At 42.2% G+C, this 72,089-nt stretch overlaps 1 protein-coding gene across 1 annotated transcript; it reads left to right on the top strand.

The window, feature by feature from the left end:
* Positions 1 to 62,794: 62,794 nt before the first annotated feature.
* Positions 62,795 to 64,602, top strand: LOC140843174 (C2 calcium-dependent domain-containing protein 4A-like). Its single transcript, XM_073211934.1, has 2 exons — positions 62,795 to 63,161; positions 63,348 to 64,602. Exon 2 carries the CDS (start codon positions 63,394 to 63,396, stop codon positions 64,501 to 64,503), a length of 1,110 nt encoding a protein of 369 aa, XP_073068035.1. The 5' UTR covers positions 62,795 to 63,161; positions 63,348 to 63,393; the 3' UTR covers positions 64,504 to 64,602.
* The last annotated feature ends 7,487 nt before the right edge of the window (positions 64,603 to 72,089 follow it).

Here is a 72,089-nt window from a genome sequence, read left to right as displayed (position 1 = left end):
ACACAGTAATCAAGACAATTTGGTAATGGCCTAAGAACAGACCCATAGACCAATGGTACAGACTAGAAAACCCTGATATAAATCCAACCATATATGGTCAATTAATATACAATAAAGGAGCCATGGATATACATTGGGGAGATGACAGCCTCTTCAACAGCTGGTGTTGGCAAAACTGGACAGCTACATGCAAGAGAATGAAACTGGATTATTGTTTAACCATATACACAAAAGTAAACTCAAAATGGATCAAAGACTTGAATGTCAGTCATGAAACCATAAAACTCTTAGAAGACAACATAGGCAAACATCTCCTGAATATAAGCATGAGCAACTTCTTCCTGAACCCATCTTCTCAAGCACGGGAAATAAAAACAAAAATAAACAGATGGGACTACATCAAGCTAAAAATTTTCTGTACAGCAAAGGACACCATCAACAGAACAAAAAAGCACTTACAGTATGGGAGAATATATTTGTAAATGTCATATCCGACATGGGGTTGACATCCAAAATATATAAAAACTTACATGCATCAACACCCAAAAAGCTAATAACCCAGTTAAAAAATGGGCAGAGGATATGAAGAGACAGTTCTCCAAAGAAGAAATTCAGATGGCCAACAGACACATGAAAAGATGCTCTTCATCACTAATCATCAGGGAAATGCAAATTAAAACCACAATGAGATATCACCTCACACCAGTAAGCATGGCCGGCATCGAAAAGACTAGGAACAACAAATGCTGGCAAGGATGCAGAGAAAGGGGAACCCTCCTACCCTGCTGGTGGGAATGTAAGCTAGTTCAACCATTGTGGAAAGCAATATGGAGGTTCCTCAAAAAACTCAAAATAGAAATACCATTTGACTCGGAAATCCCACTCCTTGAAATTTACAAAAGAATGCAACTTCTCAGATTAAAAAAGACATATGCACCCCTATATTTATTGCAGCACTTTTTACAATAGCCAAGATATGGAGCAACCTAAGTGTCCATCAGTAGATGAAGGGATAAAGAAGATGTGGTACATATACATAATGGAATACTATTCGACCATAAGAAAGAAACAAATCCTACCATTTGCAACAACATAGATGGAGCTGGAGGACATTATGCTCAGTGAAATAAGTCAGGCGGAGAAAGACAAATGCCAAATGATTTCCCTCATTTGTGGAGTATAACAATGAAGCAAAACTGAAGGAACAAAACAGCAGCAGACTCAGAGACTCCAAGAAAGGACTAGTGGTTACCAAAGGGGAAGGGTGTGGGAGGGCAGGTGGGGAGGGAGGGAGAAGGGGATTGAGGGGTATTATGTTTAGTATACATGGTGTGGGGGTCACGGGGAGAACAGTGTATCACAGAGAAGGAACACAGTGGATCTGTGGCATCTTGCTGCAGTGATGGACAGTGACTGTATTGGGGCATGTGTGGGGACTTGATAATATGGGTAAATATAGTAACCACATTGTTTTTTCATGTGAAACCTTCATAAGAGTGTATATCAATCATACCTTAATAAAAAATTGTGCTATTGAAACAGATTGTGCTATTGAAAGACATACTAGCATAATGGGAATGGGTAGCAGAGGAATGGGGGCTGTGAGAGGCCATCAGAGAGGTAAAGGAAGGGGTGGTGCATTCAGCTCCAGAAATGGTAGGTGAGACATCAGGGAAGGAAGAGCCGGGGAAGGATGAGGTGGTGAGGCTGAGGGCAGAACTGGAGTTTCTACCAGTGACACCAGCCCAGGTCTTATTGAAAACCCACCCAGTTATAGTTAAGAAAATGCAGACACAGCCACTGTGGGTTCCTCAGGGAGAGGAGCAGCAGCCCCCTCCCCAGGTTGTGGAGCACTCCATGCTTCGCCCCTATACCCAGGCTGAGCTGGTGGTTTTGAGCTCCTCCGAGAAGCCCTCAGAGTCTCTGCCCACATGGCTTTTGCATCTTTGGAATTCAGAACTAGATGGCATTGTTCTTTCTGGAATAGAAATTGGGAAACGTGCTTCCCTGACAACTCACCCTCTCCAGAAGAGGTTACAAAATGCTCGTTAGACTCCAGGGAATCATGTACTTCTGGATTATCTGACAGTGGCACTCCATGCCATATGACCTAATCAGGGTGATTGCCATCTTTCCCTACTAGATGGCAGACATATGCTGGGATCCAGCAGGTGTTACAGGAGTTGGGCATGAAAAATATTATCTACCATAGGGACCATCAGGGCCCAGAGATGAGGAGCTGTTCACCATGCGGATGAGAAAGCTGGTGCTCCACACAGCTTGTACATCCCTCTTTGGGTCCCTAGTGACTATTCTTGCCCCTCACTTAGGAGGCAAATTACCCATAAATGAGGTTACTCATACTAGAGCAGATCTGGGAGAGGTTTTGAGATAATGAGGGCACAAAAGGAGATATGATCTGCTACTGAGAGAAGAGGTTTGAAGGGCCCTGTGAAGGTCTCAAGGACCCAGATGTGGGTTGATTTGATAAAGACAGGGGCAGTAAAAGAGAAGTTAGATGGGCAGCTCATTGAAATCTTATTAGAGCTGTGGCAACAATTAAAGCCAGAGCAGTGGTTCAAGCCACTGAGGCTCAAGACACGGAAGCCAGAGGCAAAGCCATATGTCCAGCCCATGTGTCTGTAGGACTTCCTAGAGGAGAGTGCTCAGATCCCTCCTGGCCTCCCCCTTCACCACAGCAAGATGATAGGATATTATGGTTTGACTGAGGGGTAGGGGTCAAGTCCCCCACATTGAGGTACATGGTGGGGACTGGAGGCCACATGTGAAATTAGCAATTCATTGGTCTCCAGTGAATATGCAACATGTCCTGGCACTGGTGAACACAGGAGCTGAATGTTCTCTGATTTATGGCAACCCCGAATGGTTTCTTGGGACCCCCACTGTGATAGATGACTATGAGGGTAAGGCTATCAGAGTGAAGAAAGCCCAAGTCCCATTGGGAATAGGGTATTTACCCCAAAAGGAGTACACTGTGCACATTTCTTCCATTCTTGAATATATTTTGGGGTTGGATATCCTGCAGGGCCTGTGGTTACAGACCCTGCAGGTGTGTTCAGACTGAGGGTACATCTGATAGTGGCAGTTCTGAGGGGAAAATGCTAAGCATCCACCTATAGTTCTGTTTGTACCTTAGTGGGCGATGCATACTAAGCAATATAAATTGCCTGGCAGGCACAAAGAAATCAGAGAAACTCTACAAGAGTTGGAGAAGGTGGGCATCATAAAGCCCATTCATAGTCCTTTTAATTCCCCTGTGTGGCCAGTGAAAAGCTAGATGGCCCCTGGCATCGAACTGTGAATTACAGATAATTGAATAAAGTCACACCCCCGCTGCCTGCTGCTGTCCCCTCTGTAGGAGCCCTCATGGACATCCTCAGTCGTGAACTAGGGACATATCATGTTATGGGCCTTGCTAATGCCCTCTTTTCTTTTGACATAGAACAGTAAAGTCAGGAATAATTTGCCTTCATGTGGGACGGATAGCAGAGGACATTCACTGTCCTTCCACGGGGATACCTCCGCAGTCCCACCATTTGTTAACCCCCACTTGGCCCAAATTCCGAGGTCCTTACACCAGTTGGTATGGAAGGGCATCAGGTGGGACTGGGATGAGACATATGCATCTGCCTTGAGTATAATGGACACATCAAGGTCCTGTGATCTAGATGTTCATGTAACTGAAGATGGTTATGGGCGAGGCCTCTGACAGTAGCTTGAACTGACCCACCAACCTTTTGGAGTCTGGTTGCAATTCTAGAAAGGAGCAGAGGCCCAGTATGCCTTAATAGAGAAGGTTATTGGGGCCAGTGACATATACCAATGAAAAGCAAGAATCAGAACCATTAGTAACAGAAAGCCCTTATTGGGAGGGAAGAGCTTCTCTGTACCTGAAGATGCACGGTATACAGACAGCTTCAGTCATGGGCAGCCCCCAAAATGGAGGGGCTGTAGCTTTCTATCATAAGATTGAGGCAATATGAATGGAGGGGAGGGGAAGAGTAGTCAATGGGTAGAGTTGCAGGCAGTATGGCTTGTGATCATCCAGAAGCTCTCCCCAGTAGTTGTCTGCACAGACATCTGGGCTGTCTGTCAGGGCTTGGCCCTGTGGCCACTAACGTGGTAGCATGCCAACCAGATGGTAGATCACTGACCCCTTTGGGAGTAAGAGTTGTAGCAAGACCTATGGGTGTCTGGTCATATGAAAATAGTTACTGTATATCATGTGACCAACCATTTGTCTTTGGCATTCCCAAGTAATGATGAAGCAGATACCTTAGCTCAGGTGCATTGGCTAAAAGGAAAGCCTGCCTCTGATGTGGTCCAATGGTTACATCAACGTTTGTTGCATACACAGCAAAAGAGGGCAAAAGACAATGTGGGCTGTAGCCAATCAATGGGGCTTGGTGTTGACCTTTGAAGAAGTTAGCAGAGCCTGGAAGGAGTGCCTGTGTGCTCTAAGAGGGACTTACACCAAGTCCCACAGCAACATGGTACAATAGTTAAGTGGTAAATACCCCTTGTCAGGTGACAGATAAACCATATTGGGCCTCTGCCCATATCAGAATGGTATCAATCTGCCATGACTTGTGTGGACACAGCTACTGGATTTTTGGTTGCTTTTCCTGCACATTGTGCAGATCAGCTAACAACCAAAAGGGGCCTAGAGTGTCTCTTTGCAGCCTATGGCTGACTGTACGTGACTGAGAGTGATTAAGGGCACCCACTTTACTGGACATGCACTGCAAGAATGGGTGCAAAAATTAGGGATAAGGTGGAAGTTTCATGTACCATATAACCCTGCCAGGGCAGTCATGATAGAGAGATACAATGGTTTGTTAAAATATGGCCTCAAGTCAGACACCAATAATCTATAGGGCATGTCAGTCCGCTAATGGACAGTGCTATAACATTAGAATGAGAAGCCCTGGAAGGCAACATTGAGCCCCATGGACATGCTAACACACATTGCTGCCTCTTCGATACAACTGCATGTACAAACCAGGGAGGAATTGTTGAAGCAGGGATTTGGCCAGAAGAACACCACCTTGCTGCCAGCACCAACTGCACTAAACCCCGGAGACTCTGTTGAACGGACGTGGCCTTGGATATTTTGACACATGGACCAGTGATGGCTGGCCCTTCTGTCACCTAGAAACTGCTTCCTGTGTGTTTCTGGATTAACAGCAGAGTGGCCCCAAAGATCACAGTAGTGTACCCAAAATGGCCTGATGGTAAGAGCGTCCTATGGGGAAGTTTTGTTTTATCATTATGGCCAGTGCATGTGCCTCCCATGGCCTTACATGTTGACCCATCTGTAACTCCCACAGGGAGAGGAGTGGTGTTCTGATATGCTAGACCAGGATGGGACTCCATTCCTGCCACTGTCCTATCACAGGACTTATCTCTTGCATGCATCCTACCTGATGGACAAGATTTGCCTATATTAATAACATTAAAACATGTGTCCTATTTCCCTTAAGATTATTCTCTTCTGCAGTCTTTGTGGATTGGGCATGCCTCCTAGCCACAGCTGCTGCTTGCTGAGCATGCCTGGGGCTCCCACCTCTTCAGCTGCTGGACTCCCATAGAATATGCGAGCTATGGACTCAATCTGAGTAGGACTTTGAATGCAGCTGGATTCTCATGCTTGAGGATTGTCATGGTTTTATTATTATCTGTATCACAATTTCTATTGTTATTTGTATGTTGTTAATCTGATTACAGTGCTCTAGCTTTCACACACAGGGACCATTGTGGAAGATTGGGGGTACATAGATTGTGAGGCAAGAATTCTGGAGGGGTGGAATTTGGGTAAATGGAAGTTTTCAACCAAAATGCCCACCTGGCCTTGAAAATAATAGGCATATAAGGGCCTCTTTGCACATCACTGTGATGTTTACTGGAGCAAAGCTGCTGTCCATCATGGGATTGCTGGTCCTGGGTAAGGGGTGGAGAGCAGCAGCTATTCTCTCCTGCCCTCTATTCCTGGTATGTGATTGGTCAGGTGTCTGCCAGTCACCAGGGACGTGCCCATGGAGTTCCTCCCAGAGGAAGGGGTAGGGCGAAGCAGAGCACGCTGCAGCCAGAAGACAGAGAGCTGAGCAGCTGGGGTTCGTAGAAAAGTGCCAGGGGGGAGAGAGACTGAACTGTAAGAAACAAACCTTTAATCCCCAGCTCACCCCTTTCCTTGCCTTCCTTCAGCCTTAGGGGATGCACAGGGAACTTGCCCAGGTGCAGAACCCCTTCCTCCCAGAGCCCCATGTTATCAGAAAAATTTCAGCATCCAATTCAAGTCAGAAAAGAGTTGTTTTCATTTTTCCCTCATAGACCAGTATTATAGAAAAGGAAAAAAAAACCCCAGAAAACATTTACTGTAAGATTCAGTTGTAAAGAAAAGTATTTTTATGACTAGAGAAAAGCTGGAAGGATAGATTCAATAATGAAATGTTGTAACAGTTATCTCTGAGTGTGGAATTTTTGAATCATTTAAAATTTCCTCTTGTTAATCTACATTTCCTAAAATTTCTACCAAATATATTTAGCTATCAAATTAAAGTGCAAAGGTATGGTGACTGTCTTAGTCTATTCATGTGCTATAACAAAGTACCACAGACTAGGTAGCTTTTAAACAACAAACATTTATTTCTCACAGTTCTGGAGGCTGGGAAGTCCGAAATCAATGGGCTCACAGATTTGGTGTCCGGTGAGAGCCTGTTTCCTGATTTGTAGAATGCTGTCTTCTCACTGCGTCCTCAGAGGGCAGAAGGGGCAAGGGAGCTCTCTGGGTCAGCTTTATAAGGGCACTGAGCCCATTCATGAGGGCTTTGCCTTCCATGACCTAATCACCTCCCAAGGGCACCACCTCCTAACACCATCAGCTTAGGGGATTAGGTTTCAATATAATGAATTTGGGGGTACACAAACGTTCAAATTGTAGCAATAACTTTAAAAAGGAAAGAAAAAGCTGTGGAGAAGCAGAGCATGATGTGGGTGGGGACAAGGACATTGGCCAACAGAATCCCCCAAGGCAATGTGTTGTTGCACAGACATAAGATAAATTTGCACAGTTTATCAATGCCTATTTGTTGCCTGACTTGTTTAAATGTGCAAGGAAAAGATCAAATGAGGAAATGTCTGGAAACCGTCCTTGAGTCTTTACCATCATTTTTCACTGCAAAGTGTCTCATAGGTCTCTGCATATAGTCTGAGATAAAACACATCTTTGAAGTGTTTATCCAATGAAGAAGAGAGAAAAACTTTAAGTGGTAATTTTCCCTTTCAAAGAGAAGGCTAATAAAACTCAGTATAAGTTAAATATTTGCATCCTGGCAGGAGCTTTTATTTTCTGGAAAAAAAGAAATACAAAGCAAATCTTGTTCACTGTGACATTCCCCAAATGAATTTTGATCTTCATTCCTCCAAAGAGAAAATTTCTACAGTTTAGTTCTTTCTCCATTACATTTTGAGGGCCTTTGATCTCCTCAAATCCATCCTTTAGGAATAGCCAAATAATTAATCTTCTCCCAGAAGCAGATGCTTTGGAAAAATGATAATTAGGAGGTGAGCAAAAAAAGCTTTCATCTCAAATATTTACTAATGAGTAAGAATGTTTATCTCTTACCTCAAAGATGAAGCAGACCCAGAAGACCACAGAGTTCTGTCCACCCATCATCTGGTTTCACAAAGCTTTTCTTTATTTTTTCTTCTTTTCTCAATTTTTCATATAACATCCTGTTTCGGTAAGCACTGGAGTTTTGATCCACTGTTTGCAGTCCTCTGCTGCCCAATGAGAATGATCACATCTTCTACCATATCTAACTGGTGGGATCTGCCAATCAGCTGGGAAGCCGCAGGAAGGGCCCCCACCCCACAAGGCCCAAAGATGTGGTGGGGATGGGCTAGGGTTGCATGGGAGTTGGTAGAGACCAAACCTTACAGTGTAGAAACTCCCTTTTTAGCCTTCTGAAAATTTTCAAATTAATTATTTTTTAATACATAATACATGCTTGAGGCACAAAATTAAAAAGAAACAAAAGGGTATAGAGTGGTGCTAAGTATGTTTCATCCAGGAACCCTGCATATGGCTATGCAGGTAATGACATTGCACAACTCCCAGAAACCTCATTCCCATAGCTTAAAATTATTACATACAGATCTTCCTCAACTGATAATGGGGGTTATAGTTCTATAAACTCATCATAAGTTGAAAATATCACAAGTTGAAAATGCATTTAATACACCTAATTTACTGGACATCGTAGCTTAGCCTAGCCTACCTTAAACATGCTCAGAACGCCTACATTAAGTAGGTTTCTAGAGTTGGACAAAATCATCTAACACAGAGCCTATTTTATAATAACGTGTTGAATACCTCAGGTAAGTGATTAAACATTGCACTGAAAGTGAAAACCAGAATGGTTGTGTGCGGACAGAACGGCTGCCGGCGTGTCAGTTGTTTACCCTCGTGGTCGCAGACGGAGAGGAAGCTCGAGCTGACTGCCACTGTCAGGCATCACATCACTAGCCTGGGACAAGATCAAAATTCACAACTCAAAGTAGGGTTTCTACTGAATGCTCACCTTTTTCACACCATCATAAAGTCAAAAAAATCGTACGTTGAACATCGAAAGTCCAGGACTGCATGTATTTATTTTTTCAAATAAATAAAAACTCTTTTTTTCATATGCCATAAATAATATATCTTCTGGGGGAAATGTGGAAAATACTAAAAAGTTCAAAGCACATGAAATAGTCTGTCATCCCAGCCAACCAGCGATAACATCTGCCTATATTTGGACATGGTTCCTTTGAGTTCTTGTAAAAACAGATAAATTTGCAAAGTGTATTAAATAACACAATTGCATTAGCTAATTGTATTTCTACTCCCATCTGCTAGCCACTGCAACCTCCTCCCAAAGCCCAGCTGTAGCCAGGGCCCAGAGAAGGCTTTGATTCATGAAAATAAAACAACATTTGTACTGGGGATGTCTGGGAGAGTGAAGGTCCAACCTTTCTGTTGTCACGTCCTGTTAGATTCTCCTCAGCGGCAGCCCTGTGATGAGCCAGCGGGTGAGGCAGAGCTTCAGGTACGGTCAACAAACCCCAGAACTTTCTAGAAAGTTTAAGCAACTTCTAGATGAAACCTAGCCCCTTAGCCGTCTGGGATTTTTAAAGGGAATGGTTACAAACACTGACGTCCATGAGGAAGTTTTCATATTGAGGTAGGAAAAAAACAGAATATTTTTCAGAGTTAAATATATTCAATATGAAAGGATTGTCTTTCATAATGTGCTACTTTACTATGGTAAAAGAGGTTTTTTAGAAACAATGAAATTTAAAAAACTGTCTTCTTAAAAATAGCGACACCACCACCACCAAAAAGGGGGCAACCCTCTATCAGTACCCTAAATTATCTTTTTAATTTTAATGACCTGTGAAATCTGAAAGTCTCAGAATCACTTAGCTGGATAGGAATCTTTTATTGGACAAAGCCATCCCAGGAAAGGCTCTTTTTTGTTCATTTGCCTGGCCTATTCAAGGTGCCCCATGTACGCCTGTCAAGCCACCGTTCACAGCACCACGCCTGGGGGGTGATGGGGTGGGTGCTGCCCAGGCTGCCTGGAGCACTAGGTCCCAGGAAGGTGTTCACACTGACTGCACCGCTGTTACTGTCTGCTCCAGAGGGGGCACTTCGGAGCCTTTATATCTCTGCATTGTCATGAGGATATTGTAAGTGTCAGTATTCTCATTTTATAGAAGAGGAAATGAGGACTCTCAGAGATTAAATTGCCAGAAACCACACAGCAGGTAAACTGCAGAATTCAGATTAGAACCTAGGCTAGTTGGATGCCAGAGACCTGACATCTCCCTCTGTGCCACAGCCAGATCACAGACCAACCCCTCATCTAGGCAGTTTGGAAGTGTCTTTGTCTACCTCCCTCTTCCCAAAAAAAAACAAGAAAAATGTTAAAGGAGAGGAAAGGAGAGCACCTTCTTAATTTTCAGTACCACTTGGGTTGATAACTCTGAGCCCCTTAGACCTGAGTCATAACAGCTCCATTTCAAAATCAAATTGAAGAAAAATCATAAACAGCTAATTCAGTTCTGCCCCAAAGTAGCAGATGAATTATTTCTGTTCATCCTCAGGTTCCCTTTCTGCATTTTGCCCTCTAAATTTACTGGCTTGCACCTTAACCAGCCTTAGTTTGATTCAACAGAAACCCTTAAGGCTGAGTAATGAATGTTTATTCGCAATTGTATGTGCACAGCACACAGTTAGATTCAGTCTTCCTGAACTTTAATGTGTAAACAGATCACCTCAAAATCCGGTTAAAGTGTATAGCCTGAGTCAGTCGGCCTGGGTGGGGCCTGAGACTCTGCATCTCTAACAAACCCCCAGGAGATCCTGACGCTGCTGGCCCTTGGTTGGGCGAGTGGTGGGAGCTGTGAGAGTTTACGTCATCTTCATTTTTCTAACGAGCTGCTTTCTGAGCTGGGGTCACAACAAAATCTTCTTTCAGGGAAGATTGTCTTTCTGGTCCTTCCCCAGAGCTTGAGTTCCGTCCTGAGCTCTGAAATGAAAGGCTGTGTCACCCTGAAAGGGGCTTGGAGCCTCAGCAAGCAATTGTGCAGTATCTTTTGATTTTATGTGAGGACAGTTTCCTTGCTCTCGATGTCACATCAGCTGTCAGCTGTCAACTTGAATTCTGTATAAAAATGGCCCTTCAAGGAACCCCTACTTCCACATTTGCCTCCAATACATGATTTAATTGTGAATTATTCACTTAAGAATGTGCAAGCTAGGCCTATCAATCTATGTAGTGGGTTACAGTTCAGATACTAATATAATTCTTAAACTTGCCCTAGGTCTTATTTCTTTATTTAGGATTACAGAATTATATTCCAGGAAGAACTGTAGAGATCATCTAGAATCACCTTACAGAGGAATCATGGTCCAGAGAGGGTGACTGGCTTGTCCAAGGAGGCACAGCATCTATGCTGTGCCAGAACCCAGACCTTCTCAGGTCTAGGCCTCTGGGACAGGGCATATATATGGGCTGCGTGCTCTGTTATCTGTTGGCAAAGGCAATCCAGGATTCTCAAGCTCTTACTGACTGCATCCTTACATATTTCCTATGAGGGATCTTTGACTCTTGCCCCTACATCTTCTTTGTATACCTTTTAAGAACCCACAGACTATAATGAGTGGCAAGAAGGCTGCCTGTTTAGTGGAGAAGTTTGGGACCCTTAGCCACATAATCTCCAGCTTGGCTGCTGAGGCTGCTATCAGCAGCTGCCATCTCTGAGATCTCAGTGGTGGGAGAGTTAGGGGTAGATAGGATCGCAGTGGAACCCCTGCTGTTGTCTATGCAAGTAGAAAGCACACAGGAGGCTGGCTGACCAACTATCGCCACGTTCCAGCCTGCAAACTTAAGCACATGGGGAATTAGTCTAATGAACTTCTATTCGTTATGAATTAGTACATACCCAGCATATGAGCAATAGTAGCCTGGCAGTTTCTGTGTTCAGCACCATGTATTTGGACACCGGCAAATGCTTTTCACAATCCAAACAAGAAAGGGTTTGGGAAAGAAAATTGCCTTAGGACAGAAGCAACTTTAAAATAATTTTTAGTCCACAGATTATTTTTCTCTTTATCAATTATGTAACTTAGTGCCTGCTATATGCAAAATAAATAATAGCCTTCCCTCCCTCCTTCCTTCCTTCCTTCTTTTCCATCTATCTATCTCTAGGTAATTTGCAATTGTCTGAAAATATAAATGTGCTGGGAAGCAAAGGTTAAGCTATATGACATGCATGGAGCTGTAACATTTAAAGAATTAGAATTTCACAAAAAACACTTAAAAGCTTTTCTCAAACGCTGTCCCATGGAACACAGATTCTGTAGGATGTGTTGGTAAAAAATCAACCAACCAAAGGAAAAGATTCTGTGCTTTTACTTAATTGGGGAAATGTCTTAAATGTTGCAAGTGAAATCTACTTGTTATGGATTTATGATGCCCTTTAGTATATTAAAATCTCTGAGATGTACTTCAGTAGTGAAACATTTAAATTTTATTTAAACTTAAAATACGGTCTGCAGAGTTGGCCAATTGAATATTTGAATTGTTTTCTTATTGCCTTGTAAGTACTAAAATGAACAGAGTAAGCATTTAGAAACTTAAGAGAGTTTTGACAGAATAATTTGATGTTTTTGATCCTAATAATTTTAAAAGTGTCTTTTTTTCTGTGCCTTTTAAATTTCACTCATTTTATAATTTGCTTTTATTATTTATTATTTATTTTTATTTTTTTATTTTGGTAGCATTAATATACAATCACATGAGCAACACTGGGGTTACTAGATTCCCCCCATTATCAAGTCCCCACCACATTCCCCATTACAGTCACAGTCCATCAGCATAGTAAGATGCTATAGAGTCACTACTTATCTTCTCTGTGTTACACTACCTTCCCCGTGCCCACCCCCATGTTATCTGTGCTAATTGTAATGCCCCTTATTCCTTTTCTCCCTCCCTTCCCACCCACCCTCCCCTGTCCCTTTCCCTTTGGTAACTGTTAGTCCATTTTGGGGATCCGTGAGTCTGCTGCTGTTTTGTTCCTTCAGTTTTTGCTTTGTTCTTATGCTCCACAGATGAGTGAAATCATTTGGTACTTGTCTTTCTCCACCTGGCTTATTTCACTGAGCATAATACCCTCTAGCTCCATCCATGTTGTTGCAAATGGTAGGATTTGTTTTCTTCTTATGGCTGAATAATATTCCATTGTGTATATGTACCACATCTTCTTTATCCATTCATCTACTGATGGACACTTAGGTTGCTTCCATTTCTTGGCTATTATAAATAGTGTGGTGATAAACATAAGGGTGCATATGTCTTTTTCAAACTGGGTTGCAGCATTCTTAGGGTAAATTCCTAGGAGTGGAGTTCCTGGGTCAAACGGTATTTCTATTTTTAGTTTCTTTGAGGAACCTCCATATTGCTTTCCACAATGGTTGAACTAACTTACATTCCCACCAGCAGTGTAGGAGGGTTCCCCTTTCTCCGCATCTTCAGCAGCATTTGTTGTTGTTTGTCTTTTGGATGGTGGCGACCCTTACCGGTGTGAGGTGATATCTTATTGTGGTTTTAATTTGCATTTCTCTGATGATTAACAATGTGGAGCATCTTTTCATGTGTCTGCTGGCCATCTGAAATTCTTCTTTGGAGAAGTGTCTGTTCAGATCCTCTGCCCATTTTTTAATTGGATTATTTTCCTTTTGTTTGTTGAGGTGGGTGAGCTCTTTATATATTTTGGATGTCAACCCTTTATCGGATCTGTCATTTATGAATATATTCTCCCATACTGTAGGATGCCTTTTTGTTCTATTGATGGTGTCCTTTGCTGTACAGAAGCTTTCCAGCTTGATATAGTCCCACTTGTTCATCTTTGCTTTTGTTTCCCTTGCCCCAGAGGGATATGTTAATGAAGAAGTTGCTCCTGTTTATGGCCAAGAGATTTTTGCCTATATTTTTTTCTAAGAGTTTTATGGTTTCATGACTTACATTCAGGTCTTGATCCATTTCGAGTTTACTTTTGTGTATGGGGTTAGACAATGATCCAGTTTCATTCTCTTACATGTAGCTGTCCAGTTTTGCCAACACCAGCTGTTGAAGAGGCTGTCATTTCCCCATTGTATATCCATGGCTCCTTTATCATATATTAATTGACTGTATATGTTTGGGTTAATATCTGGACTCTCTATTCTGTTCCACTGGTCTGTAGGTCTGTTCTTGTGACAGTACCAAATTGTCTTGATTATTGTGGCTTTGTAGTAGAGCCTGAAGTTGGGAAGTGAGATGCCCCCTGCTTTATTCTTCCTTTCAGAATTGCTTTGGCTACTGGGGTATTGGGGTCTTTTGTGGTTCCATATGAATTATAGACCTATTTGTTTTAGTTCATTGAAGAATGCTGTTGGTATTTTGATAGGAATTGAAATGAATGTGTATATTGCTTTAGGCAGAATGGCCATTTTGACAATATTAATTCTTCCTAGCCAAGAGCATGGGATGAATTTCCATTTGTTATGTCCTCTTTAATTTCTCTTAGAAGTGTCTTGTAGTTTTCAGGGTATAGGTCTTTCACTTCCTTGGTTAGGTTTATTCCTAGGTATTTTATTCTTTTTGATGCAATTGTGAATGGAATTGTTTTCCTAATTTCTCTTTCTGCTAGCTCATCGTTAGTGTATAGGAAAGCAACAGATTTCTGTGTATTAATTTTGTATCCTGAAACTTTGCTGAATTCAGATATTAGATCTAATAGTTTTGGAGTGGATTCTTTGGGTTTTTTTTAATATACAATATCATGTCATCTGCAAATAGTGACAGTTTGACTTCGTCTTTACCAATCTGGATGCCTTGTATTTCTGTTTTGTCTGATTGCTGTGGTGAGGACCTCCAGTACTATGTTGAATAACAGTGGGGAGAGTGGGCATCCCTGTCTTGTTCCTGATCTTAAAAGCTTTCAGCTTCTCACAGTTAAGTCTGATGTTGGCTGTGGGTTTGTCACATATTGCCTTTATTATGCTGAGGTACTTGCCCTCTATACCCATTTTGTTAAGAATTTTGATCATCAATGGATGTTGAATTTTGTCGAATGCTTTTTCAGCATCTATGGAGATGAGATGATCATGTGGTTTTTGTCATTCTTTTTGTTGATGTGGTGGATGATGTTCATGGATTTTCAAATGTTGTACCATCCTTGCATCCCTGAGATGAATCCCACTTGATCATTGTGTATGATCTTCTTGATGTATTTTTGAATTCAGTTTGCTAATATTTTGTTGAATATTTTTGCATCTATGTTTATCAGGGATAGTGGTCTGTAATTTTCCTTTTTGGTGGGGTCTTTGGCTGTGTTTGGTATTAGAGTGATGCTGGCTTCATAGAATGAGTTTGGAAGTATTCCCTCCTCTTCTGTTTTTTTGGAAAACTTTAAGGAGAATGGGTATTATGTCTTCTCTATATGTCTGGTAAAATTCAGCTGTGAATCCATCTGGCTTGGGGGTTTTGTTCTTGGGTAGTTTTTTGATTACTTATTCAATTGCATTGCTGGTAATTCATCTGTTTAGATTTTCTGTTTCTTCCTTGGTCAGTCTTGGAAGGTCATATTTTTCTAGGAAGTTGTCCATTTCTTCTAGGTTTTCCAGTTTGTTAGCATATAGATTTTCATAGTATTCTCTAATAATTCTTTGTATTTCTGTGGGGTCCATCATGATTTTTCCTTTCTCATTTCTGATTCTGTTTCAGTGTGTAGATTCTCTTTTTTCTTAATAAGTCTGACTAGGGAGTTATCCATTTTGTTTATTTTCTCAAAGAACCAGCTCTTGGTTTCATTGATTTTTTTCTATTCTTTTATTCTTCTCAATTTTATTTATTTCTTCTCTGATCTTTATTATGTCCCTTCTTCTGCTGACTTTGAGCCTCATTTGTTCTTCTTTTCCCAATTTCAATAATTGTGACTTCAGGCTATTCATTTGGGTTTGTTCTTCCTTCTTTAAATAGGCCTGGATTGCTATATACTTTCCTCTTAGAAATGCTTTCACTGTGTCCCACAGAAGTTGGGGCTTTGTGCTGTTGTTGTCATTTGTCTCCACATATTGCTTGATCTCTATTTTAATTTGATCAGTGACCCACTGATTATTTAGGAGCATGTTGTTAAGCCTTCATGTGTTTGTGAGCCTTTTTGTTTTCTTTGTACAATTTATTTCTAGTTTTATGCCTTTGTGGTCTGAGAAGTTGGTTGGTAGAATTTCAATCTTTTTGAATTTACTGAGGTTCTTTTTGTGGCCTATATGTGGTCTATTCTGGGAAATGCTGCATGTGCACTTGAGAAGAATGTGTTTCCTGCTGCTTTTGGGTGTAGAGTTCTGTAGATGTCTGTTAGATCCATTTGCTCTAGTGTGTTGTTCAGTGCCTCTGTGTCCTTACTTATTTTCTGTCTGGTGGATCTGTCCCTTGGAGTGAGTGGTGTGTTGAAGTCTCCTAAAATGAATGCATTGCATTCTATTTCCTCCTTTAATTCTGTTAGTATTTGTTTCACATATGTTCGTGCTCCTGTGTTGGGTGAATATATATTTATAATGGTTATATCCTCTGGTTGGACTGTCCCCTTTATCGTTATGTAATGTCCTTATCTCTTGTTACTTTCTATGTTTTGAAGTCTATTTTGTGTGATATAAGTACTGCAACACCTGTTTTTTCTCCTCATTGTTTGCATGAAATATCTTTTTCCATCCCTTCACTATTTTTTTTTAATTTTGATATCATTAATGTACAATTACTTGAACATTATGGTTACTAGCCTCCCCACATTATCAAGTCCCCCTCACATACCCCATTACAGTCACTGCCCATCAGTGTAGTAATATATTATAGAATCATTACTTGTCTTCTCTGTATATATTGCCTTTCCTGTGTCTCCCCCCTCTACATTATGTGTGCTAATCGTAATGCCCCATTTTCCCCCTTATCCCTCCCTTCCCACCACCCTCCCCAGTCCCTTTCCCCTTGGTAATTGTTAGTCCATTCTTGTGTTCTGTGAGTCTGCTGCTGTTTTGTTCCTTCCGTTTTTTCTCTGTTCTTACACTCCATGGATGAGTGAAATCATTTGATACTTGTCTTTCTCTGCATCCCTTCACTTTTAATCTGTGTATATCTTTGCCATTGAGGTGAGTCTCTTGTAAGCAGCACATAGGTGGATCTTGCTTTTTTATCCATTTGATTACTCTGTGTCTTTTGATTTGTGTATTCAGTCCATTTACATTTAGGGTTATTATCGATAGATATGTCCTTGTTGCCATTGCAGGCTTTGGATTCATAGTTACCAAAGACTCAAGAGTAGCTTCTTCACTATCTAACCATCTAACTTAACTCTCTTATTAAGCTATTATAAACACAGTGTGGTGATTCTTTATTTCTCTCCCTTCTTATTCTTCCTCCTCCATTCTTTATATGTTAGGTGTTTTATTCTGTACTCTTTTGTGTTTCCTTTGACTGTTTTTGTGGATAGTTGACTTTATTTTTTATCTTTAGTTAGTATTTGGTTGGTCTGCTTTCTTTGCTGTGATTTTATTTTCTCTGGTGACATCTGTCTAGTCTTAGGAGTGCTCCCATCTAGAGCAGTCCCTCTAAAATACCCTGTAGAGGTGGTTTGTGGGAGGCAAATTCCCTCAACTTTTGCTTGTCTGGAAATTGCTTAATCCCTCCATCAAATTTAAATGATAATCATGCTGGATACAGGTATTCTTGATTCAAGGCCCTTCTGTTTCATTGCATTAAATATACCATGCCATTCTCTTCTGGTCTGGAAGTCTGATGATAGCCTGATGGGTTTTCCTTTGTAGGTGACCTTTTTTCTCTCTCTGGCTGCCTTTAATACTCTGTCCTTGTCCTTGATCTTTGCCATTTTAATTATTATGTGTCTTTGATTATTATGTGTCTATGAGCCAGATTCCATTCAGAGCTCAGGGACCTTGTAATATTTGTAGGTAAAGAACTGAGGTCTTGGTGTTTTCCTCCTTGGGTCACTTGTATTGGGAGATCTGTGGGCTTCATGGTCTGAGAGACTATTTCCTTTCCCAGCTTGGGGAAGTTTTCAGCAATTATTTCTTCAAAGACACTTTCTATCCCTTTTTCTCTCTTCTTCTTCTTCTGGTACCCCTATAAGGTGAATACTGTCCCGCTTGGATTGGTCACACAGTTCTCTTAATATTCTTTCATTCCTAGAGATCCTTTTATCTCTCTCTGCCTCAGCTTCTCTGTATTCCTGTTCTCTGATTTCTATTCCTTTAACAGTCTCTTGCACCATGTCCAGTCTGCTCTTAAGCCCTTCTATCAATTGTTTCATTTCTGTTATCCCTCCTGTCTTCATCCCTTAGCTCTTGCGTATTTCTCTGCAGGTCCATCAGCATGGTTATGACCTTTATTTTGAATTCTTTTTCAGGAAGGGTGGTTATATCTATCTCACCAGGCCCTCTCTCTGGTGTTGTCTGAGTGTTTTTTGACTGGACCAGATTCTTCTTCCTTTTCATGGTAATAGAAGTAGTCACAGGAGGTGGCACATATGTCAAAGTCCCTTCCTGCTTCTTGGTCACCTTGCCCTTCTCCACTGCCTGTGCCAGTAACCCACACACCAGGAGCAGACTCTGGGACAATCTCCTGAGCTGCCATGGGTGGGGCTGCCCTCAGGCTAGCCTAGAGCGATGCGGGGAGTCGCCATGCTGGGTGTGTTCTCCTGCAAGAATGGTGCCCCTTCATGCCTTCCAGACCTTGCTCTGTCTCCCACTGCCTGTCCTGGTTAGCTGTGCGCTGGGAGGGAGGAGACTCTTTGTGGTTGCTGTGGGTGGGGCCACCTTCCGGCTGCTCACAGAGAGAGACAATCATAAAAAATTCTTTGGTGCTTTCCATATTTGTATTTAAGTGCAATACTCATCTTAATTTGATAAATAAAAATAACCAAAGTCCTCAAAGAAATCAAAGCACAGCTTAATGTTTGTGTTTTAAGCTGCAGGGTAAAAATTAGAGTAGTACAATATCCTGTGTGTAAATAGCCTTCTGAGTATTGTTAGAAATGGCATTAAACTAAGTGTGATTTATTCCCAGAGGAATTAATGTTTAAACAAAAGACTATTAACAAGAAGCCTACGTGTCAGAACATGTACCAGGGAGTCACTCCTGGGGGGAGCCAATGAAATTAAGACATATGTAAAAAAATGCGTAGTGTAGAGGCAGAAAGGGAAGATGGCAGCGTGAGTAGAGCAGTGGAAATCTCCTCCCCAAAACACAAAGAGCTATGAAAATATAACAAAGAAAAATCTTCCTAAAATAGAGACCACAGGACACAGGACAACATCCAGACCACATCCACACCTGCAAGAACCCAGCGCCTTGTGAAGGGGGTAAGATACAAGCCCCAGCCCGGCGGGACCCGAGCGCCCCTCCCCCCGGCTCCCCGCGGGTGGAGAGAAACCGGAGCAGTTTTTTTTTTTTTTTTTTTTGGCGAGCGCTTTTAGGAAGCCTTAGAGGGACGGGCCCCCGTTGCTGGGGAGGCAGGGTGGCGGGACCGGTGAGGAGGTGCCTGGGAACGGCGCCGGAGGACAAAGAATATCCCGCGTTTCTCCCTGCGAGACCTAGGGGCGGGTGCCTGAGACCGGTGCCTGAGGACGGAGGAGGTCGCGCGTTTTTCCCCTTTTTTTTTTTTTTCTCTTTTTGGCGAGCGCTTTTTGGAAGCCTTGAAGGGACGGGGACCCCAGTGCTAGGGAGGCATGGTGGCGGGACTGGTGAGCGGGTGGCTGGGACCGGCGCCTGAGGACAAAGAATATCCCCCGTTTTTCCCTGCGGGACCGGTGGGCGGGTGCCTGAGACCGGCACTTGAGGACAGAGGAAATCGCGCGTTTTTCCCCCTTTTTTTTTTCTCTTTTCTGCGAGTGAGTGCTTTTTGGAAGCCTAAAAGGGACAGGGACCCCGGTGCTAGGGAGGCAGGGTGGCGGGACTGGTGAGCAGGTGCGTGGGACCAGTGCCTGAGGACAAAGAATATTGAGTGTTCCTTCCCTGCGGGACCGGTGGGTGGGTGCTTTTTGGAAGCCTTGAAAGGACAGGGACCCTGGTGCTAGGGAGACAGGGCAGCAGGACCAGTGAGCGGGTGCCTGGGACCGGCACCTGAGGACAAAAAAAAAAAAAAAATCGCTTGTTTTTTCCTTTTTTTTCCTTTTTTTTTTCTCTTTCTTTCTGTTCCCTCTCTCATTGTTGCTGTTGTTGTTTTGGTTTGGAGAGTGCTTTTTGGAAATCTTAAAGGGGCAGGACAGGTCACTTAGACCAGAAGCAGGGAATCTGGGGATCTCTGGGCATTCTAACCCCCTGGGCAGCAGGGAGCACAGAGGCCCCTTACGGAGATAAATAGTCTCCTGGCTGCTCCCCCTCCAACGGGGCTCCATCATTTTGGAGGAACAGCCCCAGCCAGGCCAAGCCCACAGCAACAGCGGAGATAAACCCCAAAGCAACTGGGCAGGAAGCAGAAGCCCTGTCTGCGCACAGCTGCCCAGCACAAGCCACTAGAGGTCGCTATTCTCCCAGGAAAAGGCTACAAACCAACAAGAAGGGAAGCTCTTCCAGCGGTCACTTGTACCAGCTCTGCAAACTATCTCTATCACCATGAAAAGGCAAAACTACAGGCAGACAAAGATCACAGAGACAACACCTGAGAAGGAGACAGACCTAACTAGTCCTTCTGAAAAAGAATTCAAAATAAAAATCATGAACATGCTGACAGAGATGCAGAAAAAAATGCAAGAGCAATGGGATGAGATGCAGAGAAAAATGCAAGAGCAGTGGGATGAGATGCAGAGAAAAATGCAAGAGCAGTGGGATGAAGTCCGGAAGGAGATCACAGATGTCAGGAAAGAGATCACAGAAGTGAAACAATCCCTGGAAGGATTTATAAGCAGAATGGATAAGATGCAAGAGGCCATTGAAGGAATAGAAGCCAGAGAACAGGAACGTATAGAAGCTGACATAGAGAGAGATAAAAGGATCTCCAGGAATGAAACAACACTAAGAGAAATATGTGACCAATACAAAAGGAAAAACATTCGTATTATAGGGATACCAGAAGAGGAAGAAAGAGGAAAAGGGATAGAAAGTGTCTTTGAAGAAATAATTGCTGAAAACTTCCCCAAACTGGGGGAGGAAATAATCGAACAGACCATGGAATTATACAGAACCCCCAACAGAAAGGATCCAAGGAGGACAACACCAAGACACATAATAATTAAAATGGCAAGGATCAAGGACAAGGAAAGAGTTTTAAAGGCAGCTAGAGAGAAAAAGGTCACCTATAAAGGAAAACCAATCAGGCTAACATCAGACTTCTCAACAGAAACCCTACAGGCCAGAAGAGAATGGCATGATATACTTAATGCAATGAAACAGAAGGGCCTTGAACCAAGGATACTGTATCCAGCACGACTATCATTTAAATATGATGGTGGGATCAAACAATTCCCAGACAAGCAAAAGCTGAGGGAATTTGCTTCCCACAAACCACCTCTACAGGGCATCCTACAGGGACTGCTCTAGATGGGAGCACCCCTAAAAAGAGCACAGAACAAAACACACAACATATGAAGAATGGAGGAGGAGGAATAAGAAGGGAGAGAAGAAAAGACTCTCCAGACAGTGTATATAACAGCTCCATAAGCGAGCTAAGTTAGGCAGTAAGATACTAAAGAAGCTAACCTTGAACCTTTGGTAACCACGAATCTAAAGCCTGCAATGGCAATAAGTACATATCTTTCAATAGTCACCCTAAATGTAAATGGACTTAATGCACCAATCAAAAGACATAGAGTAATAGAATGGATAAAAAAGCAAGACCCATCTATATGCTGCTTACAAGAAACTCACCTTAAACCCAAAGATAAGCATAGACTAAAAGTCAAGGGATGGAAAAACATATTTCAGGCAAACAACAGTGAGAAGAAAGCAGGGGTTGCAGTACTAATATCAGACAAAATAGACTTCAAAACAAAGAAAGTAACAAGAGATAAAGAAGGCCACTACATAATGATAAAGGGCTTAGTCCAACAAGAGGATATAACCATTCTAAATATATATGCACCCAATACAGGAGCACCAGCATATGTGAAGCAAACAGAACTAAAGAGGGAAATAGACTGCAATGCATTCATTGTAGGAGACTTCAACACACCACTCACCCCAAAGGATAGATCCACCGGGCAGAAAATAAGTAAAGACACACAGGCACTGAACAACACACTAGAACAGATGGACCTAATAGACATCTATAGAACTTTACATCCAAAAGCAACAGGATATACATTCTTCTCAAGTGCACATGGAACATTCTCCAGAATAGACCACATACTAGCTCACAAAAAGAGCCTCAGTAAATTCCACAATATTGAAATTCTACCAACCAATTTTTCAGACCACAAAGGTATGAAAGTAGAAATAAATTCTACAAAGAAAACAAAAAGGCTCACAAACACATGGAGGCTTAACAACATGCTACTAAATAATCAATGGATCAATGAACAAATCAAAATAGAGATCAAGGAATATATAGAAACAAATGACAACAACAACACTAAGCCCCAACTTCTGTGGGATGCAGCGAAAGCAGTCTTAAGAGGAAAGTATATAGCAATCCAGGCACACTTGAAGAAGGAAGAACAATCCCAAATGAATAGTCTAACATCACAATTATTAAAACTGGAAAAAGAAGAACAAATGAGGCCTAAAGTCAGCAGAAGGAGGGACATAATAAAGATCAGAGAAGAAATAAACAAAATTGAGAAGAATAAAACAATAGCAAAAATCAACGAAACCAAGAGCTGGTTCTTTGAGAAAATAAACAAAATAGATAAGCCTCTAGCCCAACTTATTAAGAGAAAAAGAGAGTCAACACAAATCAACATAATCAGAAATGAGAATGGAAAAATCACGACAGACTCCACAGAAATACAAAGAATTATTAAAGACTACTATGAAAACCTATATGCCAACAAGCTGGAAAACCTAGAAGAAATGGACAACTTCCTAGAAAAATACAACCTCCCAAGACTGACCAAGGAAGAAACACAAAAGTTAAACAAACCAATTACAAGCAAAGAAATTGAAACAGTAATCAAAAAACTACCCAAGAACAAAACCCCGGGGCCGGACGGATTTACCTCGGAATTTTATCAGACACACAGAGAAGACATAATACCCATTCTCCTTAAAGTGTTCCACAAAATAGAAGAAGAGGGAATACTCCCAAACTCATTCTATGAAGCCAACATCACCCTAATACCAAAACCAGGAAAAGACCCCACCAAAAAAGAAAATTACAGACCAATATCCCTGATGAATGTAGATGCAAAAATACTCAATAAAATATTAGCAAACAGAATTCAACAGTATATCAAAAGGATCATACACCATGACCAAGTGGGGTTCATCCCAGGGATGCAAGGATGGTACAACATTCGAAAATCCATCAACATCATCCACCACATCAACAAAAAGAAAGACAAAAACCACATGATCATCTCCATAGATGCTGAAAAAGCATTTGACAAAATTCAACATCCATTCATGATAAAAACTCTCAGCAAAATGGGAATAGAGGGCAAGTACCTCAACATAATGAAGGCCATATATGATAAACCCACAGCCAGCATTATACTGAACAGCGAGAAGCTGAAAGCATTTCCACTGAGATCGGGAACCAGACAGGGATGCCCACTCTCCCCACTGTTATTTAACATAGTACTGGAGGTCCTAGCCACGGCAATCAGACAAAACAAAGAAATACAAGGAATCCAGATTGGTAAAGAAGAAGTTAAACTGTCACTATTTGCAGATGATATGATACTGTACATAAAAAACCCTAAAGACTCCACTCCAAAACTACTAGAACTGATATCGGAATACAGCAAAGTTGCAGGATACAAAATCAACACACAGAAATCTGTAGCTTTCCTATACACTAACAACGAATCAATAGAAAGAGAAATCAGGAAAACAATTCCATTCACCATTGCATCAAAAAGAATAAAATACCTAGGAATAAACCTAACCAAGGAAGTGAAAGACTTATACTCTGAAAACTACAAGTCACTCTTAAGAGAAATTAAAGGGGACACTAATAAATGGAAACTCATCCCATGCTCATGGCTAGGAAGAATTAATATCGTCAAAATGGCCATCCTGCCGAAAGCAATATACAAATTTGATGCAATCCCTCTCAAATTACCAGCAACATTCTTCAATGAATTGGAACAAATAATTCAAAAATTCATATGGAAACACCAAAGACCCCGAATAGCCAAAGCAATCCTGAAAAAGAAGAATAAAGTTGGGGGGATCTCACTCCCCAACTTCAAGCTCTACTACAAAGCCATAGTAATCAAGACAATTTGGTACTGGCACAAGAACAGAGCCACAGACCAGTGGAACAGATTAGAGACCCCAGAAATTAACCCAAACATATATGGTCAATTAATATTTGATAAAGGAGCCATGGACATACAATGGCAAAATGACAGTCTCTTCAACAGATGGTGCTGGCAAAACTGGACAGCTACATGTAGGAGAATGAAACTGGACCATTGTCTAACCCCATATACAAAGGTAAACTCAAAATGGATCAAAGACCTGAATGTAAGTCACGAAACCATTAAACTCTTGGAAAAAAACATAGGCAAAAACCTCTTAGACATAAACATGAGTGATCTCTTCTTGAACATATCTTCCCGGGCAAGGAAAACAACAGCAAAAATGAGCAAGTGGGACTACATTAAGCTGAAAAGCTTCTGTACAGCAAAAGACACCATCAATAGAACAAAAAGGAACCCTACAGTATGGGAGAATATATTTGAAAATGACAGATCTGATAAAGGCTTGACGTCCAGAATATATAAAGAGCTCACACGCCTCAACAAACAAAAAACAAATAACCCAATTAAAAAATGGGCAGAGGAACTGAACAGACAGTTCTCCAAAAAAGAAATACAGATGGCCAAGAGACACATGAAAAGATGCTCCACATCGCTAATTATCAGAGAAATGCAAATTAAAACTACAATGAGGTATCACCTCACACCAGTAAGGATAGCTGCCATCCAAAAGACAAACAACAACAAATGTTGGCGAGGCTGTGGAGAAAGGGGAACCCTCCTACACTGCTGGTGGGAATGTAAATTAGTTCAACCATTGTGGAAAGCAGTATGGAGGTGCATCAAAATGCTCAAAACAGACCTACCATTTGACCCAGGAATTCCACTCCTAGGAATTTACCCTAAGAACGCAGCAATCAAGTTTGAGAAAGACAGATGCACTCCTATGTTTATCGCAGCACTATTTACAATAGCCAAGAATTGGAAGCAACCTAAATGTCCATCTGTAGATGAATGGATAAAGAAGATGTGGTACATATACACAATGGAATACTACTCAGCCATAAGAAGTGGAAAAATCCAACCATTTGCAGCAACATGGATGGAGCTGGAGAGTATTATGCTCAGTGAAATAAGCCAAGCGGAGAAAGAGAAATACCAAATGATTTCACTCATCTGAGGAGTATAGGAACAAAGGAAAAACTGAAGGAACAAAACAGCAGCAGAATTACAGAACCCAAAAATGGACTAACAGGTACCAAAGGGAAAGGAACTGGGGAGGATGGGTGGGGAGGGAGGGATAAGGGGGGGGGAAGAAGAAGGGGGGTATTAAGATTAGCATGCATGGGGGGGAGGGAGAAAGGGGAGGGTGGGCTGCACAACACAGAGAGGACAAGTAGTGACTCTACCACATTTTGCTAAGCTGATGGACAGTAACCGTAATGTGGTTGTTAGGGGGGACCTGATATAGGGGAGAGCATAGTAAACATAGTATTCTTCAGGTAAGTGTAGATTAAAAATTTTAAAAAAAAAAGAAAGAAAGAAAGAAAAGGGGGATTACTCCTTAACAGGATAAAACTATTGGTAAATCAAAGATCAACGCATGCTTTAAATATCCTTAATGTTGATCACTTAAAGGGTGTCAGATGATCAGCTATGGAGGTACTCTTTTCTGATAATATTCCTTTCTCTTAATTAAAAAAAAAAAAAAAAAGCAGTTACTGTGTGCTGACCTCCAATGAGTTCTGCACAGTGGTATAGAGGGCATGTCAAAGTGTGGGCAAAGGGTCTGTTTGTTTCTACGCAGAAGATCAAGGCCTAGCTTGGATACCCAGAAAATGAACTAAGATACGATATGAGGAGGAGCTTCCGGCATCAGCACTCTCTGGAGGACTCGTGCCGGGGGATGATCATCAAAAAGCCTCCACAGGGATCCGGACGATGCTGCGGTTGTGGCTGCATCCAGCCCACCGTCTCCTGGACTTGCCATAAGAAGGAGGAGGGAGATGTCTAGGCTGGCATGTGCATACAGTGAGACAACGAATTTGACTGGATCTGTACTGTTGGAACTCAACCAGGAGTTGGGAGGGGTGCAAGTTGTAGCACCCCAAAATCTCATGACTATAGACTATCTATGGTTAAAAGAACATATGGGATGTGAACAGATCCCAGAAATGGGCTGCTTTAATTTGTCTGATGGTTCAAGTACAGTTGGAAAATATCCATCATATCATAGATAAATTTTCACAAATGCCTAGGGTGCCTAAATGGTTTTCTTGGCTTCACTGGAGATGGCTGGTAATTATAGATTTGCTTTGTTTATGTCACCGTATTCCTATTATGTTAATATGTGTGTGCAAATTAGTTAGTAGTTTAAAACCTATACATACTTAAGGTACTATACAAGAAGATATGTCAAAGAAATAATCAATCCTCCCAAGTTTCCTTCATATGCTACATCTATAGCTTTTCTTCTTCCTTCCTAATTACAACCCTTAAATAGAATTCGTGCCTCATATCGAATTTACCGAGTATCGTAATTCCTCCAGGTGGTAAAGATACCTCGAGACAAGTGCTGGGCATAGAAGCCACAGGGCATAAATCTGCAAAGAAGTAAAAAGCTAACCTTTGCAAACAATATGGCTTCTCTCTCACTTACCAACTTTACATTTCCCTGTATGGCCCCGGAAGATGACTGGTTAGCCAGAGACGGGTAAGATTCCTCAAGGGAGGAACAACCTAAGACAGGCACAGTCGCAGGGGGGCCATCAGGTGAGAATTTGGGGATCAACAGAGGTGAGGCTCAGAACCTCACCCCCCCTGCTTTGAGAGAAATCTTCTGCATCCGTGGATGTCTTGCTGCCCTTGTCTAGCCTGGATTAATACTTAGTCCATAGGCACACACCTGATCATCTGATCATCTACATTTGCCTTCTTACAGCACTAAACTATGTTTTCTACCTTTATCTTGCATCTACCTACCACTTCAGCATTTTATTAAAAATAAAAATAATAATAATAATAGGAGAAATGTGGGATCAACATATAAATCAAGTACAAAAATCAAATGAATATTCATATTTGACCTGATGGTTTATAGGTCATATTGCATGATCAAAACCGAAAGTTTCTGTGATGAATGCCCTTGTACTGTTCACCATGTAAGAATTTATTCACTCTGTAAGAATTCGTTCACCATGTAAGAACTTGTTCGTTATGCTTCAGAAGATTGGAGACTGACGAGAATTAGGCTTGAGATGGATTAATGATTGTACATTGAGCATTGACCCCCCTATACTGAATTTTATTGTTGTTAACAACCATTTGATCAATAAGTATGAGAGATGCCCTCTCAAAAAAAAATAAATAAATAAATAAATAAACATTTCACACCTTTCAAAAAAAAAAAAAAATGCGTAGTGTAGATATGATTCGCTTAGGCGACGTCCAGGAAAGAATGTGACCCCTGTAGTACTCAGCCAATGAGGAACCAGGGGAGGGACTCGCGTGCTAAGGATTAAATTGCTTGTTGTAACCGCCCTGAGTGCACCTGCGCACCAGACACTGATCTTGCAAGACCATCATTAAAGCCTCGCTCCGCTGTTCTCTTTGACTAAGTTTGGACCATGAGTGTGTTTCTCATAGTTTCAAGAAAATCTGAGCCAGATTCCATTCAGAGCTCAGGGACCTTGTAATATTTCTAGGTAAAGAACTGAGGTAGAGCAGGGACATGGGACAAGCATCAGAATCCATTTTTCCCACCTATGATGAAAAATGCCAGGATATAAACAGTGTAGTAAGAACAGGAGAGACTCCCTCTTAGGGCTAAGATTCCATTTAAAAAGCAGGGAGTTAGGGGGTAAGATTCCTAACACATTTTATGGTAATTAGCCAACAACTGGTCCTATCTTAAGGTGGGACAAGCAGTCCTAAATGGTATGTTTCCACTGCTTGAGGATAACCACTGCCTTGGAGAACAGAATCAATAAATTCCTTGTGTTAAGTTTATCTTGCAGAATATCTAGAGGACTGACTATGGATGATGACGTCATGTCTCTCACCAGACAGACATCATGAGACCACAAGTCAAGCCTACACCCCCTGGTCCTTTGCCCCATTCTTGAAATCCCTAAAAGACACAAACCCTAAGCCTGGAAGTGCACCTCCTCTCTGTGGTTGCCTGCACTACTCTTTCTTCAAGTGTGTGCTTTGCCTTAAATAGAGCCTTTGTGCTCCTCAACTTGTTGCATTTTGTTTCCATTCTTTTCTAATCCTCTTCGGGACATTACCCTTTTCCTAGTAGTAAACATCTTTGTTACTTCGCTATTTCATTCAATTTTCTAGATTTAAGCACTAGTCTTCCAGACTTACGCACTCGAGAGAAGACTACTTAAGACTACTTCCCTACTTCAGACAGGAAGGGAAGGGCTACCAAGATCTCTGATTTGGGTTCACAAGTTCCCATCACCTGGGTAACCTGGACGGGACTGTTGCTGTATGATCACGCTCTTTAGTAGCCTGCTTGAAAATCTCCTTTCTTTGCTTTGGGAAGTTCTCAGAACATAATCTCACATAATCTCACTCCATCCAGTTGCTGTGGCTCCCCCAGACCCTGGGGTCGTAGGGGCTTACTTCCCATGCTGTGCAGATTCAAGTGGACACTGGGCGCCAGGTGACCCTGGCTTCAGCAGTTGGCAGGGAATGGGGATCTGTCCTATGCAGGCGGGAGTTCAATGAACTCCCATTTCCTCTCTCTGTTCTTCCTTGCTCTCTGCTGTGTGTACGGCTGCTGCCATGCACTGCTGCTCTCGCCTTAAAGATTATCTTCCTTACCTGCACTCCTCCGACCTGTTTGCAAATTCTTTCTCCTTCAGAGTCAAGAGCCCTTCCGGGTCCAGGCTGAGGTTTCACCCAGTGCACAGGGAGAGAGACCTTCCCAGACGCAGCGGCCTGGCAGCAGAATCACAGCACCATTATGGGAAAGGCGGTTTTCTTCTTTTTTTTTAAAGTTAAAGTTAAATCAGCTGGTGAAAAAAGGATTTTTTAAATGTGTTTTTGTATAAACAAGCTTTTGCACGTCCTGTAGCTTCAGAAGTGTAAACACAACTTGGGATTTGAATCTGAATGATTCCTAACAGAAGCTATGATTTGAATTTGGCTGAAAATTGTCGATCTGATTTTCCAGAACAGCTGGATGGCGGCTGCCCGTCAGCACTCAGGCCCGGCTTGGCGGACCTCTGTTCCCCTCCTGCTCCCTCCCTTGGCTCAGGCCGCTGAAATGCCCGCGAGCCAACAGCTGTCGGAGGCAGGCAGAAAAGCCTGGCGGAGACAGGTGGCCCCACCTGTGTCTCAGCGGTGCCAGCTTCGACAACTGGGCACCGGCTGGGAGAAGGGCGGTGGGGCAGAGGGGCAAAAACGGGTGGGGGGTGGCCAGTGGTGGATGGGAGTCAGAGGCAGGGGCGGGGAAGGGGGGGGGCAAAGCCTCTTCAGCTGCTCTCCGTGAGGGGTCTGGCTCCTCCGAAGGGTTTGCTGGAGTCATGCGGCGTCAGGGAATCAGGAGGGTTCACACAGAAGTTCAAGTGAACAACAATTCTCTTTTAAAAATATGGCCACCTAGGGAGTTTTCTCAAGTCCTCCGACCCCGCAGTCGCAAGCAGGGTTTGAAGCCTGATAACCGTGACTGACTGGACCAGAGGTAAACAGACCTCACACACTCTTTAGGCTTAGGGGGACTTCTGTCTGGGGGCTCCACTCAGGGGGGCTGAACACCCCAGGGAGTGCTGTGTTCAGTCACGCCGAAGGCCTGGGGGGAAACCACCATGGCCTTGAATTCGCTGTCCCTGGTGGTGAGGATGTCTCCTTTCCTCCTGGTGCAGGGAGGGCACCTTTCACGCGGGAGATTAATCTCCTGCCTTCAGGGAAGAAGGGTGCGGTCAGAGCCACCTTCCTTCTGCCCGTTTCTCAAACCCCTTCAGCTCAGGATACTCAATAGGCCAAGGGGCCATATTTTGAGATAGCGTGTTCTGAACCCCATCACACCTTTCCCTGCCTGCTTCCCCATCTCCTGACCAGTTTCCCCTGGAAACACTTCATTCACAAATCATTTACACTGGAATTCTTCTCTGGTGTCTGCTTCTGGGGAAAACAACTTAAAATTGGTGGTTTTAAAAATCCAGGGGTCCCCAAAGGGAGCAGTGCCTTGATGAACAGTGCTTGAAGACATGAATGGACTGGCTCTGGTATTTAATTAGAGAAGTCCCATTAAACAGCCCCCCTTGGCAAAACTGAGCTTAATGCAGGGGAGCTTCTGTGATCCTTCACTCTCCTGAGAAAGTCCCACTGGGATGGCGCCCTAGCTCAGGAACAGCCAAAGGCTTCTCTGGACTTGGGGAGTGGAGGCTCAAGGAGACCTTGCCAAGGCTGCCTCTGCCCAGGTGGGCCAACACAGTGCAGGGTCCCTGGCACAGGGGGGAGCTCTGTTAGTTCTCAGGGGACCCCCAGGCTGGCTGGTCGGAGTTCTAGGCTATGATTTCTAAGCAAAAGAGCTGCCACATTTCTGGCAACTTTTTACCCTTTCTTCAATTCTCTATGTAATGAGAATGCAAACTAGAATTTCGAGGCTGTGTTATTTTTAATGATTTTAGCAATGTTTTCCACTATCCTAAAAGCATAGCCTATAGCAGTAATGAAAAAATTCTTTCAAATGGTCTTTTTCTCTAGGCACACAGGTGTTTTGTTCTTAACAATACGATATTGCTCCATTATGTATTTTACAGTTATGTGTAAACTGGCACCAATTACTGAATAAAAAGGAAAATTATTTGATTTGAGCAGGGTGGGAAATGTAAACAACTTTTACCTTCAGGCACCAGTGAGAAAGTGTGTTAGAAATGGAAAAGTCTGAATAAATGGAATCAATTAACATCTATGTTAAATGGTGTGGGATCAAAACACAAAGAATGTGTTATTAATAACTTAAGTAAGTACTTAGGACTGAATATATAGGGTTTTGTTTTTGAAATGTGAGGAAATGTAGTCTTAAGTCCATTTTAAAATCCTACATGTACATGATTACTCACAGTTTTCTGCTCACGGAGAGGCTGGGAAAAGGTAAATTTGTTAATAATACATGAAATCTTTTAAAAAAGTATTTTGAAATTGTTGAGAAATAGAATACACAAGATAATATATGATGCATATATATAGTTTGAAGAATAAAAATGAAACATATCCCTGTGTATCTGCAGTCAGCATTAGAAACAGAATATACTAACACTTTTGAAAACCCTCTGAATCCTTCCCTTTCCCCATTTCATCATTTCCTGTCCTTTAAGACATAACAGATATCCTAAAATAGGTATCATAGCTTTTCTTTTCTTTATAGCCTTACACATAGGTACAGAGACATCGATGGTGTATTGTTAAGCTTTGTATGTTGTAGACCTTTAAAATAAATGGAATCACACTGCATGTGTCTTCCTGTTCCCAGTTTTTTTCTTCCAACATTGCTTTTGAGATGTGCTGGCTACAGCTCCCTCACTGTCATTGTGCTACGTTATTCCATTGCGATTATACCACCATTTTTAAGCCATTCTAATCTTGAGAGGGTTTGGGTTGTTTCCGATTTTGTGAAATTACAAATTGGGCTTTATGAGTATTTTCCTGGAGCAGAGTTTTGAAATTCCCTGGGGTAGGTATGTGGATCTTTAACTTTCTAGACAATGTGTGGGTTCCAGCCAGCTTGACTTCCATGGAACCCAGCTTCGCCTTGCCTCAGGCCCGGGCACCACCTCTTACTTCCTGTCCCGGATGCTCGATTTGGAAATGTGGGAGAGTCAGCATCTTCTGGGGCTAGCCTGTGACTGGTGGTAGCTGAAGCCTATGGATAAATGCCCTCCCTACCCCCTTTCTCTTTACCATATACAGTTGGAGATGCATTTCATACAGCTTCTGAAATGAGGGTCCTGAGCACCTCTACGAGCAACACAGAATGCACCCTTACATCGCTCTCATTCCGCACCTGTTTCGTTCCCTCTGCCATTCTTGCCCTCGGGGATTACACCCCCCAGTAGAATGGTTGGCTGTACTTTCCGGGAAGCCCAGACTATGATACTTTTATTCTAGTAAAAGCTGTTATGGCTATACATTTTGTTCTGATTACCCCATGAGTTGTACTTCAGCATGTTTGATGTGCAAATTTTTTTCCAGGGGACCTGGGGAGTTCTAAGACTTTCCAAGTTTCCTCTGTTATTTTGTCATCAGCCTCTGATTTATAAGTCTGTCTTTATAGTTTCAAACACATAGGTTTTAGAAGTTATCTTTTCATTTTTAATCTCTCAGTTACACTGTGATTAGAGGATGTGTTTTATTAGGCGCTGATTCTTGGAAATTTACTGAAGCTTGCTTTATGGCTTACTACATGATCAATTTTTATAGATGTTTTATTTGTGCTTTTAAAAAAGTCCATATTTTCAAATTTGTTGTTACATGTAGAACATGCAATGTTATATATTATTGTTCTCTCCAAATCTATATACCTGCTCATTGCTTTACTCTGTCTAATCTGTCAATTACCGAGAGAAGGACACTAGTATTTCCCACTATGATGGCAACTTTATCAATCTCTCTTGGGCAGTCAAGTTTGGCTGCATATATATTTGCTTTATGTAGTCAGCCAAGGTTAGTCAGGCCTAAAAATGTAGTTGAGGTCAAGAAAATGATTGCTTCAGCATTTCAAATTCTCTTAGGCTGTTTTAAAAGGAAAGAAAGGGATATGCTTCAACTGAGCTAATTCTTTTTAAAGTAAGTAATGGGTGACTAGGTAAGGGCAAAAATGGTCTGTAATAAGTTGTTCTATATGAATATATGGGTTCTCCACATAACTGAGTTTCAGACCAATTAAATATCTAAACTTTTTCAAAAACTGTTTTCTCTCCCCACTCTTTTATTTTGAAAATTTTCAGATCTATATAACTTTGAAAGAACAGTATAACGAAGGGCCATAAAACACATACACCCTTCTTCTAAGTTTACCAATTGTTAATGTTTTATCATATCTGCCTCCCCTTCACTCCATACATTTTTTTTCAGTTGAACTGTTGGAAAGTAAATTGCAGACATGTAATACTTCACCTCCATCTATTTTAGCATGGTTTCCCCAAAACAAAGATATTCTCCTAAGGAAGCACAATCCCATTATAACATCTAATGTGTAAGAATTTTAGCTGCGTCACATTTAGGGCAACACTTGGTATTGCCAGTTTTTTAATTTTCGCTTTCTAGTGGATTCTATCTTGAAGAATTTTATAGTAGTGGGATGCCAAATTTACTTATGTGGTAACACAGTGCCCACCACATCTCTCCACTGTAAATATTCATTTTTTCTTTGTCATTACTCGGTAATTTTTAGGTGATACTTTGAGGTCTTTCACTCAATGGTTTTGGCATTTTTTGATGAAATTTTGATGGCATTTTTTTATGAATCAATTTTGACATTGATGATTGCAAAATAATGAATTAAAGTTTTGTTTTTCCACATTTGTTAACCAATATTCTGTTGTAAAAACTGCTTTCCTTTTCTTCTCTCTCTCTGTCTCTGGTTTTGGTATCTACACAAATGGATTTTTTTTTTACATAGTCCATTATAATCCATTACTGTCACTATTAATTTTGATGCTCAAATTGTCCTAGATTTGACCATAGGAGCCTTTTCAAGCTGGCTCCTGTGTCCTTCTTACATGTCTCCATCAGTCTTTGAGCACATCCTTGCTTTCTGGAACAATAAGCTTTTCCAGATTCATACTTTATGGAATCTGTGATTTCTCTAAGGAGCCCTGGTTTCTTTTAGCAAGAAATAGTATTTAAAACAGAAACTCTGGGTATCCTAGCTACTGGGATGTCATTGTTTCCAAGCCCATTTAGTAGACAAACTCAGAATATATCCTGTATTTTAAAAATATTGAGTTTATATTGATACCTCCAATTCAAACCCAGTAGCATAGGGTCCTGTCTCACTTTTTCATATTTCAAACTCTCCCACAGTGAGAATCTTAGTTCCCAAAAATATCAGGATACTTACTTGTTTTTTTCTACCCTACAAGTATACACACAATAGTTTCAGAATTATTTCACTGGTGGCTTTATGGACAGCACACCTACTGAGTAAATTCAAGATTTTTGCAGTTTTTTTGTCCTCAGAATGTTTCACCTCAGTCAGATTACATTTTCAAAAATCACTTAAATTAGTTTTTTCTCTGGTGTGTTATGTCAACAATTTGATATGCAGTTAAATTGATTTGTGTGTTTAATTTTAGGATTTTATTCATTCTTTTTAACTTTTGAATGTTAAAGTTATTTTCTTGGCTTACTAATGTAGGATTTATCTTGTTTTCCACAAGATAATTAATTTCTCATGATTACTTCAGAGGAACTTTCATCTGATGGAATTATCCCAATGAAACAATGTTGGGGTATGGGTCAGTCTAATTTTGGAGGAAGGTTTCTAGTGACAGCAATAGGACCCTGTGACATTATGAGAAGTTATCCACCCCCCGTCCCCCATTAGATGGCAGCTCCTTTGAAACAGAGACAATGTCTTGAATCCCCAGAACCTACCAAATGATCAACATGTAAAAATTGTTTAATAAATCTCTATGGAATTTCTGGAAAGATGAACAGAGAGGTGAGTGGAAGAGAAGAATATCTCAGCAAGCTAAAATGATGGGCTAACATCAGCTAAATTAATCAGGATTGAATGTTATAAAAGAAAAAACAATACATGTGCAAATGCTAGAATGCAGGGTTCCTGGCTTAAGAACAAAGTAAACAGGACTTAGAGATTTCATTGCTCAGGACATCAAAACCCTGATAAAATTTTAAACTTCATTAAAATAACATTTTAAAAATATTTATGCAATATCCAAAAAGTTCCACTGCCCATTTCCTTGGTCAGATGACCATTAGACACGGCATCCATTACAAGTTACACCCTTTTAAGCAGGATATTGATACAAAGCAAGGGTTTTTAGGAGCATGAGCAGAAGCCTGAGAGCTCTGAAAAGTGCCGAGGAACATCAAGGTGCCAAGCGGTGGAAGGTACTGGGGAAGCTTCCCTTGGAGAAGATTTTGAGATGAAGTAACAGCTCTTCAACTTTGTGAAAGACGTGGAAAAGAGTTCAGTCATTCTGTGGAGCTTCAAGAAGCAAAACTAAGACCAATTCATGTAAGGAAAACATTTAGGCCAGTATAAGAATATACAGTTTTATAGAGTCGAACAAGAAGGAAATGAATGTATCAAACTGGTGAGCTCCAAAGATAGCGAGGTCCACGGCGCTGTCAAAAGCGCTGGCGACCACCTCCCAGGAGTGTCAGAAGAGCATGCCCTGCTTTGAGTTCTTCCAAAGGCACTTGAAGGAACCGTCTAGGTGGAAGATCCCATATGTCAGCCCTTTGGGCTAGTGTTGTCATTAAAGACCATTGTTCTCTGATAATTAGATTTCTGTAAGACTGGAGGAATGTTTCCACATGTTGATAGGTATGATTGCTGTTATTATGTTGCCATGTGCCTCTAAACTGTTTATCAAATTGAGGTCACAAAATGCTAATCCTTGAGATGCTTCATATAAAAAGGGCTCCCCGAGCAAATCAATTTTTTAAGTACTGCCCACTATACAGTGATAGATTCACAATCAATAGGAACATATTAGAGGATCTGAGAAGAAACAACTCAGCATTTCCAAAACTTAATTGTCAATGGAACCCTACGTTTTTCAACACAGTAATGTCTTTTCTTTCCAGATTCCTTGGTAACGCTGCCTGCTTTCCTTGTTTTTCTGTCTCTTCCCTCTGGGGTCATCCTTATTTAATGCTCTTTCTGCAAGACTGCAACCTCAAACACAATTTTTAAAATCAACCACAAGGTGGCTCTGCCTGTCTTACCAAACAAGGCTGCCGGCACTTCCCAACTTCTGCCACAGGAGGGCAACATACAGGAATAGCTTGACTGCACTGCAAAGGTGGTCAGGACTGCGTTACCTCAAGTTAAGTTAGAAATGCTGTCACCTGCCTCAGGTGAAGTTCTCAGAAGAATGTTGTAGGAACGGGGGTTTTCTAGTTGTCCCTTCCAAGTTTCAGTTTTGAAGACAAACTTGCGTGGAGTTCATGAATGGGACTCTGTCAATGAAGCGAAACACCAGCAATCTGGGAAGTCATTGTCTCCAACGAAGCATAATTTCCTTTTAGACCTGTGAGAACAAAAGGGTGTTGAAGCAGGAACCCGGAGCTGTTGGCACTGGGCTCCACAGCATCCCAACCTCTGGTTTAACCCTTTAGAAGGCTGATGAACTCGTTTCAATTAGCAGCAGCACGAGCAATTCAGTGGTGTTCCAATCCTGATTGCACCATTTTTGAGAATTGATGTTTGCACATGTATGCGTTTTTAATGCATGGGAAAAATAATTACTGTCCTCAAGACTAAAAAAGAGATATTTCTCACTGAATTGAAAGAGCTTGTATGAGCTGCGCTGTGGTTGGGCAAGAAGGGGTAATGATTTCCAAGCACTCTCAGTATCCTTGCGGTTTTGCCAGTTCAAAGAAGGCCTGTGTTCACAGGTGATACCTTTCAGATATCTTCAGAAAAATCTATCGCTTTAGATCAGTTTTCTCTGTGTTACCCACTCTGTTTTTCCTTGTTAAGTCCTCTCACCTTTCGGATTTCATCATTCATTCATTCACTCGTTATAAATATTTAGCACCAACTTTTTAAAAAATACACATGCCAGGTGCTATAGGGGATTCAGAGATGAATCTCTTGACATGGAGGTTGGAGGGGGTGATACAAATACATAACAAGTAGCAACTTCTGAGCCAAAGGTTTCAGAGGCAGGGAAGGTGTATGCTGAATATGGGACTTTCAGCCTGTGGATTCTAAACTGAGCACTGAATCCTAATGTGGACAAGATCACTTTAAAATCCTCTCTAGGAGGGTTGTCTTGGTTATATGCTTAATCACCATTCACCCTTTTAAATTGTCTACATGTTCCCAGATACTTAGAAAGGGATGGAGGATCAGTGGTTGTTATGTTTATCCCCAGGGTTCCAAGGAGGCTGTTGCTGACAAAAGGGTAATGCTGCCTAGAAGAGGAGTCAGGGCATGTGACAGAAATGGAGGCAGCTATACTGGTTGACCAAAGGTATTTTCTAGATATTTCTTCCCAGCAGGATATGATATTTGATATATAAATATTTTGTCTTTTTCCAGGTGGCATTTTTTATTTCAACTTTTTATTAGTAAAATTTTTTTAACTGTAAGAACAGTATAATGAGCATGTATTTCCTTAACATTAATATTCAACAGTTGCTAAATTTTGCCCTGTTTGCTCTACCTCTGCATGTGTTCCCCAAATTTCTTTTAAAGATGCTTCCCCTCAAACTAGGATCCAGTGAAACCTCATGCATTGTAGTTTGTTGTTTTGTCTCTTTAGTCTCAGTGAAGGAATCTCCCTCTTTAAAAAAATATTTATATATACCATTGACGTTTTGAGGAGACCATACTGGTTGCTTTACAGATTGTGGAATGTCCCACATTCTAAATTCACCTGATGGTTTCCTCTTGATGTCTTGAAACTTGTACCACTATCCTCCTGTATTGCCTGGAAACTGCAAAGTTAGGTCTAAAGATGGCCCTGCATGCAATCTATTTGTCTTAAACTCTCTAAGAGTATGTCTTTAGTCCTTTAGTCCTCTACCTGGTTAGCAGAGGGAATCTGCTATTTTGCCTACACCTTCAACACTTTCAGCCAATAGTGAAAACGCTGAACAAATGTTAGCAAGGATGTGCAGAAATGGGAACCCTTACACATTGCTTGTGGGAATACAGAATCGTGCAGCCACTTTGGAAAACCGTTTGGCTGCTTCTTAAAAAGTTTAACACAAATTCACCATATAACCCAGAAGTTCCAATCATAAATATCTACCCAAGAGAAATAGAAACATGTGTCCACACAGAGACTTGCACATGAATGTCCATGGCTGCATTACTCATAAAGGCCAGAGAGTAGAAGCATTCCAGAAGTTCATGTCCATTTTCTGATGAATGGATAAACATTTGGTATGTCCAGACAATAAAATACTATTCAGTGACAAAAAAAGTTAATGAACTACTGTAGTTCCTCAAAAAATTAAAAATAGAACTCCCGCATGATCTAACAACCCCACTTCTGGGTATATATCCAAAAGAACGGAAAGCAGTCTTGAAGAAACATTTGTACACCCATGTTTATGCAGTACTCTTCACAACAGTCAAAAGGTTAAAGCAACCCAAATGTCAGTTGATCAATTGATGGTATATAGATATAGATATAGATATATAGATATGAGTGGGGTGAAAAGAGAATAAGGCCAGGAAAGCCCACTAAAAGACACTCAAAAAGTTAACCAGTTAAAATCAGAGACAGAAAAGACCCAGAGTCAATGAGTTAAAAATAGAAAGCTCAAAGGCCAGAAGTAACTTGGCCCAGAAGTTTGAATACTCCCCAGACAAAGAAAAGTATCTCAGCATAGCCTATGCATGATTGTGCCAATTAGATCATGCCATTGTAAGATTTACTTTAGCCTGCTAAAAGGCCCAGCTTATTTTTTTAACTTTACCAAGTCCACTCATAAACAACTAGTAAAAATGGGAAGGATCCCATCTTGAAGATAAGATTGCATTTTAAAACCCAATTAGTTGAAAAGTAGGTTTCTTAACATACTCGTTAGCAAATAAACAATAACCCAGCCCTTTGTCACATTTCTGAAAAATCCTTAAAAGAGGTGTGGGTAAAACTGTAATATTTCCAGAATATCTTGCTTGGCCTTAGTGTGTCTGCATCCTCAGGGGTGGAGAGAAGTGTGGCTATAGTGCATCTGCATATCAATAGGCATTGCTCAGGGGTGGAGAGCTGCTCAGCTCCGTATCAGTGGGTAATTACCTGTGCAAGGAGGCCTTATCTGTACTTGAGAGGTGAAATGTTTCATTCATATGTATGTGTATATATGTGTATGTGCATGTATGTATTACATATGGGTATATGTACATGTATAAAGTTAGCTAGATGTGTATATAGATAGTTCCACATAGACACATTTCATTCATATATACATGCATATTTATAGACATATAGGATGGGGATGGAAATATGAGTCCTGGATGACAGACGGTACTCCAGCTTTTCTGGTTGCATCTGAGAAACTGGGGCTGGCTTCTGAGAGACCCAATCAGTTCCAAGCACCTTTAAGTCTGAGCTGTGAAGTTTATTTATTCTCCTGAAGGAAAATATCTCCTCTAGCAGCTGTGGCCAAAGAAAAACGACATTATTACCTGGCAAAAGTGATTGCTCAGTACCATGCCTGCAGTATCTTTTCATTGAATGAATATTCGAACACAGTCCAGCCCTATCATACCCTTTGTTTCTTTCCATGTTCTCCAACTCTAGAGGAAGAAAGATGAGCCACGGTATACTTCAACGTGCGGCTTCCACACCAACCAGAGCCTCAGCAGGGCCCACTCTGCCCTGGTCTCCCTCCTCGATCCTGCGTCGCTTCTCCAGCAGCTAAGCTCAGGACAGCCCTCTCCACTGGCGCAGCAGGGCCCTGGCCTTCCTGGGCCAAGCCTTCGCCTTTAGTCTTTCTCCTGAGGAATATATGCCACATTTCATGAGATAAGATTCCTCAATAGCCTTTCTTCCTATGACCCTCTTAAGTATTTTAGATATTTACTCTCCCACATGAATTCTAAGATCATCTTATCTAATTTTTGAAATGACAAAAGGATTCATAAGGAGGTATTTTAAATCTCCCACCATAACTGTACTTTAAAAATGAAGTTTTCAAGAAATCCTCCCATTTGCAACTACATGGATGGATCTAGAGGGTATTATGCTCAGTGACATAAGCCAGGCAGAGAAAGACAAATACCAAATGATTTCACTTATTTGTGGAGTATAAAAACAAAGCAAAACAGAAGGAACAAAATAGCAGTAGACACATGGACACCAAGAAGGGACTAGTGGTTACCAAGGGAGAGGGGTTGGGGTGGTGGGGTAGTAGGAGGGGGATAAAGGGGCACAATAATTCGCAATCACAATATAAGGGACAGTAGTACAGCATGGAGAATACAGTTAATGATTGTGTAACATCTTACTATGTCGAAAGTGACTGCACCAGAGGGTGTGAGGATTTAGTAACATGGATAACTGTTGAACTACTGTGTTGTATATTTGAAACCAATATAAGAGTGTGTATCAATGACACTTTAATAAAAAAAAGTTCTCCTTGCCTGTTGAATATTTTTTTGCTTGATATGCTATAATGTTAGGTGTTTATGAATTTTTGATAATTTATTCAACCTAGCTCATATTAATACTATTACTGCTTTCTTGTATATATATTTCATATTTGTATCTATACAATTGCATTTATATATTACTTTTAGGTTTTTTGGAAGCATTTTTAGTGTATTCTTCAACAGTATATAATAGTTTCTTTTTTAACCAGTCACATGGTCTCTTTTAATAAGAAAGTTCAGCTTGTTCACATTTCACAAGAACTGTTATATTGTTGTGGTCCTGTTATTCCTTTAATCCTACTTTGTTACCATTTAACTGTATCCCTTTTGTGTTTCCTTATTTTCCATGTATCCTCCCCTTTCCCCTTGTTAATTTAGAAATTGTTTTTTAATTCTTCTTGTCATTACATTCCAGTTCCTGGCACTCATAATTAAATGCATGTTTCTTTAGTTGTAAATGAAAATTGTTTAAATATGTTTTCATTCCCCCACAAATTCCACACAGGTCACAGAGACATGACCACACCCAGCTGCTCAGGCACACCTGGCTAGTGGGGTAAGCAAGCAAAGTGGGCTTGGACGGGAGAGTGGGTCTCCAGGGGCCCCTCCCCATCAAGTCCCTGTCTCCACGGACAGTCTAGATCTGAAGGTTCCCAGTTACTGATGCCCCAGGACACTGGGGAGGAGGACACAGAAGTGGGGCAGTGTGCCGAAGGGAGGTTGAGCGGGTGCCATGTGACTGCAAGGTCACTCTGCCAGGTCAGGGAATCTCTTGACAATAAAAGGAAGCTGCAGGACCAGTGTGTTGGGGTGCTGGGGGGGCTGAGTGCTGTGGGCCTAGGTACTCACAGGGAGAAGGGCAGAGGCAGCAGGGGAAGAGCACCCTCTGGGGTCCAGCTGGGAGGCAGGGAGAAGGGAGGAAGCAGGGAGAAGGGAGGTGGATGACGGGGCCCTGCTGGGGAGGCAGGACTTCAGGCAAAGATCCAGGGCAGACTGGGTCCCAGGACTGCAGCCTCCTTGCTGCGGAGGAGAGGAGTTCTGCCTGGGGAGGAGAGGACAGTATCCCGGGATCTTGCGGCTGAAGTCTTTCCTCTCAGGGAGCATAGAAGGGTCTGGAGCCAGTCAGGTCAGCCCTGGCTGGGGACAGGCAGGCCCTTTGGCCCTTGGCCCTCAGCTGGGCACTGCACATTTACAAAGTTGGATCAGAGCCTGGGTGAGACTCTCCATGCCCCCTGGGGGAAGATGCACCCTCCGACGCTGGTCAGATTCCTCCAGAGCCCCAGGGCTCTGGACCTTGGCGCTCCTTAAGGGACTCTGAAGGTCAGGAGGCACCGTTCCTTAGCGTTTACAAAGGGCACTTTGAAAAGGGGAACATCTTCACTCTGCTGTCTCATACAGAGTTCATACAAAATGTCGGGGACACAGATGAGAACAAGACAGATGCGAAAGGAGGCCACAGACTCCTGGGTTAGACAAGGGCCGGGAAGCCAGAAGGGGGCTGCTAACTCTCATTGGCTGAGCACTGACTACGTGGCAGGCACCTGATGTATGGTAATCATCACACCAAGCGCTGTTATCACTCATTTAGAGATAAAAAACTCAGAGTCTCTGTGTTTAGATAATAACTTGCCCAAGGTTGTATACCTCACAGGTGGGAGAGCTTAGATGAAAACTGGTCCTGTCTGATATCAAAGCCCAAATCTTATCCTGTAGACCCTCCCAAATTATTCTAAATACTTTAGTAGCCTTAATTTGGAATCTGGCCTTATTGCTTGTGACATTCCAAGGATTGAACAGATAAAATGTGGTGACAGGGAAATCAGCTCCCAATTCACTCTTCCATTTGCTTTCCTTGCACACGCTCACAAGTGTGCAAGCTGGACAGACTGGTCCCTCTCTTGGAAAAGCACAGTGAATCTCCCAGGTTCCTCTGCCCCCAAGCCATGGTCTGAATCTCCGCTAACATTTTCCATACCAGTTCTCCACCCCCTGCCCTACACTGCCCATGCATTTTCCTTTTTGTTAGAACCACACTTTGGGCAAGGACTGGGAGTATTAGGGGAGGTCCCCCAAAGAGCAGATGAATAGCCCTTGATCAGCTGGTCAAAGAGCTTGGTCTGTTCTTCCACATTCCCAGTTTCCTCCTGTCTTCTGCTCTCTTCAAATTGAAAATATTTTTGCTCTGTAGAAAATACAGATAATAAAGAGGATATGGAAAACAATCACTTCATCACTCACAAATAACTACTAGCCCTATTTGGGCATCTCTCTATTCCTCCACTCTAGGAAAGAGTAAGTGTAAGAAATGAAGCATAATTATTGCCTTTGGGGGCAGGGGGTTATAAAGCTATTATTAGTTTTCTAAGAAATTTAAGTTGGGTCTGCTTAAGCCATTAAAGTGATCAGAAAGACTCAAGCATACTAACTTTTTAATTATAATTTAATATAGGGGATGTTAAATAATTAAACCTATCATCAATGAGTACATGCTCAAGTAATAATGGTTTTTAAAATGGCAGTTATTAAATGTAAGAGTTTAATAAACCAAACACAAAGACAATACAGAGAGTGGTATTATTTCCCATGAACTTAATCAAGCCCTCTGGGACTTGGAGGACCAGGGTAAAGGATCTGTGGTAAGTGACTGAGACCTGGGAGCAGGTGATGATACAGAAAATGCCACTAAGACCCAGGAAGGGCCAGCAAGATGGGAGTGACTGGGGAACAGATACCTCAGAACCAGCGAGCAGTCTGGGGGAGGTGGCGGGCCTCCGGGGAGGAGAATGGGCCACCTTTCCTCAGCAGACCCTCCTTGTCTTCAGATGAGGGCGAGCGCGCTGGCTGGGACAGCGGCAGGAAGAGGAACGGAAGGGGGGCCTCTGCGCAGATAAGAGGAGGAAAAGGGAGAGATAGGTTCCAGGGAGGAATGAGGGGCAAGAAATGGAGCCCCGTCCCCGTAATTTAGAGAAGTCTGAGGCTGTCCCACCAATTCAGACCAGGAAAACGAGGCTGGAGGGGCTGGTGAGAAAGGAGCCTCTCTGTGTACGGGTGGAGCTAATCTCCCGGCGCTCAGTGGGCCCACGTGGGGCCGAGCCGCTGTGCGGGGAGATCGGGAGGAAACCGCCGCCGGAAGCCACCGCACGGGGCACAGGGCCCGGGCTGTGCAGCACCGCGCAGCCCAGGGCGACGGCCGGCGTGAGGCCCCAGGGCTCGTGGCTCAAATGTATGAAGACCCGCAAATGTGGAAGGCGGAGCTACTGACGTTGCAGATGTCCAGCTTGCCATTGGCTGGGCCCCTGCCTAGAAGCCCCGGAAGGCTGGCATCCCTGGCCAATCGCCAGGAGACCCCCAAGTCAGAGGCCACAGGCTGCCATTGGAATGTGTTGGTCTTTACCTTCTCCGCCACCCCACTTTGCCTCCTTCTCTTAGTCTTGCTGCTTGTCCCTGGGTGGCAGGACTCGAAGGTCGCCAGGCACCCTCACACCGTCTCAGGCCTGCTGGGTGGCTCTGTAGGGTTGGAGAATACAAAACCAAAACTGTTGCCCAGGCCTTGAACTGTAACAGAGCCATATATTCTTGTGGTGACAGTAGTCTCAGGGGAAAAAAAATGTCTCTAAGATTATTAGATGAGATCTGCACAAGCCTTCTTAAATAATGCAACTGACCTGTGTGGTGGCCTTTGCAGGGACCTCTGGAAAATGTCAATGTTTTGGGAAGTGGGGAGGTTATACAGTGAATGTTAAATTGGGTGCAATTTGTAGTTCACCCATAAATACTTTGAGTTGCCCACAAGGCAAATAACTTCTCTTTAGCTCAGGCTGAGAATTTTTAGCCAGCTTTCCTGATTACCAGAGGGGAGCAGACATGCTTCCTGCTCACTGAGTGAGCTCCTTGGGACCCTAGCCATCAATTTAGTGGAGCCTAAACCAATTAGGGTTCCACCCATTCAGCCTCTGCACCCATTCACAGATTCTTATCACCACCAGACAAGCCTAGGTGGTTCTACTGTTCAGGACATACCTGTTTTTCTTCAGTTCCTTTTTTTTTCCCTATCAAAGCTCTCTTACTCTCTCAACTCTTATGATACAACAATAGACCTCCTCAACCCCTTCTTACTAGATAGGAGGAAAACTAATTCCCAAAATGACTTTTAAATCACTTTGATGTCATTGCTGAAGTCCTTAACAGTTAAGTGAACTGTTAGGTTCAGGGGATTAAACAAAAATATTGCCTTAAGAGAGTTCATTGTGCTCTCTACTGTAGACATTCTGGCTTGTAAGGTCAAGTAGGGTGGATGAGCTGCATGAGGCTCTAGAGTCTGTCTGATAATGAGGCAAACACCTGTGGTGGTCCTAAGGTAGAACCCTGAAATGATATTAGACTGAATCTGGGTGTAGACTTACCACAATCCCTGGGCATTGTGGGACTGGGGGGCGGGGGTGCTTTTCCTGAGTCCAGAACTGGGAAAGTGAAATAGATACCAACTAGGGAGGCTAGAAAGGCTGCCTTTAACTTCTTGTAGTAGCAGCACTCTAAAAACCTATTTTAAAATATGTTAAGCCTATATATGCATGTTCAGGTCAATGGTAGTAATTAGAGACTTACCACCATTGCCAGAGACCCAAAGGAAAGAGGGTGGGACATCACTAGACAGTCATTCCCGACCTCAGGGACATGTGTAGTATTAAAAGAAAATTACTTCTTCCTTTCTTCTGAATTAGTACCCTGCCTCTGTAAGTAGCCCTGCAAGATAGAAACAATATTTCAGAGATAACAGCAGTCCAAATGTAGTTTTAAGGGCTGTTGAGAATTTGGGATCCAATCTTGAGATTGAAGACTCTTCAGTATTCAACTGGCAAGTGGTGGCAGGAGTCTCTGGCGGAGGACGGTGCCTGATATTCTTTGTTAGGCAGGTAGTTGCTGTAAATGGCACCTCCATGACTTGCTTATTAGATCTTTTTCCTACCAGGAAGGGTATGAGGTGCACAGTGTCAATTATACCTGTGCATCCTAAAATGGAAGTCTTTTCAGTGACTTATTTCTTTTATTGCTTAGCTCTCCCCTCCATTTTAGCATCACCGAAGTGCCTAAAGTTAGCATGAGCCGTTAGTTCCCACCCTGAAAACCTGCCCTCTGTGCTGCTAGACTAGGTGGTAAAGCTTGCTAGATTCTAATGAGAGCCTGCAAGAAACCATAAGAATCCTGTTTTGTCCCTTTATTTGAAAGATCATCTGAGGAGGCCAAAAACCTTTGAAACCCAGATTAGAACTGAGAAGGGGGAGGCATCAGCCTGTGGGAGATTGGATTTTGATCAGAAAATGGGGTCATGGGGTAGAGCAAGGACTCTTCCCCACCTTTGGGGAGCAAGTTGGGGTTCTTGTCACTCAAAACCGGACCTGGAGTGTATCTTTGGAGCGGCATGCTGAGATACAAAGCGCCGGTTGTTCCCATGCTGAGTGAGGATACACACCCTTCAAAGTGTCAGTTCCTAGGTTGATGGCAACTGAAAGAGCTTTGGGGCAACTGAAGAAGCCAAAGGATAGGTTAGAAGACGAATGGAAATTTCTCAGCCTTTGGACCAAGGAAGACAAGGGGTAAAGGGAATAATTACTTCTATTTACTGGACCTTGTGGGCCCTGCCTTTGTGAAACTCTCCTCTTAGCTGTTGCCCCCACTTTCATTTGCCTGAGGTCTGTTCATACCATGAAGAGAAAATAGATGAGGCATAGAAAGGGTGACAAAACCAGAGTAACAAAGGAAAAACCAAGATGACATTGTAGACAGAGAATAAAAATGTCAGAGTAGTTAGACGACAGCCATAGAGAGAATGAGTAGGAGAAAAATCAATTTAGGTAAAGACTATATGAAAAAAAGATAAACAAACATTAGGACAGGGCAAAGGTTAAGAAGAGAGAGAAGACAGTTGCAGAAACTTGTGAGAAAACCAGAGACAAAACAGGAAAGACTAGACCTCCTTCCTTCTCCACTTTCCTCCCTCTTCTTTACAAACACTGAATGCCTGCTCTTTACCAAGTCCTAGCTAGACACTGAGGATGAAAGATAACAAGACTCATTTCCTGCTGCAGAAGAGTTCGTTTGTAGTGGAGAGAGGATGTCATGGCTAAGTGAAAGGTATGGGGTGAGAAATGCGCGTCCAAAGACAGCCTTATACAAAATGGAGACCCCCAGGATGGGTTCTGGAGTTCCCTTTGCAATTGCTGTTGGGCTAAGGGTGGAAGACCAGCTGATATGTGTGGTCTAAGGATTCAGACCCTCCTCATGGTTTCTCTTTGGGTGGTAACTTGAGGGGTGGGGTGTTACAGGTACTGGACAGGAGTCTGCAGTGAGTCAGGGCCAGGCTGCTTCCTGTGGTCCAGGCGCCACCCCCACAGGCACAGCGGGAGGGGCAATGTTTCCACCGCTCATTGCCCTGAAGTACCTCTGTGCTGCTGCGGGTGATCTGGCTGCAACGCACTTTGGGCTCTCTTGGTCAACACGCCATGTGCAAAAGGGAGAAAGAGGAAGTTATGAGGTAGTTAGAAAAGACAAAACAAAGAAGAAACAGCCTTATCTCAAAATAACAACAACAAAAAAATAAAGTAAGCACTTTGGTATCCAATTATGGGTGAAGTCCAAGAAGCTCAAAGACCAAAGAACAGATAACCCTCTTGCAGAAGAAACTAGCAGTGTTTAATGGTGGTTTGAGGGTCTTTGCTGAGGCTAGGGGAGGGAGCAAACAAAAAGCTCGTATGTTTTCACCCCTTGATGAGGGAGCCTGTTGGGGAAGGTGCTTTTGTGCTGTTATTTAAAAAACTTCCATACCCTTTGAGATGCATGGTATACGGAGTTCCAGAATGTGGGCCTTCTGAGGGAGGCAGGGTTTGTTATAAATCTAGGTTTGGATATGAAAGCAGCCATTGAAAAGCAGCTGAGTTTCCAGAGTTGTGGGGAACACGGTTTTTGGGTTAGAATTGAATCCTAACCTTTCCTACATGGTTTGTTTTGAAGGTATTAGTTGTTTTTGAAGTTAACTGGGGGAATGGCTTAAGGTTGCCTGGCCAGAGCCCTAAAGAACGTGGAACTAAGGCACCAGCTGGAAAGATACTCTAACCCAGACACAAAACCAGGTGAAGGACAGTGGCTGTGTTGCTGTCATCCTACCAAACATTTTGAAGAGAGGGTTGCTGAGGTCCATAATGATGGACAGAGCTTTAAGTTGGATAAGTACTTTTACTAAAACAAGAACAGCACCACCATGCTTTTCTCATTTGCCATGGGCGATGGAAAACTTCCAAAAAATTGTCACAGTGGTTGGATGGGTAATTAATACCTAGCTGCATTCTGGATTATCAGGAATATGACCAGGAAGTGCCTGGATATTCCAGAACCTCTGGTTTATGGATTGATTGGGGTTTTTATCCTGCTTTTCTCTGCTTGGAAGTGTTTCTCTATGGTCATTTAGCAAATTTCCCAGCATCTTTATAAAAAGGTTTGGAAGTTTGTTTTCTGACTTTCATATTTCCCTCTTGGTGTGTGTACTGCTTTTTCTAGATAATTCTGTCTCTCCTTGTAACAGTAACTAATGTTCTTTGGGAAAAGGCCAGATAATTCACAAAACAAAACAATACCCCAAAACCCTTTTGTCTTACCACTTCTGGCCTCTGCTTTTGTTTCCCTTTCAATAGTGTTGAGTTTCTGTGCACAAAAGCCTGCAATTTTAATGTCATACTTCCTGGTATCCTTGCCTGAGCCTAATGCTTGGAGAATGCAGCTATAAATAGTGTGATGGGCTCCAATCCAAGTCCCTCAGAGACTCCTCACATTTGTTTTAAAGAGAACTGCTTGTTGAAAGGGTTTGCCATTGAGTTTCCCCTGGGAGGCTAGCAAGGACCCTGTTCCAAACTGAAAATACTAGATGTGAAGAAGTGTTGAATAAGAAAACAAAAAGCCTGTACTGCCTGTATTAGCTGTGTGAACTCCCACACATCTCCAGATTTCTTGGGCTGTGGTTTCCTCATGGGTAAAATTGGGGTAATGATACCTACTTCACAGGGTTCTTATCAAGATTAAATGTACTCTATAAGTCTGTCATACTACAAAAATATTTGCAAATTTTTCTTATGATTTAAGAGCCATTTAAAAATATTCCCTGGCCATGTAGCAGACATGCTGACATTTCTACTTATCAGATCAACAGTTTTCATTGTCTTGCACTGCATATTTAAATTGTTGGAGCAAAATCTTGTTTCTACATAAATATTTTTATGTGTAGGGGGCCCAAAACTTTTTATCAGTTTCCTAATTGTGGTCCATTACCCTAAGAAGTTAAAAACCAATGCTTCAGAGTTGAAAACTTGGATTTAGTAACAGGAATAAACTTATTGCTCCAGAAGGTCCCTCTTAACATGTCTGTAGTAGTACTTGCAATGTTTTTTAGATAGTGAAATTCTTAATGTGACCTGATGACTACACAAAACATTTGAAGTTGGGACTGAAAATGTGTATATATGGTCATGGTCAATAGATTATGCAACTATGAAAGTGAGTGTGAAACAAATTATTAAATATATGGCCCTAGGAAAGCCATCTTACCTCATTGAGTCTGTTACATGATTTGTAAAGTGAGGGATTTGACCTAAAAGATTTTCAAAGTTCCTAGTTTTAATGCTCTAGGGAATTGAGAGGAAAGCTGGACTTGGACAGAGCTCTGTTGTAGAAAAATGAACCAGGCTTTGTGTAGGAGGAAAAACAGGAAGTGTCAGAGTGAGGAAGGATTGACAGAGCATTCAAGGAGCCCCAGTCTTGCTAAAGATGGGAAACGTGAGCCTGCTTAGGGGAAGGCCGTGTGGACTTTTCTTAAGATCAAGTGGTGAATCAGAGGCTCAATCTCCACCCTTCAGACTTCGACTTACCAGAACAGTTACCAGCTGAGATGTTGTTTTTCCCAGGATTATGTCTCAGAGGCGATGAAGCCAGCAGACAAGAGTACGGAGCAACCAGCAAAGCTCTTAATGAGTGAAAATATAAAGGTCCTGCTACTCAGGAGGGACTCCAAGAGAGGTCACTGTGAGGGCTGTGGTATCTGGGGTTTATATTGCCTCCTGAGAAGATGTCCCACCCACTCCTGAACAAATAGAGAACTGAACTGATGACATCACCACCCACTCTTGATTGGCTGAAAGTTCAATACTTCATTTGCATAGGGCATAACCAATCAAAGCTGAGGTCAAGCTAACTAATCGTTCTTTTGAATGGTTGAGTTGGATTGGAGCTTTTTGAAACTTTCAAGGGCTTTGAAACTTAGAAGGGCCCTGAAGCTTCTTGGAACTTACAAGGGCCTTAAAACTTACAGGGACCTTGAACTCTATCTACCTGCCTCCCTCTATTACTTGCCTCAACAGAAGCTGTCCTTCCCTGAAGGAACATACCATCTTCCCTGCTCTCACAGGACTTCATTTCCCATAGGAGCAAATGCCTGGAGTCTTCCCACTTCCTGTGTCCTGTGGTTTGGCTACTTCAGGAAAATACTGCCCTACAGTGTCTCAAGACACAATAAGTCTTGGGATAGTGAAGCAGCTTGAAGGGTTAAGAGAATCTGATATATCTATTTGTATCTTATTCTGCCTAACAAAAAGTTGGTCCTGATAGGGGCTTTTGAAATAATCTAGGGTCCAAATTTTACTCTGTTGTAAATTGCTGATAGCAAAAATACCCCACAGACAACTGAGAAGGTGAAATGCTAACAGATGTATTTAGCATTCTCTGAAATTCTGTAAACATCACCTAAAACTATAAAAGTTTATCCAGGTTTAGGTTGATTTGCATGAATTGTAAACAGTTTGTGCTTTTCCATATAAACATCTCAGGAGGAGAAACTGTTGATTGCATCTTAATTTTGGACACTTAAAAGTCAAGAGACAAATTAACCACAATAAAGCAATATATGTTATTAAGAGGGAACCATTACTCCTTATGAGCCTTTTCCCAAATCACTGATTTTCTTCCTTGGGAATGGGTCAGAATCTTCTTGTCAAATGGTCAGTTCACGTGAAGTCAACATCTAGTGCACAGGCGCAAATGGACGGTCCCTGTACAGCACCTGTGACAGGCCTGAGGGCTCTTCCCAGAGAAATGTGGCATGGCTTTCTATTTTGAAGTGGTGTTTCCTTAACTTGCCCTGAGTTGATAGGTTTCAATTATGTAGATTGACATGTACACCAATGGTGTGGGTTGCATTTTGCCTTACAGTGCCGAGAGTTCATTTGATGTGCTCATCTGTCAACTGCTGCCCTTTTCAGTGGTTAGCGTATGGAAGCACCAAAAGAATGGTAAGGCTAGTAGGTGTCCTAAGAGGCAATTATTTTTTCATATTGCTTTTACTTTTGAAAGGTATGCCAGAGAATTTAGGTTTCCTCCCAAGTGTCTAAATCAGCACTGTACAAAAGAAACAGGAGAACTTATTTTTATTTTATTTTATTTTATTTTTTTTTTGGTATCATTAATCTACAATTACATGAGAAGCATTATGTTTACTAGACTCCCCCCATCACCAAGTCCCCCCCCCCCCACATACCCCATTACAGTCACTGTCCATCAGCGTAGTAAGATGCTGTAGAATCACTACTTGTCTTCTCTGTGTTGTACAACCCTCCCTGAGCACCCCCACCCCACATTATACATGCTAATCATAATGCCCCCTTTCTTCCCCCCACCCCCCCTGATCCCTCCCTTCCCACTCATTCTCCCCAGTCCCCTTCCCTTTGGTAACTGTTAGTCCATTCTTGGGTTCTGTGAGTCTGTTGCTGTTTTGCTCCTTCAGTTTTTTTCTATGTTCTTATACTCCACAGATGAGTGAAATCATTTGATACTTGTCTTTCTCTGCCTGGCTTATTTCACTGAGCATAATACCCTCTAGCTCCATCCATGTTGTTGCAAATGGTAGGATTTGCTTTCTTTTTATGACTGAATAATATTCCATTCTGCATATGTTCCACATGTTCTTTATCCATTCATCTACTGATGGATACTTAGGTTGTTTCCATATCTTGGCTATTGTAAATAGTGCTGCGATAAACATAGGAATGCATATGTCTTTTTCAAACTGGGCTGCTGCATTCTTAGGGTAAATTCCTAGGAGTGGAATTCCTGGGTCAAATGGTATTTATACTCTGAGCTCTTTGAGGAATCTCCATACTGCTTTCCACAATGGTTGAACTAATTTACATTCCCACCAGCAGTGTAGGAGGGTTCCCCTTTCTCCTCAACCTCGCCAACATTTGTTGTTGTTTGTCTTTTGGATGGTGGCAATCCTTACTGGTGTAAGGTGGTATCTCATTGTGGTTTTAATTTGCATTTCTCTGATGACTAGCCATGTGGAGCATCTTTTCATGTGCCTGTTGGCCATCTGAATTTCTTCTTTGGAGAACTGTTTGTTCAGCTCCTCTGACCATTTTTTAATTGGATTATTTACTTTTTGTTTGTTGAGGTGCATGAGCTCTTTATGCATTTTGGATACCAACCCTTTATCGGATCTGTCATTTATGAATATATTCTCCCATACTGTAGGATGCCTTTTTGTTCTATTGGTGGTGTCCTTTGCTGTAAAGAAGCTTTACAGCTTGATATAGTCCCACTTGTTCATTTTTGCTTTTGTTTCCCTTGCCCGGGGAGATATGTTCTTGAAGAAGTCGCTCATGTTTATGTCCAAGAGATTTTTGCCTATGTTTTTTTCTAAGAGTTTTATGGTTTCATGACTTACATTCAGGTCTTTGATCCATTTTGAATTTACTTTTGTGTATAGGGTTAGACAATGATCCAGTTTCATTCTCTTATATGTAGCTGTCCAGTTTTGCCAACACCAGCTGTTGAAGAGGCTGTCATAGGATAAATTATTTTTAATACCATGTTTTATTTTACCCAACATTCCAATGTTTTATCCTTTTAAGATGTAATATTAAAAAATTATTAATGAGATAGTTTTAAATACAAAATCTCTGAAGTCTTGTATTTTACATTTAAAGTACATCTCAGTTGGAACTAGCCACATTTCAAGTGCTCAGTGGTCACCTGTGGCTAGGGGCCCCTGTTTTGAACATGGGTCGAGACCTCCTCCTTTTACCCAGACTTATCCTTTCCTAAATTTCCCAGGCTCTGAAGTGGCCACTGTTAGTATACAAACTCCATTTGAAACTCCATTCATGATTTCTGCTGCTGATGGTTAAGCCAATCACTACCTGATTGATGTAGCCACAGGGCTACTCCTCACAAGGTGTGTCTACTCTTTGGGAGGAAAAGAATTTTTTCTCTATTACAAAAGTAACATTTATTGGGTTGACCCAGGAAATACAATTAAGCAAAAGGAGGAAGATTGAATAGTCTATAATCCATCTGTCCAGAAATAACTACTGTATTTTAGTAATCATTTTTATAGATTTTTTTTTCCTTATGTGTATCTTTCCCCAGAAATGGGATCATATGGTGCACGCTGTTTTATTCTCCTATAGTCTTCTACAACTTCAATTTAATGATCTATTGAGTGGATAAGCCTCAGTTTATTTAACCAGTCTGCTGTGCCCACAGGTTACCAGACCTGAGAACCTTCCCCTAGAAGAGGCATGGCTGTCAGCTGGATATACCCTAAGAGCAGCTCCACAGTGTGGTGTTCCCTTGTCTCCTGTTGGGGAGGCATGAGTGCATCGTGATTAAATGAGGATGGGTGGATTATGTTGAGTGGTGGAATCTTTGGGATTAGGTATTTCTGCTAATGGATCAGAGGATGCCAGCAGGTGCTGAGTGGCCATGCTATATATAGCATACATTAAACCCCACTTGCATTGTCATCTCATGTCGGTCCAGAGTAAGAGAACTGTCATGGTAGAGGCTGTGGGGAGCTGCCCCCTTCAGTTCCCGGGCACTCATTCTCTAGCTGTTGACAGGTCACAGCTGAATTCCTCTCCGGGAATTGCTTTAGCAAGAGGCACTCATCATGATGAAGGTCATGGCCCCCTTCCCGGGGGAAGGGGTTCTCATCCCATGACTGGTCAATGGGGGACCATAATTGCTTGACCCCTGACAACTCTTCAGGGCTCTCCCAGATCCATAGCTCTTTGCGGAGTCTGCTGAGGCCTGGGCTGGGACTGTGTTGCGGCTCCTCTCTCTGTCCACAATCCTGCTCTCAGCTCTTCCCCTCCCCACAGGTGTACCTTCCAACAACCTTCCTACAACTCAGCGTCTGCTTCCCAGGGAAGCCCGTCTGTGACAGCCACTGAAACAAAGTTCACTTTTTTGGTCTAACAAAGAGTTTACATGTATGCTATGTCTTACAGAGACAATACAAGTTAAATATTATTTATTTCTAATTACAACACTTACAGAAGTCTCTACAATACTGGCGTTGCTAGAAATTGTTATGGTTTGAATTGTGTCCTCCAAAAAGATAAGCCAAATCCCAGTACCTCAGCATGTCACTATACTTGGAAGCTGGATCTTCACAGGTGTCAGTAGTTGAGATGAGGTCACACTGGAGTAGGTTAGGGCCTTCATCCGATATGACTCGAGTCCTTCTAAGAAGAGATGCAGACACAGGAGGGAAGAATGCTGTGTGATAGTGGAAGCAGGAATAAAAGTGCTACAGCTACAAGCCAAGGAATTCCAAGGGCTGCTGGCAAACAACCAGGAACTAACAATAGACAAGGAAGAATTTCAGAGGGTACATGGTAACACTTTCATTTTGGACTTTTAGCCTCCAGAGTAATGAAACAATAAATTTCTATTGTAAGCCACTTGACATGAGGTACTTGACTATGGGAGCCCTAAGAAATGAATACAGCCATTATCACCAAACTCTTAGCTGGTGAAGCCAGAAATGGCTCTGGTTTTCTGTCTTACAGTCCAGAACTTGATGCAGGTCCTATTCCAAAAGTAGCCAGCTTCTAACTGCTTAGGAAGACCATCTATTTAGATTCTTTGGTCACAAGTATTATTGTAGCTCTGATAAGTAGTTGAGTACCACAAACATGATTTAGAAGCTGAGAGGTCCATTTCCAGCTCAGGGAAATTAGTGAGACTGAAAGAAAAGCTCACAGGGTGTGGGAACTAGAAGACACTGTGGATTTGGCTGGGGCCCAGGAGGGGCTTCCTCACAGGACCCTATGTGGTTGCTCTGTAGAGTATATGGATTCTGAGAATGAAACTCTAGAAAGGAATTTGAAGTTAACTTTGTAACATTCAGTGTCTTGTTTCATGTAGTGGAAATCAAGGTCTGGCAAGGTTCAGTGATTTGAGCAGAGGCTCAGCTGGCAAATAGTAGGGCCACAACTGGGGCACCAAGCATCCTGAGATGCAGGCCAGTGCACTTTCCCCAGCTCTGGACTCCCTGGTAGGCCTGTTAAAACAGTGTGCAAAGTCAGGAAGCAACGCCAAGGAAGCTCTGCACTGAATGCTCAAAATCAGTAAGGTGAGCAGAATGGGCTTCGGAGACAGGCCCGTCAATTTGCCTGAGCCTCAAATAATTTCTGAAACCCACTGCTAACATCACGTACAGACTTTAGGCTTTTTCATCAGTTAACATTTAGATCCTAGATCTGTGGTTAAAGACCAAGTAATTTCAGGAGGAATTATTTAAACTGTTTGAGTCTTAATGGCCTAAGTGGGAATAAGCAAAATTTTTAACACATAAGAAGAAAATAGAGAAAATTCTCTTTTCAACATTGGGGCAGCGAATTATTTCTTAAGCCAATCACAGAGGAAAAATTTGACATGTCTGATTATATTAAAATTTAAAAATCTCTTTTTCTCAAAAGATATCATAAAAAGGGAGTCACAGGGAGATGATATTTACAGCACTTTAAAAATGACCCAGAAGTAGTATCTGATGTGTGTATATGTATATAAGAGAAGGAAACACAATAAAAGTCTAAAATGCAAAATATTAAGAAAATTTTATAGAAGAAACCTGAATTTCTAAGTAACATGTGCAAAATTTGCTCAATTTCAGTTGTAAACAAAAGAATGGAAATCAAAGCCGAGACAGTTAATTCACTGTAGTAGTTTACTAGAGCTGCCATACCAAAATACCACAAACTGGGTGGCTTAAATCACAGAAATTCATTTCTGCACAGTTCTGGAGGCTAGAATCCAAGATCAAGGTGTTGGCAGGGTTGATTTCTTCTGTGGGTCTCTCTTCTTGGCTTTAGACGGCCCTCTTCCCCCTGTGTCTTCACATGGTCGCCCCTCTGTGCATGTCTGTGTCCTAATCAGGGCTCACCCCGATCACCTTGTTTAACCTCAAATACCTCTTTGAGACCTAACTCCAAATAACAATCACGTCCTGAGGTACCGCAGGTTAGGACTTCACACGTGAATTTTGGGAGGACATAATTCAGCCCATATCACTCACTGTATTAGCCATCTTTAAAAATCTGACAATACTAAATAATCAGACCAGCACTGGAAAAATTGGAAATGATGCCAACATCCATCCAGTATGTTTATACAATGGAATTCTATATATCAGTGAAAATGAATAAACTAGAGCTGGGGAAGTCAGGGAAGGCTTTCAGGTGTAGGCAATACTTGAACTGTCTTAAAGAATGAAGAGAGGTTATGGAGGCAAGCGGGAGGCAGGCTTTCCAGGTAGAAGAGCATAAGCAAAGACATGAGGTGAGAGAATGTGGGCTTTTAGGAAGCAACAAGCACAGTAGCTGAAGTCAGGCATGGTGGGTAGAGCAGGAGATGAGGCTGGAGATAGGGGTAGACAGGGGCCAGATCAGGATGCTTGTGTCCTAGGCAAAGGAGTTTTATCCTAAAGGCAATGGAGTGCCACAGAAGGCTTGAAGACGGGGAGTGACACCATCAGGCTTGCTTTTTAGCTCTTGGGAGGAGTGGGGAGAGCGGCTGATTGGGGGTGAGAACGTGCACTGTCACAGCCCTGAGAGGGATGCACCAAGAGATTAAACTGAATCCATGATTGAAGGGGGGCTGCAGAAAAATCTCTGGGAACAACAGCATTTCCAGATGGGCAAAAACAGAGGAGAGTAGCCAGAAGGAGATGATACATGCCAGTTTGCTTAAAACTGTGTTTCTTTTCACTTGCTTGTGATGACTTGTGTCTGAGCTGCTTTAGCTGAGAAACAAACTTCACAGTGTATTTTATAAATACCCTGGGCCCTAATCAATGGAAAGCATTGTTTTGGGAAAGGAACATAAGTGGTGGAGTTAAGACCCGGGTTTGAGTAACCGCTTAACCAAGTGCTAGTGCATCTTGAACAAAACACTGAGTCACGGGCATATCAAAGTGTGGGCAAAGGGTTTGTTTGTGTTTATACAGAGGATCAAAGCCTAATTTGGCTACCCAGAAAATGAATTAAGATACGATATAAAGAAGAACTTCCAACATCAACATTCTCTGGAAGAGGCACTCCAGAAGATGATCATCAAAAAACTTCAACAAAGATCCAGGCGATGCTGCAGTTGTAGCTGCATTCATCCCACCAGTTCCTGGACTTGCCATTGGAATGAAGAAGGAGATATCTAAGCTGGCCTGTGCATACAGTAAAACAACAAATTTGACTGGATCTATACTGTTGGAACTCAACCAAGAATTAGGAGAAGTGCAAGTTGCAGTGCTCCAAAATCTTGTGACTATAGACTATCTACTGTTAAAAGAACATATGGGATATGAACAGTTCCCAGGAATGTGTTGTTTTAATTTGTCTGATTTTTCTAAAACTATTCAAATTCAGTTAGACAATATCCATCATATCATTGATAAGTTTTCACAAATGCCTAGGGTGCCTAACTGGTTTTCTTGGTTTCACTGGATATGGCTGGTAATTGTAGGTCTGCTTTGGTTATGTAGTTGTATTCCTATTATGTTAATGCGTGCACACAATTTAATTAGTAATTTAAAACCTATACATGCTTATGTTACACTACAAGAAGATATGTCAAAGAAATAATCAATCTTCCCATGTTTTCTTCCATCTGCTACTTCTATACCTTTTCTTCTTCCTCCCTAATTACAACCCTTAAGTAGAATTCATGCCTCATATCGAAATTACTGAGTATCATAATTCTTCCATTGGTAAAGATACCTCAAGACAAATGCTGGGCATAGAAGCCAGAGGGCATAAGTCTGCAAAGAAGTAAAAAGCTAACGTTTTCCAACAATATTGCTTCTCTCTCACTTACCAACTTTACATCTCCCTGTATGGCCCCGGAAGATGACTGGTTAGCCAGAGACGGGTAAGATTCCTCAAGGGAGGAACAACCTAAGACAGGCACAGTCGCAGGGGGACCATCAGGTAAGAAACTGGGGATCAAAAGAGGTGAGGCTTAGAACCTCACCTCCCCTGTTTTGAGAGAAATCTTCTGCATCCGTGGATGTTTTGTTGCCCTTGTCTAGCTTGGATTAATACTTAGTCTATAGCCACACACCTGATCATCTACATTTGCCCTCTTACAGCACTAAACTATGTTTTTTACCTTTATCTTGCATCTACCTACCACTTCAGCATTTTATTAATAATAATAATAATAATAATAATAATAATAATAATAAGGGAGAAATGTGGGAATCAAATATAAATCAAATATAAAAATCAAACGAATAATCATATTTGACCTGACTGTTTATAGTTCATGACGTGTGATCAAAACCGAAAGTTTCTGTGATGACTGTCCTTGCACTGTTCACCATGTAGGAACTTACTCAGTATGTAAGAACTTGTTCACCATGTAAGAACTTGTTCGTTATGCTTCAGAAGATTGGAGACTGTTGAGAATTAGGCTTGGGGTTGATTAATGATTGTGCATTGAGTCCCCTATACAGAATTTTATTGTTGTTAACAACCTATGATCAATAAATATGAGAGATGCCCCCTCAAAAAAACAAAAACAAAAAACACTGAGTCACAATTTCCTTGTTTGTAAAATGAGTATTGGCTAGACATGATTGTTGGGAAGATTAAATAAATATGACGTTTGTGAAAATGACTACAAGTACTGTTCACGTTGTACTGACACAAAAGAGACCAAAATCTGACGTCAAAGGAGAAAGTCTAAGAAGCTGAATACTCTTTAGCCATGAATTAAACTAGAAATTTTCTGGAGAGAGAAACAAAATATAGGGAGTCTAGACATTTCTCCTCAGGAAAAAAAAAAATGGAGATTGATTTGATTCACCTTGATTTTCATTTGTTAGCTAATAACATTTAATTGTAGTAATATTAAACAGTCTGCAGTTCCTTCAATGTGGACAAGAAATTAATTCGTTTTTTAAATGTTGTTCCATATGTTTTTCATAAGCTTTCAAAAGCTATACTTTTAAACATAAATATAGACTTACTGTGCTTTAGCAAAGACAGCCATTTTCAAAATTTAGCATGAGAAACTTAATCCAAGGAAATTATTTTAGCAGTAATAGCCAAACTCTATGAAGCCCTGTGTGTACCTTTGCATTCTATGTGCTATCTCTAATCCTCACAATGATGATGGTAATAAACAGTTACTTTCACTTAACAGATAAGATTGGCACTCAGAGGGTCACACATGTAGGAAATGGCAGAGCAGGATTGTGAACCCAGGTTTGAGACTTCAGAATTCACTGTCCTGCCTTATCTTCTCTCTGAAAGAAGGTCACACAAAAGGGGCACATGACCCAGCCTGGGCAGTCATAGAGGGCTTTCAGGAGGAAGTGATGTTTAAATATAGTCCCAAAGGATGAATAAATCTTGAAGGAAGATGAGAAGGGCAGAAAGACATACAAAAGGCATGGAAGTGAGGGAATATAATGCTTTCAGGGAACAGCAATTAAAGGATGGATGCACTTTATAATCTACAAAATACTTCCATGCACAAGTTCCCATTCTATCTTCAGGAAAGAATATCATCTATCCCATTTTACAGATGAAAACATGGCATATTGGAGGTGCAATTACATGCTCAAGGACAGAGAAGAAATAAATCACTGAACTAGAGCTCAAAGTCAGCTCTTCTGATGCCAGATTCTGGGCTTCTTCTCCAGTGTTGTGGCAGTTAAAAACTTCACTGTATTTTCCATTCTACCTTCATTTCTGGTTTTATCTGATCTTCCTTAGCCTTATTTTCCTTCCATTTCAATTATTTCAGCTACTTTTTACTTTGTTTTTTTTATCATATTGTATATATTTTTGTAAGCTTGTTCAAACTAACTTCAATGAACCAGGGCAAAAATTGATAAAACTTTGATACCCATAAAAAAGCAATTGTTTTGATGTTTTGTATTCCCTCCCAGTTCTGAGCCTTAGGACACATCTTTACCCAACTGTGTCGATAAGGAATATATAATTTTGCCTGCTGGTAGTTTCATAAATGCTCCATCAGAAATATATTTCTGTGTCTACAGTCTTCTTGATGATTTTCATGACTATTTTTTCTGTAAAGGGGACATGGCTGACCCCCACCACTGGATACTCAGACTGTTTCTTTGCTGGTTTTCCAAGGATAGTAGACTATGAGGCTCCGGTAGGACTTGTCACGCTCCCAAGCCTTCCCACTGAAGCCTCTTTGAGTACCTTCACACCTTGTCCCCGGACTCCAGGGGCATAGGTGCTGATACACGTCAACTTGTGACCTCATTCAGGGTTCTTTATCAGTTAACTGCTTGTCTTTTTCATTTCCACCATGTCAGTCTCTAGGGATGATAAATTCCCTGGGTCTTTATTATGTAAATCACCTCAAATCCTGTTTTGGAACAAAGTATGGTATAAATAAAGAAAATGAACACACTTCCTGGGAAGACAAGGATTCTGTTTACAAATGGTACAGCACTATGATGCAAAACTAATGCTTTCCTGCTTATGGCATGTTTAATCCATTAGGTACTGGTATAAAGAATAAGGTGTATAGTTTCAACTCAAGGCCTTGGAACAAGGGTCTCTTTTTCTTTTATCTTGCCACCTAGAGAGGCAATGAGTTCAGGAGAAACAGCTTAGCGCTCAGGATAGAAGCCATGGGGATCTGGTCTGAGTCACAGTTTGGCTCTTACAGGATTTGAGACTAGACAGGTTGATTCTCGTCTATGAGCCAACCTTCTTTAGATCCCTACCTTCTCTAGACAGTTGTTTAGGGATTAAATAAGACCCCATATATATTGAGTGTTCTGTAAATGTTAATATTATTTTGGGATAGTTTCTTTGCTATAACATTGTCAAAGCTTTTAGTATAAGATGGTGGACCTTATGTGGTCATAAGGCACAAAATAAAACAACCGAAATGGTCAGAGTTTCCTGTTGAGGGGTTGTTTTTGACTTTCTCCCAATGTGATTTCAGAATCAGGAGGGAAACCAGGCCTCTAACCATAACTACAGCCTGCAGCTATGGGTTTAGATGAATGAATGACTGGACTGTATCCTTGGTTAAGTAATTTTATTTCCCTGTATCTTACTTTCTCTTCTGTAGAATACTAATTCATAGGAAGCTAATGGTTTTGGAAAGCCCTCTAGATGGAGACTGCATTTGTACCCATGCTTATGTCACTCTATGAACGTGGAAGCGCTGGTAGTGCAATTACTGAAATCCAGTGTGCTGCTTTCAGGGGCATTTACTCATTGACAAAATGTTTGTGCGTTCATGTCACAAACACCCTTAGGGCAGTGAAAGCCATTTTCACTAGGGTCTAACTCAAAGTGAGCTGGCAAATCAGCACAACATAATGCAGGTGTGCTCTGCTTCAGAAAGACCATTAGACCACGAATTTGCAGACAGGCCTGAAGAATCAAAATGAAATGATCAGAGACCCCCCCCAAGGACTCCTCTGCTTGCAACTCTGGCTTCAGCAGGAATGGCCACTATTTCCTGGCTGCATATTGATTAGTGCTTGTCCCCTCAGAAAAGCATGTACCCGAGGAAAACAGTGATCGATTAAGAAAGAAAGCATTAATTATTAACTCAAGGAAAACACTCACTTTCCTTGCCTTTAAGGATTTAGATATAATGCTACTTATTCCAAAGCAAAGTTAGTGGAAAATACTTAATAGTAGAATGAGTTGCTTTGAGAATTAACCTTCTGGCTGTAAACTACAATATAAGCTACACACACAATGCGTGATACACAACAGACTGAATTATATTGAACTGAGTGAATGGATGGAGAAGGAAAGAAGAGAAGGAAGGAAGGTATAGGCAGGGAGGGGAGAATGAATTAGCAGAGAGAGAGGATTTACTATCTGGGCTGTGATTCCCAGTTTGAATGACCCTATACCAGTCTCTTAACATGTACCTCAATTTCTCATCTGGTAAAACAGAAGCAAATATCCATCTCACTGCTTTGTTGTGAGAAAGAAATTGAATAATTTAGTGAGAGAGATACATGGTTAAAAGTACCATGTCATAAGACCTGAATTGTAGGTCAGGCTCTATTCAACAAAATATATTTCATCAAATATTTACTGAGCACTTATTATTTGTCTGACATTTTATGCCCACGTGCCGGAATTGGATAACAGATGAATCAGACAGCCAGGCTGATCCCTTTTATAGGGCAAATGGGATTGAAGCAGACCCAGGCTCTGGATTATAGCACTTTTATTTCAAACATATTCATAGGAAGTCTCCCAGACTCCACTCTTGAGTTGACCCAGGAAGTCATAGTCTGCCAGGGGAGACAAACCTGTAAACCAAAAGCTCAAAAGCAGCGTGCTAAATGCATGAATGGTGGTGCATAGAATGTATGTGGAGGACATGAGGAAGGGCTAATGAACTGCAGTGGGGGAGTTAGGTACGGGGTCCTGAAGGGATTGCTGTCTGGCTGAATTACGGAAAACATGCAGGAGCTCCTAGAGACAGAAGCAGTAAAGAGAGGGCGTTTCAGAAAACAGTAAAACATCATATGCAAAGCCAAATAAAAAAGAAATTGCTAGTTCCAGGTTCTGCCATTACTAGCTTTGTTTAACCTTTGTGGAATTTCCTCAAGTCCCTCTGGGCTTCCGATTAGAAAATGAATGTCAGGGGAGGAAAAAGGCAACATAGATTTTTCTGTAAGGTGCTTTCTAATTGGATTCGTCCATGTGGGAGCAGAAAGAAAAGCCGTAGTTTTGGAAACATCTTGTTATTTTTAGGGCATGTACCCAAAGCCCCATCTTTTGTGACAATTAAGATGACAGGCAGAGCCTAGTCATCCAGAAAATTTTGCATACATTACTTCAACAACCGCACCAGGATTTACGGCATTGACTGAGCCAGGTCCTTCCTATGCTATTAAAGAGGTTGTCCTGCAGAGGGAGGCCCATAAAGAAGTACCCGAGTACCATGGAAACCACATTGGTCTACACGTGGCAGATGCGTGGGGGCTGAAAAATAGAAGCCCCCAGGGCGTGTAGGTTACGTGCAGGGTGACAGGATTTAGCTCAGTAAAAAGGAACTTCCTGTTTCCTCATCCTGCTTCACCTTCTCCAAAAGGCCGCCAACATTTTCAGCCTCCAATTCTCTCTGGGCGTCGGCGACAGTCTGGCGTCTTCTCTTCACAGGAGACTTTCCACAGGCCTGTATAAGGGGCTCCGTGCGCGCAGAGAAGATGCAGGTCCAGGACCGACCAGAAGATGCCTGCACCCCCCGCGGCAGCTCCGCTCGCCCCCGAGCACCCCCTGCAGGCCACCCCGCCCCAACCCCGGGCGTCAGCGGGAAGAGGTGGCCCGAAAGGCGGGCTGTCCAGTGCCGCCAGGGGTTGGGCTGGCGGCAGGCTGGGCGGGACTCGGGCTGCCGATATAAGACAGGAGCGCCACTGCTTCGGCCACCGTGCTGAAGCCCGGACCGGGAGGCCGCGGGCGCTGGGCTTGCGGCTAGTGACCCAGAGAGACTGAAGAAGAGGGAAAGGTCTGATTTCTTCGTTTATTTAGTACTAGCGAGTGAAAGGCGGGGGGGGTGGGGGTGGGTTGTGGGCGCGCGAGAGCTCGGGTCGGACTGGCCGGGGTCGTAGGCCCCTCGGTAACCCGAGGGAGGGGTCCGGCCACGTCCCGAGGGGCCCAGGTATCCAAACTCAGCGGCTTCCCTGCCCCGCAGGAGCGCTTCTTCCCGCCGGTCCCAGCCCCAGCCTCAGCCTCGGAGGATGCGGCTCCTCGTGAAGCTCCGCGCCTCGGCCGCGGGCAGCGCTGCCCCGGAGCCTGCCTTCTCCAATGTGCTCACCCCGGCCCGCATCCCCGCGTTCTGCATCCCGCCGCGGCTGCCCGCGCCCTGCGCGCAGGAGTCCCCGCCCCCGGCCGCCGCTCTGCCCCGGCGGTGCGCGGCCGAGCCGGACCTGTGGCCCCGTGGGGCCGACAGCGCCGGGCGCACCGACTGGGACCCGCGCTCTCAGGCCGCGCTCTCGCTGCAGCACCTGCCCCGCGCGCGCACCGCCTACGGCTTCTGCGCGCTGCTCGAGAGCCCGCACACCCGCCGCAGGGAGTCGCTCTTCCTCGGGGACGCCCGCGGCGCCGCGCTCCTGGAGCCGTCCGCCGCCCGGCCCGCGCTCCGCCCCCGGGCCCACACCTACGGCGGCGGCGGCGCGAGGGGAGACGCCCCGCGTGCGCCCCAGGCCGGGGTCCCCTCCGCCCCCGGCGGGGCTCTTCAGCCCCGGGACTCGCGCGCCCCGCCGCCCCGCGGCCGCCGGCTCCTGCGCGCCCCTGACGGGCTGCTGCGGCGCGCGCTGCGGGCCCGCGGGAGCCGCGGCCTGGCCCCCGTCCGCTCAGTCTCCCGCGGGGACGAGGACCAGGAGCGCGGCGCCGGATCGAGGACCCCGGCCCGCGGCCCCTCCGCGTCTCCGCCGCCGTCCCCCGGCCGGCAGCCCGAGCGCCTGGAGGCCGAGGGCACCGTGGCTCTGGGGCGCGCCGGCGGCGCCCTGCGCCTGGCCGCCGAGTACAGGCGGGCCAGCGGGCGCCTCCGCATCGGGCTGCTCCGCGCCGAGGGACAGGCCGCGGGAACCGCCGAGCCCCGCGCCGTCGGCTGCCGCCTGAGCTTCGTCCTGCAGCCGCCGGGCAAGACGCGCCAGCAGCGCGGCGCCGTAGTCCGGCGGAGCCGCGAGGCCGCCTTCGACCAGGACTTGTGCCTGGACGGGCTGTCGGAGGACGAGGTGCGCCGCCTGGCCGTGCGCGTCAAGGCGGAGAAGCAGGACCGCGGCCTGGAGCGGGGCCGCCTGCGGGGCCAGGGCGAGCTGCTGCTGGGCCCGCTGCTGCCGCTCTGAGGGCCCAGGCCCTGCCCTCGGGGCGCCTTCCGCCCCTGGGGAGCTCTGGGACACGGCCGCTGCTTTGTACAAAATAAATGTTATTTATTCATTTTTCTATTCGTGATCTTGCGTTATTGACATTTCAGTTCTTAGATGTCTTGCTTTTGTCATTGTTTATTGGGAGGGAAGGAAAAAATGACACCCTCCTCTGCTTACATCATTCAATCCCTTCTTCAAGACCAATTTTACATTCAAAGGCAAACAGTGGTGGCTTGTGGTTTGAAGACAGAGAAAGGAATTACACCCCATCTGTATTGTTTCTCCTTCCCACTTTATACTGTGCTACACGCTTTATGTTTTTAAATTATTCCTTCAGTTTCATGTGCAACGCTAAGATTCATACGGCCTTCCCTATTTGTTGTGGCATAGGTTCATATTCTCATTTGTGCATACACATCAGATTGACCTGTAGTAAGGATACCTTGATGGAAAAAGAATTCCTTTTTCATTAAGAAAGGACGGGATTCTTATGAAAGTGAAGTCTTTGAAAATTGCTGAAGCAAAGGAAAACAAAGGAAGTGAAGGATCCTCTAATGTATGGCTATGTAGAGAAAAGGTATTCCTGGCATCCCCTCTTCTTTCTCCAGAAAGAGCCCTGGGAAATCTGGCTATTTCAGGAGAGAAATCTTTCTTGTCTCTGTAAACAAGTTGATGTATTTTGTGGCATTATTTCTTCCAAGTTATGTATCTAAGTTAAATAGTACTTAATAGCTTTGCAGTAGGGTTTCACAGATGAGTTGAAACATAAACAGTTATTTGAACACGAGTTCTAGGAGAGTTTCTAAATACAATTTATTTTTCATTTGTTGATTCAACAAATAGACCTGAGTCCACTGGAAACTGATTATACCCGAGAAAGTTTGTCCTTTACTCTAAGGATCTATGATGTAGTGGAAAGTACAATGTGAGGTGGGGGAGGGCCGGGGGAGAGACTCCAATCTTTCTTCGGCCATTTGCCACTTGTCTGAATTAGAGCAAATCAATTCACCTCCCCAAACATCATTTCACATAGCAGTAAAGTGGGGGTATTATTACCTACCTCACGGGATTTTGTAAAGATATGCCTTAATATCCAAATAACCCTTAAATGTATGTAAAATGTGATAGCATATCTGAAAAAGCTTGCGCTGTACTGATGTGCTCACTAATGTTCCAGGAAATGAACTCCTTCACTTCTTTCTTTCCAGTTATTTCTCCCTGGTCCTGGAGTGGAGCCTAGCGGAACAGATGGCTACCTGAGACTGTGGATTCAGGGTGGCCAGAAGAGGGAATAGAAAACTCTTCAAGATCCCCGAAGCGATTTCCCCATTGCTTTCCCCATAAGAAAGTTAGCACTTATTCAAAAGCCCTTCAGCATTGTTACCAAAATGAGGTCGTGGGTGCAAATTTGTCCAGAATAAGTAAATTAAAATCCTGGTTTTTTAAAATACAATTTTTAAATGGGTGAATTGGCCCTTAGAAAAAAATCTGATCAAACGACTTCTGAAATTGAGGAAATAACCACAGAGGTGCCTGGCTCCTAGCTAGTGACTGGTTGAGCTCAGAAAAGGACCAAGTTGTCCTGACTCCAGAGAACCGATCTACCCTCTGTTCTCTCATTTCAACAATTATTTGTTGAGCCCTTAATCTGAGACGGGCACAGTACTAAGCCCAGGAGATGCAGCTATGAACAAGACTTCTCCCAGGACTTAGTTTTAGCGGGGATAACCAAACATTAGCCAAGTCTTGTAATTACAGGTTGTGGTGACTATTGTGAACACAAAAAACTCAGGAGGGTGATAGAGACACTGGTGGGTGGGAAGCTCTCAGAGGTACAGTGGTCAGAAAAGACCCGAGGAAGGAATCATACACAAGAGGAACTTAATTTATCCAAATCACCATTTAATGTGTTCACATGACCCCTTAATACATCCAAACTAGAATTCTTGATTTTCCCCTCCCAAATCTCCTCCTCCCCTAATGTTCCTTTTTTTTTTTTTTCAATAAAGGACACCATCATTCTTCTTTTGTGCAAGCCTAGAACCTGGAATCATCCAGAACTTCTCTCTCTAATGTGCCAGCCACTCTTTCAGATATAAATACCACCTCTTTAGAGCATCCTCCCCTGGTCACCCTATCTAAAAAACATCATTGCTACTGTCACTACTTTATTCTTCTTCATACCACTTACCACTACTGACACTATGTTATACGCCTATTTTATGGTTTTATTTGTTTGCTTGGTCTTCCACTAGGATGTGTGCTTTATAGAGGCAGGAACTTGTTTATTCGTTGTTGTGTTTCCAGTACTTAGAACAGTGCCTGGCATATAGTGGACACTTAATACATATTGACTGAGTGTTGCTAACTATAGGAAGAGACGGAATAAATAGTGAAGTGTAGAGAACCTAGAACCAATTATTATTTTCTTTTGGAAATACATAAATTTTATTAAGATAAAAATATAATGAACAGTTAAACATGAGGATAGGGTAGGGGAAATCAATATAAGGTAATTTGTTAATCTTTCACAGCAGGAGATAAAATACTTTCTTAATTTGAAACATGGCATTTAAAAAATGACTACAGTTTATGAGTGTGTTCTATAATCTTTTCAATTTGCCTTGGAGGAATATTAAAGTAAATATGATCTATTGAGATGAAAAAATATTTATTAGAAATTCAACAGTTGATTTGGTTTCACTTGTGGGGTTTTTGTTCTTATTTAAAAATTACAGCAAAACTGAATTTGATGGTTTTGTATTTTTTTTATTAAGGTATTATTGATATACACTCTTATGAAGGTTTCACATGAAAAAACAATGTGGTTGCTACATTCACCCATATTATCATATCTGCCCATACCCCATTGCAGTCAATGCCCATCAGTATAGTAAGATGCCACAGAGTCACTATTTGCCTTCTCTGTGCTACACCATCTTCCCCATGTGTGCCAATCATAATACCCCTCAATCCCCTTCTCCCTCTCTCCCCACCAGCCCTCCCCCACCACTCCACCTTGGTAACCACGAGTCTCTTCTTGGAGTCTGTGACTCTGTTGCTGTTTTGTTCCTTCAGTTTTCCTTCATTGTTATACTCACAGATGAGGGGAATCATTTGGTACTTGTCTTTCTCTGCCTGGCTTATTTCACTGAGCATAATGTCCTGCAGCTCCATCCATGTTGCTGCAAATGGTAGGATTTGTTTCTTTCTTATGGATGAATAGTATTCCATTGTGTATATGTACCATATCTTCTTTATCCATTCATCTACTGATGGACACTTAGGTTGCTTCCATATCTTCGCTATTCTAAACAGTGCTGCAATAAACATATGGGTGCATATGTCTTTTTGAATATGAGAAATTATATTCTTTGGGTAAATTCCTAGGAGTGGAATACCTGGGTCAAATGGTATTTCTATTTTTAGTTCTTTGAGAAACCTCCATATTGCTTTCCACAATGGTTGAACTAGCTTACATTCCCACTAGCAATGTACAAGGGCTCCCTTTTCTCCACATCCTTGCCAGCATTTGTTGTTCTTAGTCTCTTTGATACTGGCCATCCTAACTGGTGTGAGGTGATATCTCATTGTGGTTTTGATTAGCATTTCCCTGATAATTAGTGATGTGGAGCATCTTTTCATGTGCCTGTTGGCCATCTGAATTTCTTCTTTGGAAAATTGTCCGTCATATACTCCGCCCATTTTTTAATTGGGTTATTTGATTTTTTGGTTGTTGAGGGGTGTGAGTTCTTTATATATTTTGGATGTTAACCCCTAGTCGGATATGTTGTTAACAAATATGTTCTCCCATACTGTAGAATGCCTTTTCTATTGATGGTGTCCTTTGCTGCACAGAAGCTTTTTAGTTTGATGTACTCCCATGTGTTCATTTTTGCTATTGTTTCCCTTGCTCGAGATGATGTGTTCAGGAAAAAGTTGCTCATGTTTATATTCAGGAGATTTTTGCCTAGGTTGTCTTCTAAGAGTTTTATGGTTTCATGACTTACATTCATGTCTTTGATCCATTTTGAGTTTACTTTTGTGTATGGGAATAGGCAACAATCCAGTTTCATTCTCTTGCATGTAGCTGTCCAGTTGCCAACACCAGTTGTTGAAGAGGTTGTCATTTCCCCATTGTATGTCCATGGCTCCTTTATTGTATATTAATTGACCATATATGCTTGGGTTTATTTCTGAGCTCTCTAGTCTATTTCATTGGTTTATGGGTCTGTTCTTGTGCCAGTACCAAATTGTCTTGATTATTGTGGCTTTGTAGTAGAGGTTGAAGTCAGAAGCATAATCCCCCCAGCTTTATTCTTCCTTCTTAAGATTGCTTTGGCTATTCAGGGTCTTTCGTGGTTCCATATGAATTTTAGCATGTTTTTCTCTAGTTCGTTGAAGAATGCTGTTGGTATTTTGATAGGGATTGCATTGAATCTGTAGATTGCTTTAGGCAGGATGGCCATTTTGACAATATTAATTCTTTCTATCCATGAGCACAGGATGTGTTTCCATTTATTGGTATCTTCTTTAATTTTTCTCATGAGTGTCTTGTACTTTTCAGAGCATAGGTCTTTCACTTCCTTGGTTTGGTTTATTCCTAGGTATTTTATTCTTTTTGATGCAGTTGTGAGTGGAATTGTTTTCCTGATTTCTCTTTCTGCTACTTCATCATTAGTGTATAGGAATGCAACAGATTTCTGTATATTAATTTTGTATCCTGCAACTTTGCTGAATTCATATATTTGATCTAGTAGTTTTGGAGTGGATTCTTTAGGGTTTTTTATGTACAATATCATGTCATCTGCAAACAGGGACAGTTTTAACTTCTTCCTTACCAATCTGGATGCCTTTTTTCTTTGTGTTGTCTAATTGCCATGGCTAGGACCTCCAGAACTATGTGGAATAAAAGTGAGAGTGGGCATCCTTGTCTTTTTCCCTATCTTAAAGGAAAGGCTTTCAGCTTCTCACTGTCAACTATGATGCTGGCTGTGGGTTTGTCCTATATAGCCTTTATTATGTTGAGGTACTTACCCTCTATACCCATTTTGTACAGAGTTTTTTTATCATGAATGGATGTTGAATTTTGTCAAATGCTTTTTTGGCATATATGGAGATGATCATGAGGTTTTTGTCCTTGTTTTGTTGATATGGTGATGATATTGATGGATTTTCTAATATTGTACCATCCTTACATCCTTGGAATAAATCCTACTTGATCATCATGGATGATCTTTTTGATGTATTTTTGAATTTGGTTTGCTAATATTTTGTTGAGTATTTTTGCATATATGTTCATCAGGAATATTGGTCTGTAATTTTCTTTTTTTTGTGGTGTTTTTGCCTGGTTTTGGTGTTAGGGTGATGCTGGCCTCATAGAATGAGTTTGGAAGTATTCCCTCCTGTTCTACTTTTTGGAAAAATTTAAGGAGAATGGATATTACATCTTCACTAAATGTTTGATAAAATTCAGCGGTGAAGCCATCTGGTCCAGGTGTTTTGTTCTTAGGTAGTTTTTTGATTACCAATTGAATTTCATTGCTAGTAATTGGTCTGTTCAGATTTTATTTTTCTTTCTGGGTCAGCCTTGAAAGGTTGTATTTTTCTAGAAAGTTGTCCATTTCTTCTAGGTTATCCACTTTGTTAGCATATAATTTTTCATAATACTCTCTAATAATTCTTTGTATTTCTGTGGTGTCCTTAGTGATTTTTCCTTTCTCATTTTTGATTCTATGTGTGTAGACTCTCTATTTTTCTTGATAAGTCTGGCTAGGGGTTTATCTATTTTGTTTATTTTCTCAAAGAACCAGCTCCTTTCATTGATTCTTTCTATTTTATTCTTCTCGATTTTATTTATTTCTGCTCTAATCTTTATTATGTCCCTCTTCCGACTGAATTTGGGCCTCATTTGTTCTTCTTTTTCTAGTTTCCTTAATTGTGAGTTTAGACTGTTCATATGGGATTATTGTTCTTTCCTGAGGTAGGTCCTATATTGCAATATACTTCCCTCTTAGCATGGCCTTGGCTGCATCCCACAGATTTTGCAGTGTCGAATTATTGTTGTCATTTGTCTCCATATATTGCTTGATCTTTGTTTTTATTTGGTCATTGATCCATTGGTTTTTTTAGGAGCATATTGTGGAGCCTCCATGTGTTTGTGCAATCTTTCATTTTCTTTGCATAATTAATCTCTAATTTCATACCGTTGTGGTCTGAGAAACTAGTTGGTACGATTTCAGTCTTTTTTAATTTACTGAGGCTCTTTTTGTGGCCTAGTATATGATCTATTTTTGAAAATGTTCCATGTGCACTTGAGTAGAATGTGTATCCTGCTGCTTTTGGGTGGAGAGTTCTATAGATGTCCATTAGGTCCATCTGTTCTAATGTGTTGTTTAATGCCTCTGTATCCTTACTCATTTTCTGTCTGGTTGATCTGTCCTTTGGAGTGAGTGGAGTGTTGAAGTCTCCTAGAATGAATGCATTGTATTCTATTTCCCCTTTTAATTCTGTTAGTATTTGTTTCACATATGTAGGTGCTCCTGTGTTGGTTGCATAGATATTTATAATGGTTATATTCTCTTGTTGGACTGACCCCTTTATCATTATGTAATGTCCTTCTTTGTCTCTTGTGACTTTCTTTGTTTTAAAGTCTATTTTGTCTGATACAAGTACTGCAACTCCTGCTTTGTTCTCCCTATTAGTTGCATGAAATATCTTTTTCCATCCCTTCACTTTTAGTCTGTGTATGTCTTTGGATTTGAAGTGAGTCTCTTGTAGGCACCATATAGTTGGGTCTTATTTTTTTATCCATTCAGTGACTCTGTGTCTTTTGATTGGTGCATTCAGAACATTTACCATTTATGGTGATTATCGATAGTTATGTACTTATTACCATTGCAGGCTTTATATTCGTGGTTACCAAAGGTTCAAGGGTAACTTCCGTAGTATCTAAGAGTCTAACTTAACTCACTTAGTATGCTATTACAAACATAATGTAACAGTTCTTTTTTTTTCCTCCTTTTTGTTCCTCCTCCATTCTTTATATGTTAGGTATCATATTCTGTACTCTTTGTTTATCCCTTGACTGACTTTGGGGATAGTTGATTTAATTTTGCATTTGCTTAGTAATTAACTGTTCTACTTTCTTTACTCTAGTTTTATTACCTCTGGTGACAGCTATTGAACCTTAGGAACACTTCAATCTATAGCAGTCCCTCCAAAATACACTGTAGAAACTGTTTGTGGGAGGTAAATTCTCTCAGCTTTTGCTTATCTGGAAATTGTTTAATCCCTCCTTCAAATTAATATGATAATATTTCTGGGTAGAGTATTCTTGGTTCAAGGCCCTTCTGCTTCATTGCATTAAGTACATCAGGCCACTCCCTTCTGGCCTGTAATATTTCTGCTGAGAGGTCTGATGATAGCCTGATGGGTTTACCCTTGTATGTGATCTTTTTTTCTCTCTCTGGCTGCTTTTAATAGTCCTTATCCTTGATCTTTGCCATTTTAATTATTATATGTCTTGGTGTTGTCTTCCTTGTGTTGGGAGATCTGAGCACCTC

Source organism: Manis javanica, chromosome 8 (genome assembly GCF_040802235.1).
Source record: "Manis javanica isolate MJ-LG chromosome 8, MJ_LKY, whole genome shotgun sequence".
Taxonomy (NCBI): Eukaryota; Metazoa; Chordata; class Mammalia; order Pholidota; family Manidae; genus Manis; species Manis javanica.
The sequence above is the reverse complement of the archived record's forward strand: the minus strand, read 5'-3'. Positions and strand labels throughout refer to the sequence as shown.

What these genes read in the sequence shown, in the direction of transcription:
- LOC140843174 (XM_073211934.1), top strand. Translation starts at nt 63,394, where the DNA reads ATGCGGCTCCTCGTGAAGCTCCGCGCCTCGGCCGCGGGCAGCGCTGCC.